The 72,089-nt window shown below is 45.0% G+C and overlaps 2 protein-coding genes across 3 annotated transcripts; one reads left to right on the plus strand and one right to left on the minus strand.

The window, feature by feature from the left end:
• Positions 1-17,800: 17,800 nt before the first annotated feature.
• On the minus strand, positions 17,801-27,547 carry LOC136477484 (GDSL esterase/lipase At1g28580-like). 2 transcript variants are annotated; one of them, XM_066475658.1, is made up of 5 exons: positions 27,220-27,547; positions 23,151-23,366; positions 19,110-19,261; positions 18,330-18,603; positions 17,801-18,212 (listed from the first exon to the last, which is right to left on the minus strand). In XM_066475658.1, the coding sequence occupies exons 1-5, from the start codon at positions 27,515-27,517 to the stop codon at positions 17,995-17,997; spliced, it is 1,158 nt and encodes a 385-aa protein (XP_066331755.1). In that variant the 5' UTR covers positions 27,518-27,547; the 3' UTR covers positions 17,801-17,994. The 2 variants fall into 2 exon arrangements, with proteins under 2 accessions (XP_066331755.1, XP_066331756.1); XM_066475659.1 differs by lacking the exon at positions 23,151-23,366.
• Positions 27,548-38,668: 11,121 nt separating this feature from the next.
• LOC136470120 (uncharacterized) lies at positions 38,669-39,235 on the plus strand. The gene has a single exon (XM_066468074.1). It carries the CDS (start codon positions 38,669-38,671, stop codon positions 39,233-39,235), a length of 567 nt encoding a protein of 188 aa, XP_066324171.1.
• The last annotated feature ends 32,854 nt before the right edge of the window (positions 39,236-72,089 follow it).

Here is a 72,089-nt window from a genome sequence, read left to right on the forward strand (position 1 = left end):
CAAGCAAACGAGAGAAGGGATTTTCATCTCTCAAGAAAAATATACCAAGGATCTTCTCAAGAGGTTCAATATGGATGAATGTAAGCCAATCAAGACACCAATGCCATCTAATGAACATCTCAACCTAGACGAGGGAGGTAAAATGGTTGATCAAACTCTCTACCGCTCTATGATTGGTAGCTTGTTATATTTAACTATATCTAGGCCTGACATCATGTTTAGTGTGTGTATGTGTGCTAGATTTCAAGCTAATCCTAAGGAAACTCATTTAATTGCCGTTAAAAGAATCATTAGGTACCTTAAGCACACACCAAGCATTGGCTTTTGCTATCCCAAAGGAGCTAGATTTGAATTAGTTGGCTATTCCGATTTGGATTATGCCGGTTGCAAAGTTGATAGAAAAAGCACATCCAGAGGGTGCCATTTGCTTGGTAGATCACTTGTGTCTTGGTCCTCCAAGAAGCAAAATAGTGTGGCTTTGTCCCCCGCCGAAGCGAAATACATTGTCATGGGTGCTTATTGGGCACAAATACTTTACATGAAGCAAACTTTACTAGACTATGGTGTAGTTCTAGAAAAGGTACCACTTTTGTGTGACAATGAGAGTACGGTAAAGCTTACTAATAATCCGGTTCAACACTCTCGCACCAAGCACATAGATATCCACCATCACTTTCTTAGAGATCATGTTGCTAAGAATGATATATCATTAGAAGGTGTAAGGACCGAGGATCAATTGGCTGATATCTTCACTAAACCACTAGATGAGGCTACATTTTGTCGGTTGAGGAATGAGCTCAATGTGCTTGATTTTAGTAACTTCACTAGAAAATAAGCTTGTGTTGTCCCTTGCATTGCATTGTAATATACAACATGTTTAATTTTTGGTAATGCATTTAGGGCTTGTCTAACATGGTTAAGATAACCGCCGAAAAGCATGTGAAGAAGCTTAACCTTGGATCAAACTTAACAAGCAACCAAAATTACTTTCAAGTATTGCATTGCATATGCATGTATATTGTTTTGTCGTTTCTCTTCAGTCACCCTCTTATTGCCTATTTTCTTAAAAAGAATTATAGCCTAAGGCAAAATACTTTGAAAATTTTGAGGGTTTGAGAGAGGTCACTCACATCAGTCCCAATTGGTGTTTATTTGGGTCTTATTAAAGTTGGGACTTGATTAGGAACAGGCAGCACGAAGGAACATTGAAGATCTGCTGAAAAAGAGTGACCGGACGCTACATCGGACTCTAGAGTCCAGCGTCCGGTCAGTTCACAGGAGGTGAACCATTGCTGCGAAGGAGTGATCGGACGCTGAAACAATTCTTTCCCTACGTCTAGTCAGATGATGTCCCTACGTCCAATCAAGCAAAGAAGAAGATCTAAGGATCGACCGGACTCTGGCTGCATCCGGTCAGTGGTGATCGGACGTGTCCGATCGCGACTTGGGAGGTTTTGGACCTCTCTGTTGTCGACCGAACTCTGGGTGGCAGCGTCCAGTCGTTGCCACCGGAGCGTCCGGTCAGTAGAAGCCATGTGGGTTCTAGTCTCTATTTCATTTTCTTTTCTCATCCGTCGGGGGACCACCATACAATCGCGCGTGATTTGAGCTAGTCCGTACCAATCTCGCTGCGCCTACCCACGCCGCGCCCGCGTAGCTCCCACGCCACCACAAGCTCTAGTGCCGTATTGCTCCATCCTGCACTTGTGCCTCCCCACGCTCACCCCGCGCACCGCCTCCGCTGCTGCACAGTCGCGCCACGCCGTCTCCCATGTTGTCGTTCCCTATGCTAGCGCCGTCGTTAGTGCTCACGTGGCTGTGCCCTCACCTCGCCGCCGTGCCCTAGCGCCGCCACGCCCGTGCCTCTGCTCCACGTGCCTGGGCCACATTGCACTGCCCTACATCTTCTCTGCCACTGATCCATGCCACATTGCAACCCTAACCCTAGGCAATTCCCGGTGGTTCCCCGTGATTCGTTCCTATGCTCGTCGATTTGCCGGTTCGTTAGGTAGCAAGCCCTCAATTCTAATTTCGTATCTATTGCTTGCTTCTTAGGGTTTTGTATCTCTAGATGTATATTGAAATTATTCATATATCCAATCTATTCCATCGTGTAGTGAGTCGGTGTTGTTGAGGTCACTTTGGCAGTTGTCAGTCAACTCGGGGCCAAGCTCGCGAGTACAGATCGAGGCCAAGCCTTGGAAGTGATAGTTGGCAGTTGTTTCTTGTTAGTGGTAGTTGCTCTTTTCAGGACCAGCAATGGCACGTGTCAAGAACGCCGGAGGTGGTCCCCGTGATGAGGATCCAAGGCCTCCGCCTCGCTTGCCTGCTGAGGTGAAAGGCAAGGGGACAAAGAAGACTACATCAAAGAAGCGAAAGTTTGCAGATGCTAATACAACGAGAGCAGCAGCAGTAGCAGCTGCCGCAGAGCGTGTAGAGAGAGGAGGTGCTCAGAGTGGTGTTGTCATTGCAGATCAGCTTTCACCAGCACAGAGGACAGCCATTGAGCAGGTTGAGCATCGTCATGGTAGTCTAGCTGGGACTGTCATGCTTTAGGGTTGTTGTGTTGTTTTGGAGGAGACTCAGCCTTAGGGGGAGCCACAGTAGTAGACACAACCACCAGTGCAGTTAGAGGGTGCTGAGCAGACTCAGGACGGAGAGCAGATAGAGGAGATAGAGCCAGCATCTCAGCCACAGTTACGTCGCTCTTGTCATACCCATGCTCAGATGACACTGAGGCCAGAGACACAGCAGAGGGGTTCTTGTCTGCCTCCTAGACCACAGGGTCTACCTCTAGTAACTCACCTGGACTTGAGGGCTGCCATGGCCAAGCAGGTGCAGCAGCTCAGGTTTGTTCAGTTCAAGGACTGGTTCCCACCGAGGAGGGATGAGCGTGCTTCAGAGGGTTTCTATACACCATTGCAGGAGGATTTCTATAATGCATATCTTAACATTGGCATTACATTCAGGTCTCAGAGGGTTTGTTCTATTGAGGCCATTGTAGCAGCAGCTGGAGAGCAGATCCACCCTCATCTCTCTTACTTGCCAGGGCTGACAGACTTACTTGGATGGATTCTACGCTACACTTTGTATTGACCTAGCTTATAGGTTCATACACTTTGCATTCAGAGGCAGAGACTATAGGCTGATGAGCTTTAGGGTTAGAGAGATACTTAGGCTTCAGGAGTCACTCATCCGGCGGTCTTATGCCTCCTACTGATTTGGTCCGACCCTGCTTCATAGAGCCTTTTGGCGAGGGGTCGAGCAGGACACCTAGGGATCTTACTCCTATAGCCAGACTGCTTGATGCTATCATGAGGAGGACCCTGTTACCAAGGATGGGATATCATGAGGGGTTGACTCGCATTCAGTTATGGCTACTGAACTCTCTGATTCAATAGACAATGTTTGATGTATGGGATGTCATTCTTTCTGAGATGGAAGATACACTTGAAGAGGGATTCAGAGGTCACAGGCAGTTGTCATATGCTCACTGGATTACATTTTTGATTCACAGGGCAGTTACAGTGAGACATCCTGAGATGTTGGTAGAGTATTCTGGTGCTACTACAGAGTTTTCAGCTTATAACATAACTAAGATGCTCCACCATAGTGTAGTGAGGACACCTAGTCAGCCGAGCCGCCGCCCAGAGGTGCCAGAGTCTATAGCCTAGCAGGATGAGATCATTAGGGTCATTGCAGTGACAGAGGAGTAGTAGTTAGATGCTCAGCAGGAGGGTATGGTCAAGAGCGACCCTAGTGATAGTTAAGATGATGACTACTAGACTATCCCTCAAATGCCTCCTCAACGACATGATGGTGAGGACAGTGGCTCTAGCTCAGCCCATAGGCACCGTAGATAGACTCCGCTCTTCTTGCTATACTTGAGCGAATGAGGCAGGATATAGCTCACCAGGCCTAGGAGACCGCAACTGCTCTAGCATAGGTTCAGGCTAGACAGGATGAGTTCTAGCGACAGCAGCAGGCTATCCAGCAGCAGCAGGCCATGCAGCAGCAGCAGCTCCTCATGCAGCAGCAGTTACATGGATTCATACAGCATGTTGTCTCTGCTATTGGGGCTCCACCGCCATAGCTTACACCTTAGCTCGACTAGCCTGCCACCACTTCACAAACTCTAGTTGTACAACCTAGTGGGCTTCAGAGTCAGGGACAACCAGCGACACAGTTTCCTTCACCAACAGAGCAGGTGTCCTAGTGGTTTGCCTCACCTTTGATAGCCTAGGGTCTTTCCTTCACACCTCTACATATGGGCTTCACATCGGCTCAGAATTCATCGATGCTTGTGACTGACACCCTAGTATCTAGGAGCCTTGGTGCTACCTTCAGCGAGTTGATAGGGCAGCCTACACCACCAGATCTATATGTCCCTGGTCCTTCCATAGTTGCTCCTATTACTAGGACTACAGAGACGCTCCCATCATCAGTTGCATCATCAAAGCCACCTGCTACAGTCATACCTGCAGATTCACAGGTCGCACCAGTCCTAGATCTGACCTGGACCGCTTCAGTGTCACTTCCAGCAATATAGGGTCAGACTGCTTAGAGCTCAGGATCAGATGATGATGCTACCCAGTTTTAGATCGCTCACCGTGCCTCAGCGCCCGACTCATTTGCTCCAGCCCCGCTAACCGACCCTTAGGTTTTGGTGCTTGACGCCAAAGGGGGAGAGGGATCGAGTATGATAGACATAGGGGGAGCGATATATCTAGGGGAGCTTATTTATTACAGTTGGTCATTTATGTGTGATACTTTATTATGCATTCATGTTTACTTTTATGCATTGAACTACATATGTGTGATCGTGATATTTATGTGATAGTGATTTTTATGTGATATGTGACATGTGTGCTCTCTACTTGAATTATTTATATGTCATGTCACTTCGTTATGCTCATTTGCTTTGCTTCCGTGTTTTACTCCGATGCAAATGAGTTTTATTTCTAGTACTCATGCTTATTCCATATCTATTGAGTACATCATGTTGGCTTGGGTCATATAAATTTGCCTAACTCTTTTGTTCTTATTGACAAAAGCTTATACGAACCAAGCATGTTGAAAACCTCATCTCTTTTACATACTCAAGGTTGTATTGTCATCAATCACCAAAAAGGGGGAGATTGAAAGCATCTAGGCCCCTAGTTGGGTTTCGGTGATTAATGACAATACGTGATTACTATGACTAACGTGTGTTTTGTAGAGGCAATTAAGTTAGGCCATGGTAATGGCAATTGATTGAGCAATCATGGTTGTCATGCCCCTACGATGGAAATCGTTTTGGTTTTCAAAGGATGGACGACAAGGTTAAGGATGGACTAGTTCTAAGTGTCGTTTGTTGTTGAAGAGACACTTAGAGTAGTTTAGGACTTTGTTTTTCCTTTGGCCATATTATTAAGGGGGGTATGGACTAGTAGCTTGACCTAGGTGAGTCTAGTAGGTTAGGTGTGGTGCACACTTGTCAAATCTAGCACTAGGTAGCTCTGAAGTAGCCCTAAGATCAATTGGAGTGAACTTCATTCACATATGATCTCGAGTTGGAAGTGAATGGAGGGTCAAATGTTGACCGGACGCTGGTTCCGGTGTGACCACATGCTGGTAGTAGAGTCCGATCAGTTTATTTGATCAAGTGAAGTCGTCTAGATGCGATCGGACGCTGAGTGAAAAGTGACCGGATGCTGGGTACTAGAGTCCGGTCAACTCTAGTAAGGTTCCAGAGAGGAAGAATCCTGATCGAACATGTCCGGTTAGTGCTGACCAAACGCTGGTCAGGTTCCGATTGCTGACCGGATGCTGAACAGTAAAGTGACCGGACGCTGGGTGCCAGAGTCCAGTCAACATCAGTAAGGTTCCAGAGAGCAGTTTTTGCGACCGGACATGTCCGGTCAGTGCTGATCGGATGCTGGTCAGAGTTCGGTCACAACTTAACGGCTCTGTGGCGGGGAGAACTGACTGGAGCGTCCGGTCACCTTGACCGGAGCGTCCAGTCACACCGCAGAGGCACATAACGGTTCATTTTGAATGAGGGTGTATAAATACTTTCTCTATTCATTTGAGGGAGCACTCTTGCCCATTTCAATAGCTAAGAAACACCCTTGAGAGTGCCAAGGAGAGCAAGAGCCTAGTGAGGTGATTGAGATTTGAGAATCCAAGATTAAGGCCTCATTAGCAAAAAGAGAGTAGCAAGTGTGCATCCACCCTTCTCATTAAGCTTGTCGTGGTCAAGTGAGAGTTCTTGCTTGTTACTCTTGGTGATCGCCATCACCTAGACGGGTTGGTGGTGATTGGGAGTTTGGTGATCATCTGGTGGAGCTTGTGGATAACCCAACTCAAGTTGTGAGCGGTTGTGGGTGATTCACCGCGATGGAGTGTCGAAGAATCAACCCATAGAGACCACTTGATCCTTGCATGGATCAAGGGGGAGCTACACCCTTGCATGGGTGCTCCAACGAGGACTAGTGGGGAGTGGCGACTCTCTGATACCTCGGCAAAACATCACTGTGTTCCTCCTCTCTCTTTACTTTAAGCATTTACTTTGAGCAATTCGATTCTTGTCTTTACATTCATAGAATTGTCATGCTAGAGTAGGATTGGAACTTAGGTTGTAAAACTTTTATGCGATAGAACATTAGAAACACTTTCTAGGCATTAGGGGTGAAGTGGGCGAAGTGTAGGGTTTAGTTATTGCAAAGAATTTTAGAATTTGTCCAATTCATCCCCCCTCTTGAGCATCTTGATCCTTTCACTGGCGCTAAGGAACATCAGCAATGAGGACGAGAAAAGGTGGGGGTGGGCTTGCCGCATAAGTTTTACAAGCCACGAAAATTGAAATTTCATCAAAACTTTCTAATTTCGTGCGGTGAATGCACGTACCCTCACCCCCGGCTGGAAGCAGCGGCAAAGCATTACATACCGTCGGTGGAGATTGGGTCCTACGAAGATGTTACCACTAGAAGACCAATGTATGATATATATATATATATATATATATATATATATATATATATATATATATATATATATATATATATATATATATAAAATCACCGGCCAGGGGGCTAATCCAGCCAATTAACCCTAGCACTCGACGACAGGAGGCTGCCGCCGCCTCTACTCACGTGAACAGACACCACCGCAAAAGGCTGTTGCGGTGGTGTTTGATCTGCTGCAGTCCGCGTGAGTCGACGATCGCTACCACGCTATGTCGCCACCGTTCTTCTCTTCGTACGTGTGGACGTCTATAGAGGTGTCGCTGCATTGCGCACTACGTCATATGGTACGACTACTTCCTCAACGTCGACTACATCGACTACGCGCGTTCCATCGAGTCTTTCGCTGTGCCGCGCGTTAGGAAGGTATAATCTATGATCATCTACATGCAAGCGATCTTGTTTTTTATGTGGTTATTAATTTGTGCTAGCTTGTAGCCGTCTACGTAACCCTCCAGTAGCATCTAGAGTCGTGCTTGCTTTGTTTTTTATCTAGATTATTTTAATGCGATTAGCTGTAGAATAGATCGTTTTAACGGGTAACATTGTGTGTGTATTGGATTGTTTTACTCCGTTTTTGCTCCCTCATTATGCGACTGGCTAATCGGTTGTCTTTACGATGGCGTGCGAGCGTCGCGCGACTGACCATGAGGTTGTGAATTCGTGTAGCGAAGCGGTTGATACACAGCTGTATGGCTATTCTGGCTAGAACGTCATGCTTGTTAATTTGTAGAAGCATGCGAAAAATCTGTTCTATCCATCATCGGCTGGCAGAGCCAATTGCGTGTTAAAAAAATACCCGTAACGTCGTTCGTAGAAATGTTTAACTCGTTTTTGCAGAGTATGATGTGATGGTATGGCCTCAAAATCATATGTGAAGATCTGTGTGTGATATTTGGTACGGCATGTGTGTCGCCATTTGTTACAGCTGGGTTGAGGCTGTTCGTTTATTATATTCGGCCTACGTGTTGTCCTGTGGAGTGCTCATGTGATGTAATTTATATTTAATTTGCTATTAGCATGTAATAGGCAAATTAAATTATGTAATATATCGACATGAGGCAAGATGACTTGGTGACCACGCCGTCCAGAAGAGGGCATTGAAATTGGGATGCCTAGGAGTAGGCACCCTCACCCATTGCCGGCGGTCGTCTGGACGCGCTATTTTTCGTTGGACGAAGAGAGACCATACTATCACAATAATTTGATTATCTGTGACATTTATATTTATACACTGCCTGTGATGAGTATAAAAAACCCTCATAAAAATTAAGTTTTTATGCCCTTCCAACAGCTGCACCTTTTGGGTCTTGTTAGTAGGTGATGGGTCTGCCAAAGCAGGGCGTCATCTTCTACCTTGATCTATTGGGTGGTGTCGGACACCACAACATAGTGTTGGTTTACTTGACGAAACTATCAAGTCGGACTTGGGTTTCGGGGCATAACGTTGGAAGCTGAGATATATGATATCAACCAACGAACGAGAGTCACATTGGATGCGATTGGCAAGCGTTGCCTACTCAGTTCACTATGATGCTAGCGGTGATGCCAAAGCTCACTAGTTCCATAGGGAATGTGGGGTAGCGTCCAACTATGCAATGTCGGGGATGTTCACAAAACATAGTGGGGTTTCTTTTATTAAAAATGTTTTAATGAAAGTAGTGCTAACCGTTGCATATCTCTGTTGTTGTAGAAAATGTTGAGCAACTCGAGTTTTAATTTGCAATCAATCCTAGAGAAAGAAAAGCTAAATGAAACTAATTTTGTTGATTGGAACCAAAACCTGAGAATTGTTCTCAGGCAGGAAAAGAAAGAGTACGTTCTTGATATGCCTTACCCGGATGAGTCTCAGAATGTCGCGCACAATTCTAATGCATATCGTGCTTATGTGAAGCACACTGCTGATGCTATGGATGTGTGCAGTGCCTGATGCTTGCTTGCATGAACTCTGAGCTACAGAAGCAATTTGAGAGCACCAACCCGCACGATATGATCGTGGGGCTGCGTGGCATGTTCGAAAACCAAGCAAGGGTTGACAGGTTTAACACCTCGAAGGCCCTATTTGGTAGTAAGCTTGCTGAAGGCGCTCCAGTCAGCCCTCATGTAATCAAGATAATTGGTTACGAGCTTGCAGAGACTGGGTTTTCCCCTCGATGATGATCTCACCACTGATGTGATACTGCAGTCTCTGCCAGCTAGCTTTGAGCCATTTATTATGAACTATCACATGAATGGCTTGAAGAAGACGCTGACCGAGTTGCATGGGATGCTGAAGACAGCAGAGGTGAGCCTTAGGAAGGCTCCTGGTCATGTGATGACACTCTAGAAGGGTAAGAAGCTAAAGCGTCTAGCCAAGTGAAAGCACTAGTTTGGTTTTAGATAATTGATGAAACCTAACACTAACCTTTGTCATGAGCGATGATATGAGCTAGGTTGATGCAATCCAAGTGATTGAGCAAAATGAGGTCCTTGGTGATGGAGGTGGACATGAGATGATGATGATCAAGCTCAACTTGGAAAAGAAGAAAGAGAAAAACAAAAACCAAGAAGATCAAGGCAAAGGTACAAGATAGGTTTTTGTTTTGCACTCAAGACACCATAAAGGGTGTGAGTGACTTATGATCGATAGCCGTACTATAAAGAGGGGAAATCTTTGTCTAAACGGTTTATCGAGTGCCACTAGGTGACATGATTTTTGCATATGCATTTAGGAACCTCGTGTGCTAACTTTGACCCTTGTAAAATGCTAACACACGTGCACACAAGTTCTACACTTTATGGTTAGCAAGTTAGAAGCAAGGGTGAAGTGGTTGTGGACTTAGAAAAAGAAAAGGAGGAAGAAGTCCACGACCGGAGGCTGGCTACAGGGTGACTGGACTCACCCCGGGCACGTCTGGTCATTTATAGCCGCGTAGTGCAGCTGGACGATGGGGCTGAGGAGCGATCGGACGCTACCTCCGGCGCGTTAGGTCACCTATTGGATACCGGCATTTGGAGGCGATCGGACGCGATGCTGCTGTGTCAGGTGGCGAGTGACATATGGTGACATCATCATCGAGAGCATGCATGTAGGAATAGTGACAGGATCGGATGCTAGGGCGCATTAGGTCAGCGCTGACCTGACGTGTCCGGTCACGTTTTTAGCGCTCTAGATCGTCTCTAGAAATGACCTGACATCAGGACGCCCTGAGTCTGGTTATCATAGAGGTGAGTCCGGTCATCACTTAGTGCACGAGCGATCAAAGTTTTGACCGATGAAGATCAACGAACGACATTCAAAAGCAGAACATGTGGAGGTGATCTAGCGACTGGACGTTGAGGTAGCTGCGTCCGGTCACACTCACCTATGCGTCCGGTCAGGCCATGCAAGCAAGGAGCGAGGGGCCAACGACTCTTTCATGGTTGGCTCCCTATTTAAAAGTCTTGGCCAGCTTTTGGCTCACTCTCTTGGCATTTTGACATACTTGACATCCTTATGAGCCTAAGCAAACACCTCCCACTCATCTCCATCATTGATTCATCATCATAGTGAGATTGAGAGTGATTCCAAGTGCATTTGCTTGAGTGATTGCATCTAGTGGCACTTGAGGATTGTTGTGGCTGCAGATTTCTTGTTTCTCTTGGTGGTTGCCGCCACCAAGATGGCTTGGAGCAGCGGAGGAGCTTCATTATGAGTTTGTGATTGTTCGTGGCTGGCTCCGGTGATTGTGAGGGGTCTTATGCCTTCCTCAGTGGAGCGCCAAAAGGTAACTCTAGTGGATTGCTCGTGCCATTGAGTTACCTCACTTGTGGATAGGTTCTTGCGGTGTCTAATTATGTGGATGAGGTTCATGCAACACCTCTTAGCCATCGAACCACCGAGTGTTGGTTGACACAACGGGGACTAGCGTGCCTCTAGAGAAAAATTGGTTGTCTCTTGCCCTTTGGTATTCTCCCAGTGATTGAATTGGTATTCATCTTGTGGTTGGTTCATTCCTCTACGCGGCGGTATAATCACCTTACTTACTCATTTACATTCCCACAAACTAGTTGTAGCAAGATCTTTAGTGTAGCTAGAATTAAGAGCTTGCTTTGTAGCTTAAGTTCATCTAGTGGAGCTCTTTAGTGTAGCAAGTTTGAGAGCTCTTAGTGAGTAGCAACTTAGCTCTTGTGTGTGCCTAGTGATTATAGCAACTAGAATTATTTGGATAGGTGGCTCGCAACCCTAGCAGAGCTAGAGCAAAATTGCATTACGCCATTTGTCATACTAATCAAATTGCTCTAGTGATCTTGTAGATTTTTAAATAGGCTATTCACCCCCCCCCCTCTAGCCATATTAGGACTTTCACCAAGGCTAAGAAACCTGTTGAAAGTGAGACTTCTAGGTAGGCAACTAAGGCCAAATAAAAGAATAAAAAGCCTGGACCCTCCTCTGATGATGTTTGTTTCCACTGCGGTGTGAAAGGACATTGATCGAGGAATTGCAAGAAGTACCTGGAAGAGAAGAAAAAGAATGGAGGTGCGACCTCCACTCAAGGTATTAATGTTATTGAAATTGATCTTGCAACACTTCCTAATGATGCATGGGCATTTGATACTGGTGCCATGAATCACACTTGCAAATCGTTGTAGGGACTGAAAATAATTAGGCACTTTGCAAGAAATGGAGTGGATTTGCATGTCAGGAATGGAGCAAAGGTTGCTGCGTTGGCCATTGGCACTTATTCACTGTCTCTACCTTCTCGATTAGTGCTAGAACTTAATAATTGTTATTTTGTTCCTACATTGAATAAGAACATTATTTCCGCCTCATGTTTAGAGGCTGATGGTTTTGAATTTGTAATAAAGAACAAGTGTTGTTCTCTTTTTATGAATGCCATGTACTATGGGAGATGTTCCGTTGTGAACAAGCTTTATATTCTTAATCTTGAGGAAACTAAAATCAATAATGTTAATGCTAAGAGAGTTCGCAAACATGATTCTAATCCTACTTACTTGTGTCATTGTCGCTAAGGCCATATAGGAAACAAGCGCATAGAGAGGCTCCATAAGGATGGTCTTCTTGATTCTTTTGATTGTGAATCAATTGAGACATGTGAGTCATGCCTACTTGGAAAGATGACTAAAGCTCCTTTTGTTAGACAAAGTGAGCTATTAGGCCTAGTACATACAGATGTATGTGGCCCAATGAACTCAACCGCAAGAGGTGGCTTTTAGTACTTTATTACCTTTACCGATGACTTGAGTAGTCTATTTGATGAGGAACAAGGCAGAATCCTTTCAAGAGTTCAAAGAGTTCCAAAATGAAGTGCGGAATCATACTGGCAAGACAATTAAATTCCTGCGATCGGATCATAGTGGAGAATATTTGAGCCATGGGTTTAGTGACCATCTAAAGAATTATGGAATTGTTCCACAACTGACTCCACCTGGAATGCCACAATGGAATGGTGTGTCTGAGCGGAGAAACCAAACCTTGTTGGACATGGTGAGGTCAATGACGAGTCAAACTGATCTTCCATTGTACTTTTGGGGCATTTGCTTGAGACCCATCTAAATCTGTGGAGAAGATACCATATGAGATATGGACTGGAAAACATCCTAGTTTGTCGTTCTTGAAGATTTGGGGCTGCGATGCTTATGTTAAGCATTTAATGCCAACAAAGCTCGAGCCCAGATCTGATAAGTGTATCTTTGTCGGATATCCTAGGAAAACCAAAGGATATTATTTCTACAATAGTCAAGAGAACAAAGTGTTTGTTGCTCAGAATACGGTCTTTCTTGAGAAAGAGTTTCTCTCTAAAGAAGTTAGTGGGAGCACAATGCGACTAAAAGAGATTCGAGAAACACAAGAAAATGTTCTAGTTTCCACTGATGAGGAGGTGCAGCAAGATGAGCCAGAGATCGTCGCTGACCAACATGCTGAACCCCAACCATGAAGATTAATACGGGCACGTCGCACACCTAAAAAGTACACGTTACTGACTATGGGGCAGCGTGACATCTTGTTTCTGGACAACGAAGAGCCTAAACACTGACACGGAGGCGGTAATGGGACTAGAGTCCGAGAGATGGCTTGAAGCCATGAGATCCGAAATGGAGTCCATGAGAGATAATCGGGTTTGGAACTTGGTTGATCCACCCGATGGCGTGAGGGCCATTGAGTGTAAATGAATTTTCAAGAAAAAGACAGACGCTGATGGAAATGTTCACATCTATAAAGCAAGACTGGTAGCAAAATGTTTTCATCAAATTTAAGGTGTTGATTATGATGAAACATTTTTGCCTGTCACTATGCTAAAGTCTATCCATATCCTTCTAGCAATTACTACGTATTATGACTACGAGATTTGGCAAATGGACGTCAAAATGGCTTTCCTTAATGAAAAGCTAAGTGAGGATGTGTACATGACATAGCCTGAAGGTTTTGTCGACCAACAAAATGCTAGAAAAGTTTGTAGACTCATGAAGTCTATATATGGGCTAAAGCAAGCATCTTGGAGCTAAAATCTTCGTTTTGATGAGGAAGTTAAATCGTTTGGCTTCTTGAAAAATGAAGAAGAACCATGTGTTTACAAGAAAGTTAGTGGGAGCGCACTCGTGTTTCTAGTCTTGTATGTGGATGACATACTACTGATCAGGAATAATATTCCACTTATAGACGATGTTAAGGCCTCGCTGAGAAAGAGTTTCTCTATGAAGGACCTTGGAGAAGCATCCTACATTGTGGGTATAAAGATCTATAGAGATAGGTCTAAGCGCTTAATTAGATTAAGTCAAAGCACGTACATTGACAAGGTGTTGAATAGATTCAACATGAATGAGTCCAAAAGGGGATTCATACCTATGTCACATGGTGTAACCTTGAGCGATACTCAGTGTGCCTCGACGCCTGATGAGCAAGAAAGGATGAGTAGAGTGCCTTATGCTTCGGCTATTAGCTCTTTTATGTACGCCATGATATGCACACGCCTAGATGTTTCATATGCTCTAAGTGTTATGAGCAGGTACCAATCAAACCCAGGTGATGCTCGCTGGGTAGCAGTTAAAAATACCCTTAAGTACTTACAAAGAACTAAGGATCAGTTCCTAGTCTATGGAGGTTCAGAAGAGCTCGTTGTAAATGGTTACACTGATGCTAGCTTCCAAACCGACAAGGACGATAGCCAATCACGATCAGGATATGTCATCTGCCTCAATGGTGTGGCAGTGAGTTGGAAAAGTTCCAAGCAAGAGATGGTCGCAGATTCAACAACGGAAGCCGAGTATATTGCGGCTTCGGAAGCCGCAAAGGAAGCTGTATGAATCAGAAATTTTGTTTCTGAGTTGGGTGTGGTCCTTAGCTGCTCTAGTCTGATAGACCTCTATTGTGACAATAATGGTGCTATTGCACAAGCAAAGGAGCCTAGGTCGCACCAAAAATCAAAGCATATACTGCGGCACTATCACCTAATCCAAGATATCGTTAATCGAGGAGATGTGAAGATATGCAAGGTGCACACTGACCTGAACATGGCAGATCCGTTGACCAAGCCGCTACCACAAGCAAAGCATGAGACACACATAAGAGCAATGGGCATAAGATACTGGCATGATTAACTCTAATGTGAGTGGGAGGCTTATGATGATGTATACCTTAACAGCTGTCATAGGATGATGACATCATGTCAACATTTGTAATTTGCATGTTTCAGTGAGATGTTCCATGATGTTTTTCATTATATGTGATTAACGAATGTGTGTTTCGTTAGTGAAACTCCATGATTTAAATTCAAGACGTACTAAATGAGATCCCCAACTTCTATCCGTCATGTGGGACTGTTACGTAGAGATAAGTTGGTACATGTGTTGGGTGGATGATCACGTTTCACGGGTCATATTGATATTGGATATTGCACCAACAATTTAGATATGTGTTGGGAATAGTGTCGGATTGACCCACTATGAGACACCATGAATACGTGCTATCGGTTTGTCTCACAAATGACACACATACTAACGTCCTCTAACCTGAGATCGACGTAGAGTCCCATATTGTGTAAGTCATACTTTGGGGCTTCCAAACACTACTCCGTAACTGGGTAGTCATAAAAGTAGCTTTTGGGTATGTTCTGAAGTAAGTTGCAGGGTGCGTCGAATCAAGATGGGATCTGCCCCTCCTATATCAAGGAGAGACTCCTCTGGGCCCTCTCGATGTGTAGGAACTGAAAGTGCATGGCCATGCCTTGACTAATGGTTAGTCAACAAAATAATTTCTGCACGGCGCGGGAAATGGCTGAGAATCAAGGGTAGCACTTCACTCGCCTTGTACTTGGCTATGTGTCGTGTGGCAGAAGGGCATGGTAATGGATAGTGTTAAAAGGTTGTGCAAGATATGATCTTCGTGAATCTTTGGGAGTCGGCCTGCCTTGCTAGAGGCCAATGCCGTCTATTGATCAGAAGTGTTTTCTGCTCATAGCCGTTGATTCACGAACCTATGGGGTTACACAATTAAGGAGGGAGAACTAAAAGGATAAATGGATCAATTGGATTGAGTTCATGATGCAGCAGTATTTTGGCCACACTAATTGTTTTGTGCAAGTGGGAGATTGTTGGGTAAATGCCCAAGTCAATGTGGGCTGTCTAGTCCATATGGCCCAAATGGTGGTCCATTAGCACAATATATATATATATATACTACCTCCGTTTTCGTTTACTTGTCACCGAATTTTTACTGTAGCAATTTTGACCATACGTTTTTTTCTGCAAAAGATTTTTAGATACATCAAGTTTTCACATATTTGATTCTTTATTGAACATACTTCATTAGTGTTATATACATTAAAGTATCTAAGATTTTTTTAGAAGAAAAAACAGATGGTCAAATTTGCTATAGTAAAAAGTTGCTGACAAGTAAACACAAACGGAGAGAAGTGTATATATATATATATATATATATATATATATATATATATATATATATATATATATATATATATATATATATTGCTAATCATCCGCCAGGGGGCTAATCCAGCCAATTAACCCTAGCATTCGACAGGAGGCTGTCACCGCCTCTACTCACGTGAACAGGACGCCGCCGCAAAAGGCTGTTGCGGTGGTGTTTGATCTGCTGCAGTCTGCGGGCGTCGACGAGCGCTAGCACGCTACATCGCCGCTGTTCTCCTCTCCACACGTGTGGACGTCCATAGAGGTGCCGCTGTGTTGCGCACTATGTCGTATGGTACGACTACTTCCTCGACGTCGACTACATCGACTATGCGCGTTCCGCCAAATCATCCGCTGCGCAGCGCGTTGAGAAGGTATAATATATGATTATCTACATGCAAGCGATACTGTTTTTACGCGGTTATTGATTTATGCTAGCCATCTGCGTAGCCCTCCATATTTCACGTCCTTTTCAGATGGGATACGAAGCATGCCGACCAAACTGTCATTGTGATCATCAACGCAACTGGCGAAGTCAGAATATCACCTTGACAGATCTTAAAGAAGTGGAAAATAAAAAATTTCGAGGCAAGTGAAGCTGAAGTCAATCTCCTGAAACTCGTGTTCGGATGCGCACCCCTGCTTAAGAGAGTGACTTTGAGAGTCTCCCCTGGTATTTCACCACGTGAACTAAAATGGGAGAAAACCTGCAATCTTTTCAAGGCGAGCCCTTCTCTGAGGCCCTATGTTTGTAACGCCTGCGGGGAGAAAATACAATGTGCTTCTATGATGATGATGATGATGATGATGATTGGTCTTAGTTAATGAACTGATGTTGGTGTATTCTAAATGCCTAGTGAATTCAGTTTCATGCATGCATGTACTAGTGCTTTGAATTCAGCTGAATATGCAGGATTCTTCCATCTGTAGCTGTACGTTTATTTGGCTGTATATATAAACATAATAAGCTACTGGTTTCAATGAAACGGGGGAAATGTAAAAACCACGACATATGCCCCTTGTAGTATGAGATTCCCCGATAAGTCTCGAGGGTTTGGGATAAACAACCGGTCTGACTACTATAAATTGCACCAGTGTAGATATAAATAGCGCACACCTAAAACATTGACGGACGACCGACACTGCTGTACTTTGACCCCCTTTTAAAGCTTCACTGCTTTCAACCCTCTTGCTGAAGTCCAGGGGGCTTGACCAGCTTGATAAACAGATGATGCTACTGCTACATTTTTTTTGAGGGGATGATGCTACTGCTACATGCGAACAGGTTTCCGGTATACGACTTCATTCGCATCTGATGGAGGGCCGGCCCTTGGGGAGGGGCGAGGGGTGCGAGCGCCGAGGGCCCAGCCCAGACAGAGGCCCAAGCAGTATGAAGACGAAATTTCCGCGCGTCCATGATTTCATGATCCATCGAGTCATCCTCACGTAACTACTCCTGGCCTGGCCTTGCGTGCTTTGGTAGTAACTCAGTTGTCTCATGCAGTGACGCATGCGCCACCCGCTCCTGATACTCCGATCGCCGATTCACCATGGCCCCTCGTGATGCATGCATCAGCCGAGCTGTGCTAGCATGCCGCGTGCAACAAACGAGTAGGAGCCTGGCATCCAGACCAGCAGTAGGCCATGGCCACCGGGCATCGGCCATCAGATTCAGGGATCAACACTAGCATATGGCGGCCTGAAGTCTAAAGATTCAATTCTCAACTCTCAATCGTCATGCAGCATGCCAGCAAGGTATTCATGTCGATCGATCCACGCAATGGATATGACGGATATGATCAGTTTATAATAGTGTTGTTCATTGATCATTATTTAATATGTTAAAATTGAAAATATATTCCCATAAAAAATAAGAATATATCATTACATTTGTTTTTTAAGTGAAATTAGATATTTGTATATATCTATATTAAACAAACATACACATAGTCTTTGACGGACCATCGTAACGAGGGGAGCCCTTGAAACCTTAGGACCGGCGCTGATGGTCACCGTGTTCTTATTAACATAAGACGACGACGTACGGTCGAGAGCATGCATGCATATATATGATTTGATTTGTTCAACTTAAAATAGGCGGGGTGCAGTAGGGGCCGTTGAGCCAGGCGTCGGCGATCATCTTGTTCGCCGCCTCCGTCGGGTGGACGCCGTCCCAGCTCAGGCGAGCCGACGGGTCGCGGCAAGCTGTTGTTGCGCCCGGCATGCCGCATCTGGCGGCGACGTCGAAGTTGTACTTGCCTCCTCCTGCCCCGCAGCACGTTTCCAAAGGATTTCTGAATCCTAATACATAATTCCACGGCACAAATATATCAGTCGTAGTATAATTTCCTCCTATCTGCAACGACCCTTTCTTGCGATCTTGGAACCTATTTTATTAAAATAAAATAAAATACATACCAAACTCTTGAGGCTGTTGCACCATTTTGTACACCTGGGAGGAGTAATCTGCGTACATCATCCTTGTTGACCTATGCTTGGCTTGGAGTATTTGTACTTGTTTCTGGAGCATCGAGTTGTGGTACTCTGTCAGACGGTTGAAACTTTTCAAGCAGCCGTGCTGATCGAAGTCTGTCGCTTGAGGTTGAGAAAATAACGTCAAGAAGAGTGGGAGACAGCCCGTTGGAAGAATGCCCGGGACAACAATGTGAACAGCACCAAGTGCAATCAGCCTCTGCACCAAATGACAAAATATTCGTAATAGCTTATGAGTAATTTCCTGTAGGCCCTGTTTGATGCTGGAATTGAATTCATTTAATAATTATAATTTAGACACAGATTAATTAAGCTAATATGGTCGTATACGGAATATATTTGTATATTATTATGGGCCATACGAGAGATACTTATGTATAGTAGGAGAGCGAGTTGATGACCATGTTATAAGTTGCGAAGTAGAAATATAGTATGGTGATCTATAGAATCAAATTCTATCTTCCACCCTATGAATTTGAGATAGGCTATATGTGAACTTTGGAAAGTTATGAAATTCCTACCAAATAGTCTAGTCTATTAAGTAGATTCTGATTCCCCAAAATAAAAGGATCCAAATAGCCCCACGATGACGATGTATTATATATATATTACCGGTTTTGCTACCGCATGGTGTGGTGGTGATGATCATAATGAATGCTTAAACGTTGGTCTTGTACTCTTAAAAAAAGATATATTATATGTTACCTCAATACCGTTAACGATGGCATCGACAATCAATGGGGTGTTCTCCATTGCCTGCTCAACGGTCAGCCCAAGCTCAAGAAGCTGGATATTATAGTCGTTTCCTCCAAATCCACCGAACTGAAACAGCGATTCTGCTAGAAACCCTGTGCACTCTATATGATATATACACAAGCGGCAGCTGAATTATATTGCATTAAATCTATACAGAAAAAATACTGCAGATAGCTACGACAAAAATGTATTCCATCCATTCCAAATTACAAGACGTTTTGCTTTTTCTAGATACGTAGTTTTTACTATGCAATATTTGGATATACACCGGCAAAAGTGCCCATGCGTTGCAACGGGAGAAAAAACTACCAAATGTTTATGAGGAACGAAGACATGAACAGTACATATTTATTTATTTATATTTTGCTCTGTCTATAAAATTTAATAAATTATTTTATGATGATGACGAGACCTCCATAATGTAAGTTAATATTGGCAATAATATTACAATGTCCTGTTAAGCCTATATTGAATTATAATATTGATACGTTGTTTGTTGGTTGCAAAGCATAAAAATATTTAGACGTCAATATATCATAAATTTAATTTTCACATCATGCATGTGTTGCTACAGTTAAATGTCGAGTTGCATGACTTTCTTTGACAATCATAAACATATTTAATTATAATTTCTACGTTGCAATGGTATATACAGATTATTTCATAGTGAACGGGATAACTTATAGCTTGAGGATTTATTCAACGACAGTGTACTCTATTTTTTTTCAAATCAGACTTCACGGACAGTTAGACTTGGAATTTGACCGCTTTGTAATTATGTCATCTGTTCTTATTTATTTTGGAATCGAATACCATAACATGATGTATGTTGCTCTAACTCGTATAGACACGAATCAGAGTCATCTTAGGATGTCTATACACTTTAACTAATACAGGCATGGAAGAGTGTAGGATCAGTTAATACGCCGTACTTTAATATTAGGTAGATAGACATTAAGAACTGGAATATAGTAGTTGTAAAATTATTGATTTGTTAAGTGCATTGAAATGTGCCCTAGTAATATAGCAGTACATAATACAAACGATTTTATTTGAATGATACTTAGGCAACCACAGTTTATTGAGACTACTTGGTCCATATGAGACCTGTGTCAGTAGGCTATCACTACCGGAGACCGGCACTTTGCCGAGTGCCAAGTGGTTTGCCGAGTGTTGTTTTTCGGACACTCGGCAAAGACGTCTTTGCCGAGTGTTTTTTTTGACACTCGGCAAAGAAGCTTCTTTGCCGAGTGTTTTTTTTTACACTCGACAAAAAAAATTTCAAAGCACATTTTGAAGCAGTAAATTAATTCAAATGAAAAAGTTTTCAACTACAAAGTTGTATAACTCATCAAGATGTACAATGTTTGTTTTGGTCTTTTCTTCATATGACAAAGTGAAAGTAAATTTGTTCACAAATCTAACATATCTCTCTTGTAGCTTATGAAACTACAAGAGAGATATATAAGATTTGTGAACAATGTTAGAACGACCATGTTGGATGAACAGATGACTAAACAACCAAAATAAACTTTGTATATCTCGAAAAGTTATGAAACTTTATAATTGACAACTTTTTGATTTGAAATCATCTTGTTATGCAAAACTGTGTTTGAATTTCAAAAATTTAAAATTTGAACTTTTCAAACGACCTCGGATGGGAAAACAATCAAAATAAACTCTGTAGATCTCGAAAAGTTATGAAACATTGTAGTTGACAACTTTTTTATTTGAAATCATCTTGTCATGCAAAACTGTGTTTGAATTTCAAAAATTTAAAATTCGAACTTTTCAAACGACCTCGGATGGAAAAACAACCAAAATAAACTCTGTAGATCTCGAAAAGTTATGAAACATTGTAGTTGGCAACTTTTTGATTTGAAATCATCTTGTCATGCAAAACTGCGTTTGAATTTCAAAATTTTGAAATCCAAATTTTGTAAACGACCTCGGATGGAAAAACTTCCTAAACTAAAAGTGTAGATCTCGAAAAGTTATAAAACTTTGTAGTTTACAACTTTTTTATTTGAATTCGTTTAGGGCCTCAAACAAACAATTTACACTCGGTTTAGTATAATATGTTGGGAACTAAAACGGAATCCAGACACAAGTAACAGTGTGGTGTAGTAGTAGAGGAGGTTCGCGCTCAGAGGAGGTTGCGGGTTCGAATCCCGTCGGCCGCGTTGCTGTGAAATTTACGCGAAAAATACCGGAGATGGACGGATGCTGGCCGGTGGGGGCCTCCACCGATTAAATTTTTTTTTTCCATTTTCCCCATTTTTTTCGGGTTTTTTTCGGTTCCAACTTTGTCGAGTGTCGGTTTGCCGAGTGCCCGACAAAAAAAAAAGACAAAGACATATTTGCCGACCCATTTTTTGCCGAGTGTCCTTTGCCGAGTGCCCCTGGCACCCTGGCACTCGGCAAAGCCACTGAGTCCGGCAGTGTATAGCTATTATTAGTGCTATAATGTTGAAGTCTAAGGGTCTGTACAACGCATACATGTGGCAGGGCGCTTATCGGTAGTTGATTTTTTGAATGCCAGGCGCTCTAGCCCAGCATACTGCTCGCCAAAGCGTCCGACGTTCGAAGCGGCGCCCTACAATTGAATCAGAAGTTGTGACTTATTCTAATGCAAAAAATAGATTTTGAAAGAGTCCATGCGTTGTGGGCTTAAAAGATGTTTAAGAGGATTTCTAATCGTATGAATTATTTAAGCACCATCAGATTAGTCTTTTTTTAAGCGTCTACCAAGCAGCTTTGCATTACAGGGGGGCCCACTTGTTAACACAGAAAAAAAAATCACCTGGAACCCCAACCGTCCCCGGTCCACCATTATCACTCATGCCACATCTTCACTCGTACTCGTGCGTCGACACCCATCGGAAAGTCACCACCTGCCTCTTCCTTCCTCCCCCCATGCCATATCTGTTCTCAAATCCAGTTAGATCCGAAGCAAAGGCCAGCAGCCAGCTGCGGCATCGCGACGGGGTGGTGGGCTACAGCTTCGCCACTTCGCCAGGCGCACGCAGACGTCCGGGTCGGTGGCCTCGCGGGATGTTCGGACGCCTCGCGGGGGGCGCGGACGGCAAGCACGGCCGGCGGCGTCGCGGGGTGCGCGGACGTCCGATACTCTCAGTGGCGGATGCACGATGCGAGATAAGGGGGCTAAAACAATGAAGATGTTAATTTGCATGAAGATTTAATGGTGAAATCAAGCTTTTGCTATAGTGATTAGGCTTAAAATCAAGACATTACGGGGGCTGGAGCCCCCCAGCCCTCCTTTGGATCCGCCACTGGATACTCTGATGGGAGACTTGCCAGGCACGGCGACATCCCAAAGAGTCCGGACGGCCGATCAACGGTGCAGTGGCCCTCTTCCCATCTTCCCCGGCGGCCCTCATGTCGACCACATGGCCGTCAAGGTAGTAGCCGATGGCTGCATTGGGGTCCAATTACGGTGGACGTCTGGACGAGCAGTTCTTGTCGATGGGGCACGATTTATTGATTGCTTTTATTCGATTTGTGTTTGATTTGGGATACAATTTGTATACGATTCGGGATGTGTGTGCGCTATGATTTGTTGAGTCCCTGTGAATCTGTGATATCGTTTTGGCCAAACCGGCGATGCAAGAGAGATCGGACAGGTTTAGACTTGTATGCTAACCTGTGTTCATTGACGTACGTCTGTGGGCTGGGCCATCGGTGGGCGTGCACGTCCTGCCTTTGCCTTGCTGCTGGTGGTTACGGATCTAATTTGGACTGCGAGCTGGAAACGGAGATTAGTGTTGTGTAAAGTTGGAACAAATTTTTTTGTTGGCAGAAATTTTGCCTCTATAGTATTAGGGATAGATTATATCTAAATACATGATAAAAACAACGTATCTACAAAAGCCAAAACATGTTATAATTTGAAACGGATGGTGTACTAATTTAATGGGAAGGCGAGGAATCCATTAATAATCAATAAGAAGAGAGTGATGAAGCGCTCACTCTCTTTTGTCCCGCATATGGAAGCAATCAACTCCTTGAACCACTGGACTTGCATGTCTAGCGAGCCATGGTTCCACACTGGATCTTCAACGCCCATTGATTGGTAGAAGGAGAAGTTCAGCGCAGTACCACCGGTGATGGCCATATTTGCACCCTTTTGGAAATCTTTGCCTTTGGATTTCGATGGTGCAAGTAGTGGGAGTCCAAGCGATTGAGCTGTGCCAATATGTGGTAAAAGTAAAACACAAAAACAAACTTCTACCCAAAGAAATAAAAATGGGTACCCCATTAATCGGTTGGGACATTCAGTTCTGGACCTTTTTCTATCAATGAGCGAGAGATTTTTTTTAGTCCATTCTTCCCATTTCGTAGCTGCTATCACTAGTACATGAAACCTTTTTAGAGGTGGGTATTTTCTATTAATATAGATGGGCAAGCCAACAGCCTCTATCAAATTATCTCTGAGGCGGGCATTTTAATTTGTCTGTCTCTATTAATACTAATTTGTAGAGAGGATGCGTTAAGATGTCCGTCTCTACTAATGATTTTCAAAGAACTCAGAAAAAAATGTGTCTTCCAGGATTTAAATCGACAACCTTGAACTCACACAGCAATATATATTTTAACCACCTCTGTTATTATGAAAGATAATTTTAGATAACCATATATATTTTTTATAAATTATCCACCCTCGGCATTATGATTATGAAAGATAATGCAAAGTAACCTAATGTTATACTCCACCGATTGCCTAGCTCTTTATTTTGTCCAAAAATCGCTTGGATCCCTTAAATTACAGGGTGAAGGGAGTATAACTTAAGCTAAGTTTTCAACTAAATACATACCATGCTAGGGAAAAGGGATAAATCTAAGAAATACTAACTAGATGAGATCAATGGATCCTCCACTCTAATGCTAATGAGACCCCCTAGAAGAAAGATGAACTGTAGAAATTATCACAAAAATTAGAAACATGCATCTATCCACTAATCTAGTACACTCTAAACACCATTGGTAATAATAGTCATTGGATCTATTCCATTTTTTTAAATAATTACCGCCTCTGTGATTGTGTAAGAAAATATAAAGTTCTATACCATTGAAAAAACAGGATCTAAAGTAAATATAAATTGCATCTAATTACTCACTGGCTGTTCAAATAGATAATCTTTGTAATACAGAGACGGGTTTTACTCCCGGTGGAGAACCCCCTTTAGTCCCGGCTCCCCACCCGGGATTAAGCATCCGGGACTAAAGGAGGGTCCTTTAGTCCCGGGTCAGGAGCCGGGACCTTTAGTCCCGGTGGGTAACACCAACCGGGACTAAAGGTCCGTCCAGCTTTAAAAAAAATAATGCCTCCCACCGTTGCGTCCCGTGAGATTCAAACCCAAAACCTCATGCATTGCCTCGCGCGTAGCTTACCACCCCACCTACACAACACATCTGACAATGGATGGGATGCTTCCCTTTTGAACTAACCCATCGGGGGACCTTTAGTCCCGGTTGGTGTTACCAACCGGGACTAAAGGGTCCTTTAGTCCGGGTTGGTGTTACCAACCGGGACTAAAGGGTCTACCTTTAGTCCCGGTTGGTGTTACCAACCGGGACTAAAGGTTGAGGACTTTTAGTCCCGGTTGGTGGCTCCAACCGGAAGTAAAGGTCCACCTTTAGTCCCGGTTGGTGTCTCCAACCGGGACTAAAGGTCCCCTGCCACTGTGCCGAGCACAGTAGCCGTTGGGTAGGGACCTTTAGTCCCGGTTGGAGACACCAACCGGAACTAAAGGTCTCTCTAGTCCCGGGCACAAAAAATACCGGGACTAGAGCCCATTTTAGCCTCAGATGAAAGGTCTGTTCTCTACTAGTGTAACCACTTAAATTAGAACTAAATTACCACTTATATATCCTTATTAAGACAACTGAAATGCCCCCTCAAATATAAATGTAAATTATCAATATCTACTATTAGAAATGTTTAAATAACCATGATGAATATATATGTTTCTACATTATGCACTCCTATTAATATTAATATTATCATTATTATATTAAAATTTGATTAAAGTAAACACATATATTGTACCATCATGCTGATGATCAACTACACATGTGCATGAGTGATAAATATATATGTTATGTTTTAGCAATTATAAAAAAAAATCCTTATCGACTTATATACTAATGATACTAACAAATTATTTTAACTTATATTAATAACAATGATATGTTTATGTAACTTGTTACTTTAGATATATTTATACCTATTTTAACTAAAATGTTGGAGTAAATAATCATTATAAAGCTTAAATATTAATATACTATTGAGTAGTACTACTACCCCATCCTTGGTCTCACTTCAAGCTTTACCGGTGATCTTAAGTGAGGCGTTGCATGTTTTAAATAATTGTTTGTGCCATTGTAGTACTTAAGAGTGCAGTCTATGACCTAAACTCCTTATATCTAGAGTTAATAAAACAAACGACAAGCATAAGAGATTTAATTTAACTTGAGGATAACGAAAGTATGCAACAATCAATAAGATTTAAATTTTAAAATTAAAATTTAGACTTATGAGAAAATCTAAGCACATCGAGAAGTGGGGGAGGTTAGTGCAGACGTAGGTGGCTGTATTTCCTGGTCTTTGAGATTTCTTTGGAGTAAATAATCATTATACGGCTTAAATTTTAATATCCTTTTGTGGTTAGCACTATCTTAAGCACGTGTTGCATGTTTAAATGACTGTTTATGCTATTGTAATACTTAAGATTGCAGTCTATGACTTAAAATCCTTGTATTTTTAAAAAAAGTAAAAAAGGAGAGTTAATAAACATACAATAAGCGCAAGAGATTTAACTTCTCCCGAGGATAAAGAAAGTATGTACAATAAGCACAAGGGATTTATCTTCTCTTGAGGATAAAGAAAGTATGTAGTGATCAATAAGATTGAAATTTCAAAATCAAAATTAAGATTATGAGAAATTTAAACATGTTGAGCAGTGGGGGAGTTTAGTACATACTACAGTTGGTTATAGTTTCCTATTATTTGAGATTTATTTGGAGTAAACAATCATTATAAGACCCTCTTTGGGGTTAGCATTGCTACCCCATCATTGGTCTCACTTCAAGCTCCACTGATCATAAGCGACATGTTCTATGTTTTAAATAATATTTTTTATGCCATCATAGTACTTAGGAGTGCAATCTATGATCTAAAATCCTTATATTTTCAAATAAGTATAAAAGAAGAGTTAATAAAACATATAATGAGCACAAGAGATTTAAATTAAGATAAAGAAAGTATGTGGTAATCAATAAGATTAAAATTTTAAAATCATAATTTGGATTTGTGAGATCATAAGATATGGACTACAACAAGAGCCGTCATAGTTTAAGCTAAAGTTTCAACTAAATACATATTAAAGATGCATATAGCTACTGTAAAGTTTCAAACTATGGATATGAATGAAAAAACATGTAGATTAGTAATTAATAAATTTATCGCAAGTTAATAGGAACTGCATGGCTTTTGCATCAGAAAATTAATGAACAAAAAGAAAAAAAATGTAATTTAATATAGTTAATTTAATTAGTCGGAAGCATTATATGACTACCCCTGCAAGAGTCTTTCATTATTCTTCGTGATATTGACCATGTTTCTGATCCCTATTTGTATTTGAGTGTGTTGGTCTAGAGTATACTAAAATATTTCTAATTTGTGAATTTCTAATGATCGTCGTGTCATGCATGTTCTATGTTTTTTCCAAGAGCATGCCAATCCTTTTTTTTACCTAGGGTCTGTTCGAATTCTCCGATAAGTTTAGTTGGCTAAAGTTATGGACTAAAAATTTAGACCACTTTAGCTCACTTGTGTGATAAGTTTTTGTGAGGTTTGCTAAACTTTAGACGGCACTTGAGATGCTCTTAGACCTCTGTTTGAAGCCTCATGAGCTAAAGTGGTCTAAAGTTTAGTAGTTAAACTTTAGATCATGTGATCTAAACAAAGGCCTTTACTAGCATATAGTTATTGTTGTAGTATGAAATTAATTATAAACAAGGAAATGTGTGTATCTACCGATCAAGTCAACGACCACGCGACCGTTGCTCCACCGGCAAGACGGCTTGCCGAAGTAGGTCATGCCGTACGGCGGATGCGTGCAGGTGAGCACATCCAGCTCCGTCGAGTTGTTGCTGCTGACGATGCAGATGTTGCCGGTTTCGGCAACTGAATCTCCGAAGCTGAACATGGCATTATATCTTCTGGTTCCTGAAATGCTACCGGTGCTAGTAGCACTACTGCTGCTACTGGTGATGACCAGTGCGATGAAGAAAAACGAAAGGGATGAGCAAGAGATGCTGCGAAGGAGACTCATGTGCTAACGAATTCGTATGCACGCTCATTGACGGGCGGTGATGATACATATATTATATTGTATATATAGATGCACGCAGCCGAGGACACGGCAAGGTCGCTTTGGGGTTGGTTAGTTGTTGGCATTTACTAAGTTTTATGAATCAACAAGTTTCTGTAACTCATACTATTTTTAGATAATGAGTACTAACTAATATAAGATAAGGTTAGCTCTAACGTAAATTAAATTAACTCATACTATTTTTCAACCGCACGACGCCTCGCTAATATCAGCAGGCCTCCTCTGGATCCCTCTCCGCTCTCATATCTTATCCGGCTGTCATGGTCGTGGACGCTGGCTCGAGGACGCCCTCGACGTTCAAGGAGGCCGCGCCGGATCGTGGGCTTGCGGCTCGGGCGGACGAGGCTGCGCCGGATCACCGTGCGGGCCATCGGATATGTGGCTGCTTCGCGGTCGCGGGCGCAGGGGTCGCAGGCGTCGTGTCGCGTCCAGCAGTGGCACGGCGACGGCGGCTTGGCGAGGTCGTCCGGCGGCGGTTCCTTGGAGCGAGACGAGCAACCCTAATCATTGGTGTTGGGCGTGAGAGAGGAGGGGTCAGAGGGGAGAGGAGGGGTCGGCGAGGTGGATCGCGACGCAGGGAAGGCTGGGCGTGACTTGCCGTCCGAGATCGATGGCGAGGTGTCCTACGAAATGACTTCCCCTAAAGCGTGTTGTCGGTCCCACGTGGTGGCGCCTTTCATCTGTGGAGCGATGTTTTGGCGTCGCACCTGTAGATGAAATAGTTATGAAAGTTATATATATATATATATATATATATATATATATATATATATATATATATATATATATATATATATATATATATATATATATATATATATAGCACGCAGCTGAGTACATGACAAGGTCGCTTTGGGGTTGGTTAGTCATTGACGTTTATGTAGCACCCGGTTTTAAGAACAAAATTAGATACATACTATATGTGAGTTTAGGAAGTTAAATCTCACATATAGCTACAAATAAGGGTAATATCAATAGACAATGCTCAATATATAACGTACTTAGTATAGAGAATATAACCTTAGATAGCAAATATCAAAAAGACAACTCCGATCTTCAGGTGAAGATTCCAATTCTACAGGGACAACCGACTAGTTGATCATAAGCCTAATTCCTCCAAACTAGCAATCTGGTACCCATCTGGAATTTTTATCTAAATAATTGAAAAAATAACGCAAGCGTAAGTACATGTCGTACTCAACAAATATAACATGGGGTTCATAAGGCTCAAAAGGCTGACCCTAGTTTAACTGCGGTTAGCTTTTAATTGTCACAATTTTAGCAAAGGAGTAACAATAAATTTATCACAAGCTCATATAAACACATGATCAGGTAAACATGAATAATGAATAGCATAAACAGTAATAATTAATGAGCATCTTTTATCATTAGTATCATCCGTGTTCATCATCTATTTCGTAAATATTCCAAGGCCGCTCGTGACTATGAACACGACTAATATACCAGTTTTACACTCTACAGAGGTTGTACACTTTTACTGTGAGTCGTGATTTACCTTTTCGTCCGAGGAGGTCAACCTCTTGACCCACTACCAAGGAAAGTCAGTAGGGTTCACTATGAAGCCTTTCAAAGGTTCGTCTAACAAGTTAGGGCCATTAGATTCACTCAACAAACAATTATAGGAACCCTCTGTTGAATGGCATAATTCCATCACGGCTATACACATAAGAGTAGAGGTTGTCATATACCCGATTCGTCAAGCCATTTTTAATTTCTTTTACAAAAACAATTTCAACCATTTTAAATTTTTAATCAAAACCACTCAATCAAACACATCAAATGCAAGGGCATGTATGCACAAACATATTGCTAAACCTTATGATGAATTTTAATTTAATGAAAATTTTTATTTTCCTATATTTTATTAGCACAAAAATTCAGAAATAAATTATTTTAAACCTATTTTTAAAAGAGGCAAATTTTAGGGTGTTACAATTCTACCCCCTTAAGATGAATCTCGTCTCCAAGATTCAGAAGACGTCGGCTAGGAGATAGGGATACTCTGTCTTTGAATTCTTCTTTACTTCCTTGTGTAGTTCCATCGTCTTGATAATGATCCCACTTCACTTTGCATACTTGTTAATCTTACTCTAAGTAACTTGCCAAACTAATTCCAAGATTCTGACAGGTACCTTGAACAATTCTTAGGTAACTCCAATCACTATGTTACCTTTTCTTTTTAATCTGTAATATCAATTCTTTTTCTTAGAATATTCACCTTCCAACAAAACCTTACAAATCCCTTGACCAGAAGGAGAATTCTACCACCAATCCTCAAAACATTAATGGTTCTGGTCAGGTTGCTCAAACTTGGAATACAATTCTTAGTCCTTGGTGTCACTCAAACTTTCTTAGCATAATTCTCCGTTGCTAAGGGCATTGGCTGTGACTTCTACTTCTCTAGCTGCTCTACCAATATCTTGATGATCTTGGTTAAACCTCCCTTAAACCTTTAATCAAACTTCATTGAGACTCTAAATTTCTCTCACATCTTTGGATACCACTACGCTTCCACTGCGAAATCTAGAACGTAGGATACTTCATCTTGCAAATTCTTCAACTTGGCTACCCCCTTAAGAAAAGATCAACAGGGTAGCTTGCACCTTCTTCTAGACGGATTAACTAGCATAAGGACATCCTGACATCGCAAAGAAACTCTCGTGTAGGGACAAGAACAAGAAATCTGAAGTTCCTCGAGCACAGAAAAACAGCAGCGCAGTAAAATAGCTGTAACTCTCATTCTATTAATCCAGTGATATTGTAGCTTATACCGTTGGAAAGCTTATCAAATTATCCACAACTTCCTTATATAATACTTTTCCAAATTCTCTAGTTTAGGAGGTCAAAAACAGTGCGCAACAGAAACTGCTCGAGCTTTTACACAGCACGATTGCATCGTCTTGTGATTTTCGTATCTCCATAACCAAAATAGCTATCAAGCTGATTCTTGCGCTCAGAGAAAGATATTGAAATCTACTATTGTCCAGAATTGTCTCATGATTTTTCGTAGTCGAAAAACAGAGATATAAGCCAAAGAGTGCAGACTGCTTTGAAAAGACAGGATAGAGAAAACAGAAGAAAACCATAACCCAACTATTTATTGCACTGATCCTTATACCTTAGGCCTATAAACTAAATGAAATTGTGGGAACACCCAACAAGATCATTGCAATCATTATAAAGATTCAAAACAATCATAAGCATAATGACAATTCAACAAGCAATAAAGATGCATAATTCAATCATTGACTCAACTTACGATACTATCATTTTTATTACATAAAGAGCACAAACTCATATTCCTTATCTAAGGATCTTGGGTAGTCTAGCATAACTTCTTCATTCATCACTCTCACCTAATGCTTCTTTTGGATTGGGTATCACTGACACTTTCTGGTAGCAACTTTGCAGTGATCTGACTTTGGCCACTTTCATGATACAATTGTTGATTCTTCCGTGGGCAAAATTTAGCATAATGTCCTTCTTGTTGTCAACGATAACACATGATCTTAGCTGGATCTTTTGTGGTGTAAAACTCCATAGAATTGTTGCTAGGTGTGTTACCAACTTGCTGACTCCGAAGGTTCATGTTTGTTAGACTTGACCGCTTTTTAGCTCGCTTGATCTTTCGGGGTTGAAACTCCTTACAGGTGATCGTCCACCCATCTATGCATACCTCCTATGGAAAGAGTGGAGTAATCTTAGCTTGAGAAACTTCTGACTCTTTAGAGTCTGAGCTTATCTAACTAGGGATTAGAACTGGATGTGGCAACATAGTAGAACTCGAATGTTGATTGCTTTCCAATTCTAGCTCTGATGAGACCGCCTTCCTCTTCTTATCCACATTAGCTTCACGACTTGGGTTCACCTTGACTTTCCTCTTATTAGACTTGTTCTAAAGACAGGGAAAACCATAATGCTTGCAGCATTGACATTGATATTGACATCCGAGTGTCTTACTATGAACACCTTCATTGGACTTCATCTTCTTCCAAGCTTTTGCCACTTGTCTCTTCACTGGGCCCTTCGGTATGTTGGTTTGACCTTGTGGCAAGCACGGTTGAGAACTCCCATGTTGAGTCATTCCTTCTAGTACTTGTTGCATAGCTAAAGGCTTCTCCTTGTCGAATGCAGTCAAGGACAACGTAGCTTGGTCCTCCTGATCTTTGATGCTGGTGGTCTCCTCATTACGACCCATCTATATAGATGAAGAGAGAGGATTGAGAATAGAGACAAAGTTTTCATAACAGAACAGAGGCCAAAGTGAGCATAACTTTTAGCAAATATCAAGGTTAGAGAGAAAGCAAGAATTAAGCAAAGATGAAAGCATGCTAAAACGTTCAGTTTTAACTAGGCTTACGTCATACAGTCAGTATTGCTCTGATACCACTTTGTAGCACCTGATTTTAAGAACAAAACCAGATACACACCATATGTGAGCTCAGGAAGTCAAATCTCACATATAGCTATAAATAAGGTAATATCAATAGACAATGCTCAATATATAACGTACTTAGTATAGAGAATATAACCTTAGATAGCAAATAGCGAAAAGATAACTCCGATCTTCAGGTGAAGACTCCAATTCCACAGGGACAACCGACTGGTTGATCACAAGTCTAATTCCTTCAGACTAGCAATCTGATACCCATCTGGGATTTTTATCCAAATAATTGAAAAAATAACGCAAGCATAAGTACATGTCGTACTCAACAAATATAACATGGGATTCATGAGGCTCAAAAGGCTGACACTGGTTTTACTGCGGTTAACTTTTAATTATCACAATTTTAGTAAAGTAGTAGCAACAAGTTTATCACAAGCCCATATAAACACATGATCAGGTAAACATGAATAATGAATATCATAAACATTAATTATTAATGAGCATCTTTATCATTAGTATCATTAGTGTTCATCATCTATTCCGTAGATGTTCCAAGGTCGCTCGTGACCGTGAGCACGGCTGGTATACCAGTTTTACAATATGCAGAGGTTGTATACTTTCACTATAAGTCGTAATTTACCCTTTCACCTGCGGCGGTCAACCTCTTGACCCACTACCAAGGATGGTCGACAGGGTTCACTATGAAGTCTTTCAAAGGTTCGTCTAACAAGTTAGGGCCATTAGATTTACTCGGCAAACAGATATAGGAACCCCCTGTCGAATGGCATAATTCCATCACGGCTATACACATAAGAGTAGAGGCTGTCCTATACCCGATTTGTTAAGCCATTTTTAATTTCTTTTGTAAAAGCAATTTCAACCATTTTAAATTTGTAATCAAAACCACTCAATAAAATACATCAAATGCAAGGGCATATATACACAAACATGTTGCTAAACCTTATGATGATTTTTAATTTAATGAAAAATTTATTTTCCTATATTTTATGAGCACAAAAATTTAGAAATAAACCATTTAAACCTATTTTTAAAAGAGACAAATTTTAGGGTGTTACAATTTACTAAGTTGTTGGCCTATACTATTTTTAGATAATGAGTACTAACTAATATAAGTAAGATAAGGTTAGCCCTAACGTAAATTAAATTAGATCATTCATTCGGTTGGGACTATGGAGTCTGGGCCCCCAATTTTGTTAATTCTTTTCAGGAATTCTGAGCTTCTTTTAGTTTATTATTCTTTGGTTTATCTTTTTTGAATGCTCTGGCATTGAAATTCCATAGTTGTGAAGTTATCGGACATAGAGCATCTCCAAGAGTTTCCAAACCCCACTCACAATCTAGATTTTTTTAGCAATATTGAAAAAACTACTCTCCAACTACACCCTATCTCAACTCCCAATCCTTCCGCACTTGGGAAACTTGACCCAATGGTGCAGATAAATACGTGCACGTATGCATGGGCCGGTGGAAGGACGTGGAGAAGAAAAAAGATTAGGACAGATTTCCTGATGCAAATATAAAAGAGAAGAAAAAATATAGAAGTGGTTAGGGTAATTTAGCAATAGTTTGAGATTCCTTATATAAAATTGTCTTGTATACTTTAGGACCGAGATATTTGGAACTGTTGGAGCAACACAACAAATATGCTCCCAACTTTTTTTAGCGGGAAACCCCGTTGGTTTACCTATTACTTTTTTGGAACTATTGAAGATGCTCTAAGGCCTCTATAATTACTTTTCACTATTGATATGCTAGTTAATTAGTGTCACGAGTAGCCATAGGATTGGCAGATATTTCATTTACCTATATTGTTTTTCAGTTTTGTATTACCAAAAGATTTCAACAATTATTCTTTGTAGGATTAGCCCATCTAGACATCAGTCTCCAATATGTGATTTTAACCATTATTATAATAAAAAATTTCAAAATAACCATATTATGGAAATATTTCTCACAATTTGAAATATCGATGCTATACATATACTCCCTGTATCCATCAATGTAGGACATATTTTATTTTCGAAAACCAAAGTTTAATACTTGATGGATTGAGGTCGATGTAGTAGTCCATCGAACGACCACCCCTTTGGAGTAAAACAAAAACAGTTGGCATGAGATTTACGAGGTAGATGTAGTAGTCCATCGTAATGGCGGAGTTAGTGGGTGGTTGTTCGGCTTCACTATCCGGTCAAGCTTCTGATTAATGCACCGATATATCGGGTACGGCGGTCGGAAATGTCACTATAATAAAACAAAAACAGTTGGCATGGGATTTTCTCATGTCTATAAAAATACTCCTTCCTTCTCAGAAAGGATGTAATTCTATAAAAATACTAAGTCATACAATCTAAAGTTTGACTAAATTTATATAAAAGATTAATATTATTTATCATACTAAATATTTATTAGTAGATTCATTATGAAATATATTTTTATAGCATATTTATTTTGAGTTACATATGTTGATACTAGTTTTTGTAAAAGATAGATTGATGTTAATTGGACCTAGAATTGCATCTTTCGAAATGGAAGTAGTGGCTTATAAAAAACAGTGAAAATGTTGTGCTAAAATCACAAATGATAGTGGGTTGATAGTCTTGGGGTCCATTCATATAGAAGAGAGGTCCGAACTTACTGAAGAAGTAGCAGGCACGTGCATCTTAACATGTGAGATTTGCACCACCAGGTGGATCTTGGCCCATGGTGGAAGGTCCATCCTGTAGGCCACTTTTCCCACGCGCTGGAGAATCTTGAACGGACCATAAAAACAGAAAGAGAGCTTCTAATTCGTGCAAAATGCTACGGTGGACTGCACATATGGCTGTAGTTTTAGGAATACCGAATCTCCTTCCTAGAACTCTCTTTCAGTTATGTGTTTGTCTACCTGAGCTTTAATTCATTGTTGGGCTCGGGGCAGTTGATGCCTGATGAGCTGAGAAAGCAATTCACGTTCCTTCAGCCACTTTCCAAATCTACGACAGTGGCGATACTAAGTTGTGGGGTTCATAGACCCGGAGTTCCCAATCGACCTGCTTTCCAGCAAAAAACTTGTCCAGCAGACAGTGTAGCGACAACATGCGCCTTATGGGCCGGCCCAGTTACCCAGCAACCGACCCGGAGAACAATCCGGTCTCCGACCGGAAGGCCTGGCCAAGGAAGGGACATGATCTGACTCCGACCTCCTTCTCTGACCGAGAATACGCCGAACCTCTGCTTGCAGCTCTTCTCCGACCGACACGGTCGGAACCGACCGAGAATAACGGACCGGGAATGACCGACCTAGGATGCACGCTCGGTAAGGGCCCGGGGATCAGGCGGAGCAGATAAGGTAAGGCGCTCAAGTCAACCGCAATACCGAGGACTGTACCCTGCCATATCCTGCACACCTACAGGACAGTACTGCCAGGCCAAGCCAGAAGGGTACTATGCAACCTTTTAGGCATGCCAGAACACAAACAGTGTTGTGGGCGCTGACATTTGCTTTACAGTATTGTGGGCGCCGTCATTTGCCATACCAGACGAACATGGTAAAGCCTGCCACATGCGTCTGACATAAAACAGTATTGTGGACACCGACGACCGTCTCGTACCCGACAGCGTAGGCAACAAGACTAGAAAGCAAACATATGCATTCTCTCTCTCTCTAAACTTGTAAGGCCATCCCCTTCACTTATAAAAGGGGATGCGCGCTCTCCCAATAGAGGACGGTCATTTAGACTCTCTTTGGCTGGCTCTAGACAATCTGAGCATTCGAACAGCTCCACAGCTCTAGAACTCTAAAGCTACACAGAGTTCACGCTTCAATACTTAGCGCATGATAGAGCCCCCGTCACTCTCAGCCCTTTGATTCAGAGTCCGACCGGGCCTTTAACACCCCCTTCTTATTCCTACTCGTTTGTAACCCCACAACAAACTTTGTGCACATGGGCTCAGGAATAAAGTCTCCGACTGACTGAAACTAGATGTAGGGCACGTTGTCTGAACCAGTATAAATCCTGTGTCATTGAGTGCTAGGCCATATCTAATCATAACGCACGATAAACCTATAAATATTTACTTGTTGGTCACTTTTCGCACCGATAGTTGACGCCGTCCGTGGGGAGGACGTCGTGCGTTCACGCTTTTGGTCATCGGATGGCCCACCTTTCCACCATCTTCGGCATGACCGGCTCAAGCGATACGATTCGCTTTGGCTCATTGGAGTTTCCCACGCTCCCACCTGTTTGGATGTGGGTTCCTCTCATCTTCGAGCCATTCTAGACCTTCCTTTTCAGAAGTCTGGACTTCATCGCCGACTAGCTCGGCGTACTTCGCCTCCGCGAGGAGGCACTGTCACGGTGCCCATTGGAGGAGGAGCGCCCTTTGTCGGCCCCGGGCCACTCGACAACCTCAACGTCGAGACACCTACGCTTCGCTTTGAGCCCATGCTGGGCTCAAACTCTATGGTGAGTAACGTACATGTTGTTCTTTACTCGATGTTTAATAACTTCCACCGATTCTCCAGAGGGACCCAGTTGTCTCCGCGCGCGACCATCGTGCGACCAGTTCCCCTACGGCTTAGTGTCCCCCATGGACGCGTACACGCAGGGGCTCCAAAGGATGCTGATGCCGCCCCCTCTCACATCCGAATTCATGGGGATGGTGGGCTATGCTCCCGCATCTTTTCACAACCTCGTGGATGACGAGGTTGAAAGCGACGGCTCTAGCATTGGCGACGTCGTGGCACCTAGCCACCGTCTGTCCTGGGAGTGCGCTATGGCGGACGCTCCAGGATAGCCGCCGTTGGTAGCGGAGTCTCTACACACTCACACCCCTCCGGACCCTCGTGCGGAGGCCCTCGCTCGTGCGTAGGAGCACGGCGAGGAGTTGCGACAAAGGCGGCAAAGCCAACCGCCACTTATGTTGGCACGCTCCGCGCAGCATGCTACGCCACGTGCGTGTAACCCGACGATCGGTGCCCAGGTCTTGCCCGTCAGGCCCAGTGCAACATCCTGGACGGAGGGAACGACCCCCCTCAGTTCGCTCGAGCTAGCTAGAACATCGCTGCTACGGCGATACTTCTGCGCGGCCTTCCCGAGCCTGTCGACCCCTAGGAACAAGCAATCCATCGGAACCTCTGGGCGCTTGTGGAAACGCCCACCGTTCAATAGGCGAAGAGCTCCACGTCACAACACTGGCTCACGGCCTCTTTCCCCATTGGAGGAAAGGGGCCACACCAGTCGAATCGCTCCATCCGCTCACCACTACAGTTGCTGGGCGTGGAGCAGGAGACCATGGCTACACCATGGCCCGACCCGGCGCCCGCTCCACACCGACCACCTATGCGCGAACGGCTCGGTCCAAACCATGATGCTTGCAGCATCATCAACAATCAGCGCCAAGCCCGGAGCGATAATGACATCCATCAAGTGGCGGCGAGAGCAGGCGACATGGGCCTCGGCCTGACCATAGAGGAGTACGGGGACATGCATCCCAGGCACGGTGGCTGATCAAACGACCGAAGCCCTAGCTCGGATGGCCTAGGGCCACGAGCCTTTGGTCGTCGCATCTAGAGAGCGCTGTTCCCACAACACTTCCGACCACCCACCAACATCGCCAGATACACCAGGGAAACAAACCCCAGAATATGGCTCAAAGACTTCCAGCTCACCTACCGAGCCAAAGGAGTGGATGATCACTTCATCATTCAATGCCTCTCCATCTGCGTGGGGGAGCATGTTCGAGCATGTCTCGAATGCCTCCCGCCTAACAGCATCCACGACTAGGTGGATCTCATGAGGGTCTTCATCGAGAATTTTCAGGGGACATATGTCTGTCCTGGGAATTCCTAGGACCTCAAGAGCTGCCAGCAGGAGCCCAATGACTCCCTATGGGGTTACATCCGTAGGTTCTCAAAACGGTGCAACTCCCTTCCTGATGTCATCGATGTGGACATCATCAGCGTGTTCCTCTCCAAGACAACATGTGAGTCCTTGATCCACAAACTCGGCTATCTAAAGCCCCGTACCACCCATGACCGGATCGACATCGCCATGAACCACACCTCTGGTGAGGAAGTGGTCGGAGCGGTCTTTAGCGGGGGCTAGGACAGGGGCATGGCCAAGTGCAAGGACCAAGGCAAAGGCCCCTCCACACAAAGGGGCAAGAAGAACAAGAATGATCGGCACCGACCGGCCAACCCAGCTTTAGTCGCCGTGGCCGATCGTGCGGGCAAGCAGCCGCAGCAGGGCCAACCTGACCACTTCGACAAGCTCATGGAGAGTCCATGCACCAATCACACCTACCCCATCAAGCACCTCAACAAGAACTGTGAGCTCCTCAAGCACTTTCTATGATAGGTCGGCAAGCCGAAGGAAGGAAAGGGCAAGGAGGCAGCGCCCAAGAAAGGAGGCATGGTGGGCAAGGATGATGATGGCTTCCCCAACCCTGAGGAATGCCTCATGATCTTTGGGGGATCCGACGCCATCCACTCTAAGCGCTAGCAAAAGGTACGCTATGGAGAGGCAAGTGCCGCCGAGATGGATATCCCCTCTTTCCTTAGCTAGTCAGACTCCCCAATCACTTTTGATCAGAGAGACCATCCTTCCCACATCACTCGACTGGGGCGCTACCCGCTCATCATCGGCCCTATAGTCCACAAGAAGCACCTCACTAAGGTGCTGATGGATAGAGGCAGCGGCCTCAACATTCTCTACGTCGACACCCTCAACGCCATGCGCATCCCCCAGTCGGAGCTCCATCCAGTGAGCTCTCCCTTCCATGGTGTGATCCCAGGGACGCAGGCGTACCCGCTCGAGCAGATCGACCTTCCCGTCACATTAGGAGACCGAGCCAACTTTCGCTCGGAGGTCCTCACCTTCGAGGTGGTGGACTTTCTACGGTCCTACCATGCCATCTTGGGGTGTCCATGCTATTCCAAGTTCATGGCGATCCCCAACTACATCTACCTCAAGCTAAAGATGCCAGGACCGAATGGTGTTATCACCCTAGGTAGCACCTTTTCGCACGCCTACACCTATGGCCATGAGCATTATGAGCTTGCCACGGCCGTCATCAACTCCACCGAGCTCCTGGAGCTTGGAAATTCGTTGACTCCAGTAGTCCCAGACTACAATGAGCGAACCTCCTCGAGTGCCTTCCACCCAACCGAGGAAACCAAGGCGGCAGGGATTGACCCCACTGACCCAACCAAAATTGTGTGGATCAGGACCAAGCTCCTCATCAAATAGGAATGCGAGCTTGCTGACTTTCTACGTGCCAACCATAATGTCTTTGCATGGGAACCTTCTGACATGCCAGGCATACCAAGGGAGGTCATTGAACATGCATTACGCCTTGTCCTGGGCTCAAACCCCACCAAGCAACGCCTGCGTCGCTTTGATGACAAGAGGCGCAGGGCCATAGGCGAGGAGATCGCCAAACTCCTGGCAACCGAATTCATCAAAGAGGTATACCACTCTGACTGGCTAGCCAATCCTGTTCTTGTGAAAAAGAAGACTGGGAAATGGAGAATGTGTGTTGATTATATTGGCCTCAACAAGAAGTGTCCAAAGGACCATTTTCCTTTACCACGCATAGACCAGATAGTCGACTCCACCTTAGGATGCGAAATCCTCTCCTTTCTGGATGCCTACTCAGGCTACCACTAGATCGTGATGAAAGAGTCTGACCAGGTCACGACTTCATTCATCACCCCATATGGTTCGTACTGCTATGTAACCATGCCTTTCGGTCTAAAGAACATTGGCGCCACCTATCAATGGTGCATGCAGCGATGCTTCGCCGACCAAACTGACCGCGCCCGATGCTTGGGTTGGCATTCCGTCTTGCCCAACCCCTCGCTGTGCCCGACACTTGGGTTGGTGCTCCATCTCGCCCGACCCCTCGGCCACGCTTGATGCCTAGGTTGGCGCTCCATCTCGCCTGACCCCTCGGCCGTGCACGATGCTTGGGTTGGCACCCGACACTTTGGGATGGCGCTCTATCTCGCCCGACCACTCGGTCGCACCCAATGCTTGGGTTGGCGCTCTGTCTCGCATGACCCCTTAGCCATGCCCTATGCTTGGGTTGGCACTCCATCTCGCCTAACCCCTCGACCGTGCCTGATGCTAGGGTTAGCGCTCCATCTCGCCCGACGGCGCCCCACGATCTTACACCCATCGGGTGTGCTCGTAAAACGAGTGTGAATGACCCCTTTATGACTTCATAGAAGTCCCAAAAGGGTTCGGGGGCTCCTGTCAGGTTCATAAACCTATGGTCGCTAATGGGCCTGCTTCCCAACAAAAAACTTGGCCCAGCAGACAGCGTAGCGACAACGTGCGCCTCCCGGGCGGCCTAGTTACCTAACGACCGACCTGGAGAATGATCTGGTCTCTGACCGGAAGGCCTAGCCAAGGAAGGGACATGATCTGACTCTAACCTTCTTCTTCGACCGAGAATACGCTGAACCTCTGCTTGCAGCTCTTCTCTGACCGACACGGTCGAAACCGACCAAGAACGACCGACCATGGACGCCCGCTCAGTAAGGACCCGAGGATTAGGCGGAGCAAATAAGGTAAGGCACTCAAGTCAACTGCAATATCGAGGACCGTACCCTGCGATACCCTACACACCTGCTGGACAGTACCGCCAGGCCATGCTAGAAGTGTACTATGCAACCTTCCGGGCGTGTCAGAACCCAAACAGTGTTGTGGGCGCTGACATTTGCCTTATAGTGTTGTGGGCGTCATCATTTGCTATACCAGGCAAACACGGTAAAGCCTCCCACATGTGTCTGATATAAATAGTATTATGGGCACCGATGACCGTCTCGTACCCAACCGCGTGGGCAATAAGACTAGGAAGCACACATATACATTCTCTATCTCTAAACTTGTAAGTCCACCCCCTTCACCTATAAAAGGGGATGCGCTATCTCCCAATAGAGGACGGTCATTCAGACTCTCTCTAGCTAGCTCTAGACAATTTGAGAATTCGAACAGCTCCACAGCTCTAGAACTCTAAAGCTACATAGATTTCATGCTCCAATACTTAGCGCACGTTAGAGCCCCCATCACTCTTAGCCCTTCGATTCAGAGTCCGACCAAGCCTTTAACACCCCCTTCTTATTCCTACTCATTTGTTATCCCACAGCAAACTTTGAGCACCTAGGCTCCGGAATAAAATCTCCGACCAACTAAAACTGGACGTAGGGCATATTACCTGAACCAATATAAATCCTATGTCATTGAGTGCTAGGCCATATTCGATCACAACGCAAGACAAAACTACAAATATTTACTTGTTGGTCACTTTTCACACCGACATAAGTTGTCTTGGAGAGTAGCCATAGAATACCTCAAATGGAGATTTTCCCAATGCAGAATGTGTTGATGTGTTGTACCCAAATTCTGCCATGGAAATACATTTACTCCATTGTCGTGGTTAGGATCATAAGAATGAACTTTGCAGCGAAGAAATCCTTCCACACACAAATTGAGACGCTCCATTTGGCCATTCGTTTGAGGGTGATATGAAGAGCTCATTATCAATTTAGTGTTTGACAAGAGGAAGAGTTTTTGCCATACTAGTGGTGAAAACTCTGTCTCGGTTAGAGATAATAGCCTATGGCTATCCATGAAGCCTATATACCTGATTCATGTAAAATATGTGCAATATGCAGTATTATAAATGAATGTGTGATAGGTATAAAGTGCTGATACTTGGTGAGCTAATCCATCACTACCAGCAATGAACTATGGCGATCTGATTGAGGAAGTCCTCCAATGAAGTCAAAACTCATAATGTCACATGCTTGAGAAGTGATTGGGAGATGTTCAAACAATCCTGGTGACTTGATGCACTATGTTTTCACCAGCTAGCATGTCTGACATTGCTGTACAGAGTGTTGTACCGAATGTTTCAAATTTGGCCAAACAAAAAGTTGTTTAATCCTAGAATATGTTGCACTAATCCTTGAGTGTCCTCCAAGACCACTATTGTGTAAAGCTATCAAAATGTCTCTTTGTGTAGTGGTGTTATTGCCCACCCATACTCGGCCCTTATACCTTAGAACACCATAATGTAACAAATAACCTTTTTCTGATTTTGTAGTGATTCTGCATGTTCAGTTAACAATTGCTTAGTGAAGGAGTCTTCATCATAACCTTTCTTTCAGCTTCTGAATCCAAGTTGGAACACATGATGAAATGCCATTAACATCCTCATGCCATTCACAACATGATAAGGCATTAGTAGCTATATTAGTAGCCCCTTTCTTATAATGTATGAAGATCCATGAGTTTAACAATGTAATTTAGAAGACACTCGTTTCTCAGTCAAGTGTTGTAAGCTCCCATGAGCAGTCCTGATGACAAAGTGCTGATGTTGTAAATAAGGTCTCCACTTATCAATGCCCAAGAGAATTGCAGGGCACTCCTCATCAATAGAGAGAGCCTGGTTACGAAGTCCTAAGGGTTTGCTCAGGTAGGCCATTAGGTGTCATAGAACCGTACACTCTATAAGAGCACAAGTGTAATGGCAACTGTCGAGATAGTCACTCTCTCACACTTGAGTATATATAAACCCAGTAGTCCATCGAGTATCATAGAGGATCTTGAATTAAGCTGCATACAAACCAAGATCATACATGATTTAGCATACACACATCACATGTTACATAATGTTCACAAGTAGTTCAACATACATCGGAGTTCAAATATAATAGTTATTACAACACGAGTGTCAGTGCGAAAAGTGACCAACACGTAAATATTTGTAGTTTTGCCGTATGTTGCGATCGGATGTGGCCTAGCACTCAATGACATAGGGTTTATACTGGTTCAGGCAACGTTCCCTACATTCACTTTGAGTCGGTCGGTGACTTTATTCCTAAGCCCAGGTGCTCGAAGTTTACTGTGGGGTTACAAACGAGAGGAAGTAAGATGGGGGGTATCAGAGGTCCGGTCGGACTCTGGACCGAAGGGCCAATAGTGACGGGAGCTCCAATGTGCGCTAAGTGTTCGAACATACGCTCTGTATGGCTTTAGAATTCTAGAGCCAAATAGAGAGAATCGGAATCAGTTATTTGAATCGTCATGGGATCGATCCTTCTGTTTTTCTGTGTGAATTGTCCTCCTTTTGGATTGAGCACATCCCCTTTTATAGATGAAGGGGACAACTTTACAACAGAGAGTGTGGGAGAAAGAGAGTATGTGTGCTATCTAGTCTTGTTGCCCACGCCATCGGGTACAAGGTGGTTTGTCGACGCCCACAATACTGTTGATGGTTGGATGCATATGGTTGGTTCCACCCTGTTCTTTTGGTATGGCAAATGTTGGTGCCTACCATACTGTAGGTCAAATGTCGGCGTCCACAACACTATTTGTGTTCTGACATGTCTAGAAGGTTATAAAGTACCCTTCTGACATGACTCGACAGTACTGCCCTATAGGTGTGCAGGGTATAGTCCTCGGTATTGCGGTTTGACTCCAACACCCAGCCTTACTTGCTCCACCTAATTCTTTGGGTCCTTACCAAGTGGGCATCCCTGTTTGGTCATTTTCCCAATCAGCTCCGACCGTGCCGGTCGGAGAAGTGCTGTAAGCAGAGGTTCGGTGTACTTCTGATTGGAGACGTGGGCTAGAGTCAGAGGTGAGTGTCGTCCCTCCTTGGCTAGGCCTTCTAGTCGGAGAGGCGGGCTAGAGTCAGAGGCGAGCATCATCCCTCCATGGCTAGGCCTTTTGGTCAGAGAGGCAGGCCAGAGTCGGAAGCGAGCGTCGTCCCTCCTTGGCCAGGCCTTCTGATCGGAGAGGCAGGCCAGTGTTAGAAGCGAGCATTGTCTTCTCCTTGGCCGGGCCTTCCGGTCGGAGAGGTGGGCTAGAGTCAGAAGCAAGCACCATTCCTCTTTGGCTAGGCCTTCCGATCGGAGACTAGATTACCCTTCTGGCCTATCATTAGGTTTTTGTGCCAGTCCAGGAGTTGCGCGTCGTTCGCAATGTCGTCTGCTGGGCCGAGCTTTCACTGGGAAGCAGGTCCATGAGGGACCTTGGGTTTATGAACCCGACAGGAGCCCCCGAGCCCTTAGGCGATTCAGGTATAATCATCTAGGGGATTTTTTTGACAACAAGTGTGCACGAGCACACCTGCGGGTGTAGCCCACGAGCCCTCAGGCAATTCGGGTAGAATCGTCTGGGGGGTTTTTCATTTTGCCAGCGGGGGAATTTTTTGTTTTGATGGCAGGTGCGCGCGAGCGCACCCACGGGTGTAACCCCTGAGCCTACGTTCAACTGATCAGTCGGTTGGAGGCTGAATATCTTGGTACTCTTTCCTAGGGACGTACACTCCTATGTTTCTGCCGTTTAGGGTTTTTCCTGTGTGTGTCTCACCTGTGACCTGCACGGTCGGTTGATTTCCTGAGTCGGTGTCGGGCGACCTGAGCTCCCAAGCCCCATTGGGCTTGGTAGGGGTTGGTCTAGTTCTATGCATTACCCCATCCATGGTTTCCACAATCGGAGGGGCTGAGCTAACGTCACTTGCCTCGATGGCTCGAGTGACGCACTCAGTGAGCTCGCTAACGGGTACGTTCAAGTGAAATCTGGGTCCGTTGTTCGTGATGGGGTCAGCATAGCCCTCATGTCGCATTCCATTGCTCCTTAACCTGTGTCTTGATAGATGCCTAGGTCATTCTAGAGACTGACATAGGTGGCCCGCTGGCCTCCCCTCGATGGAGATTTTGTGGGCATGGCTTGAGGTTAGGATCGAACGAGAAGGTTGAGATGACCCTATCTGCTTTGGAGCAGATTGGGCGAGGGCCACTAGGGCTCATCTACATTTTCTCCCCTGGATCTATTTAACATGAGGCAAGCTCAAGCCCTTCATGGGACGGCCTTCAAACCCCGGTCGATCGTTGCTCATGTTGAATGAGGCAACTACCGCTTTGTGACGCAACACGGAGCGTTGTGATGCATCTATTGCATATGCGATGCTTCAGATGTATGGGATGAATGAATGACTGTTATGAATGAATGTGTGAATGCGTGTATGAGAATGGATGAATGAATGATCATGCATAAAAAAAATAAAGTAAGAGGGATTGGTAGAGTTACCTTGACTCGAGTGACAAGCTTGAGGAGTTCTTATCGGATATGTCCAAATCAGATCTATGTTTGTCGTTCATGATGGAGTCAGCATGGCCCACATGGGGCATCCCTCTGCTCCTTACCTATCTCTCGGCATTCACCTGAGCTGTCCGATCAACTCAAGAAGCCCATTGGTCTCTCCTTGGTGGAGATCCCATTGTTGGGCCCTTCCAAGTCTTGCCTGGGAAGGCAGAGGGCCGCCTGCGTGTGGTTGTGCCTTGTTTCCCACGCTTGGCTTGCGGTAGTGGTGGGCCATGCCTAGGCCACGTCCCGTCTAACCAAGCATCGTTTCATCGAGCAGGGCGCATCCCATCAGTTAGGATGTGTCCCGTCGCATTCCCATCTGCATTGAATAGGGGAAGGAAGAGGGTTTTTTGCCCCAATCCATCACCTTTCTCCAACCGCTGCATCTCCTCCTTAAATAGGGGAAGGGAGAGGGTTTTCGTCCTGTTCCTTCACCTATTCTCAGACTACTGCCTCTTCTCCTTCTTCCTTCTGGCCAAGCACGTTTGTGTGCCACGATGGTTCCTAAGTGAGAGAGGGTAAAGCGAGGGAGAGGAGAACTCACAGATCTATTTGTAAACCCAAAGTGCAATGTCGGGCTGGAGGTCATCCAATGTAGATGAGACGGTGCTGACTGCCTTCGCCGAGAAGGGGTTGCTTTCGCCAAAGGAGGTGGCACATTGGAGGGCCCCTATAGGGGAGGCTTTTCTGTGACCTCGGGCCAGTGAGGTTGTCTCCTTCCTCGCCTTCTAGGAGCATGGGCTAGGATATCCCACGCACTAGTTCCTACACGGGCTCCTCAATGAGTGGGGCCTGGAGCTGCAGCACCTCAATCCGATTGGGGTGCTGCACGTCGTTGGCTTCATCATCGTCTGTGAGGCCTTCCTTGGGATGGAGTCACACGTGGACTTCTTCCAGTGAATCTTCTCTGGGCGAGCCTTGTCGGAGGGGACACTGCCCAGGACCGCGCCAGTTGGGGGCTTTGCTCTGCAAAAGAAGCTAAGTTCGTTGAGCGCCTACCCCGTTTACACCCCCCTACGAGTCCAATTAGGGGTGGCATGGGGAATGGTTCTACATCAGGAACCTAGCGGAGGCGCCATTCCCACCGTTCACCGGTAGAAGGATAGTGTGGCAGAACCTCCTAAATTATAGGGCCCACATGCACCTGTCACTGTCCGACGACCTTTGACATCTGTACATATGTTTCTGGTAACTTAAGAAGACTGTTGGGTGAAACATCCTCAATTTTCCACGAAGGGAAAATCCACAGAATGAATTATAATATGATAAACCAAGAACTGATCCATCATATTATCATATTTCAGTCGATGTCACAGTCATACATCGTAAGATTACAAGAATACAAGATATTACATCACCGGGGAACACATCTATTACAGAGTTAATCTAGCGGAAGACTATCGAGTGAAGGCTCTTTCTTCACGGGCATCATCAGAGTTGGCGTAGTGCAGCGTAGATTCCATCTCTGAACCAAACTTGAGCGTAGGCACGAGACCTCCTAATCCTTCTAAAGTCAGCATCTCTGAGAAGCAAGAAATCTGCACACCGCCATATGTGTGCAGGCCATGGTCAGCACCGATGAGCTTTAGTGGAAAAAGATAAACAAGGGATCTGGCAATCCTAATATTTGGCTGTGGTTTGCATTCTTAGCGCATGAGAAGTAAATAACAATTGTATTATAATAATAATATTCAATTTTTAACACATTCACCACCACAGCATCCATATCCATCCACCAACCATCCACCCCAAACCATCTCCACACCACTACACCATATCTCATCTCACACACTCAGGTCGACAGGCCAACTCCCTCTCAGCCTTGTCTCAACGGCCCACAGCCCCCAAGGCTCATGACCGGAAAAGTCCCCAACCCTAGAGGGAGAAAAGAAGGACTCATCTCCTATCTAGTTTAAGCGAAACCCAGGAAAGGTCCATAGCCGACAAGTCGGCATATGTATCGATCAATCAACCATACACTCTGCAGAGGTTTCACATACCCACAAGATAGCCATCCTCGACGGTGCCCCGTCTAGGCAGATTCCGGCCGCTTGCTAGCCTAGAACGATGTCACCCTACCTCTCAGCCCTAGAACATCCCAAGTCTAGTCTAGGATGGTTGATACTGTGAGTCATAGACAGAGCCGAGGCCCTCCGGGTGTCAAGAGCCGGATCCATAAGGCTTCCTAAAGTCTCGGAAGGGTGTGGGGAACTCCACGCCCCGTACCTCCTTGCACACATTCGCCTAGCAGTAGTGGCATCGCTCTACCAAGTAGTCCGACCGTCCCACACCATATAGGGCGAGTGGGATGTAAAGGATTCCCGGTGAATCTGAGTACTAGTAAGTCCTTAGGGATGACCAAGCCAGAATGTCTTCATCAGGGTTTCCATTTTACGTGCCACCACAACACCTCTACCCCGGGCTCCACCTCTCCGAGGTTCACACCCAAGGCCACCTCCAAATACCATTTTACCCACCACAGGTATTCCATATCCAAGTGCCCAGGTAGCACCACAAGGCAAGACTCGCCCCAAGGCTTGTCGTTATTCCAGCTCGGTCGACACAACCCTCACTCTCCATGCACCCAAGACGCACGCAGCACGCTCACACACCACCAAATCTGGCACCCATAGCCAAACCATTCCCAGGGGGGTTCACCACCAGCATCACATCCCCGACATAATGCGAAGTGGAGTTAATAATATAGTGGTGTAATATGCAAGCAAGCAGGCAAGTAAGCATATATAAGCGAGCGAGTGTGCAAAGCAGGGTGACGTGGTAGAGTGGGTTGCATCAGGGTAATAATGGCTCAGGTAGTAGCATGCATCAAAGTACTAGCAAAGGAATAATTTATAAAGCGCTAGCAGTTCTAGATATTATGCAATGTCTAATAGGATTCTCTAAAAGAGGGTGCTGCCATGACACCTGTGATGTAGAGGTAGTAGTGGTACAATTCTCCATTCGTTGGTGTTCCATTAGCGGGGTCACCTCCTCCTGCGTTGACTCCATTCCGCAGTCCTTATCATCGTCCATGTTCTCTTGGTCCAATCGTCAGCTACTTCGTGAAGAGACACGCAAGGCAAGAGAGCACTCAACACTCAAAAAGATGACAAGACGCAGGAAAATCCAATAACACCAACGAGGCAATAAGAGATACACGGCTTAGCCCTCTCGGCGGTTGTCCGATTTCCTCGGGCCAAATAATCACAAGTGGTGGTTTGCTAAGCACAAGCTTAAGTCATGGCCAAGCTAGTATGGCTTTAGGATAGATAGTTTAAGCCAAGGCTTATCCATAGCAACACCACGGCTCACGTCCTTCGGTCCGGGCGTCATGAAAAGGACAGGAATCGGGGGATGGGCCCAATGAAGGAAAAACGACGGGGTTTGGCTCTTATAGTCTTATCCCATAAGTCACTATTGGATACAGGAAGCAGACAAGAACGAATAACACTATTGTAACTTGGCTCCAACGTTCTTCGGCTCGCCCGCTATGGTAGAAAGCGGTAGCGCAAAGAGATTGGACATCAATGGTTTCCCTCGATCCACACGACACAATAACGTCGGGAGCCGAGAAGACAGTCGTTCAACACAGCAAATGCAGCGGGGTTAGCTAGGCACGTCCATGTTATGTTCCCAGACACATCTTCGGGGAAGATGTTTTTAGACGGTCGATCGGGTCAACACACACGGGTCCGAGGTACGACATAGACCATAGCTTCGCTAACAAAAGGGAATAGTCCAGTCTTTGATCCAATCATCACGGCAAGACGGGATCGAACAGAGCGGGCTATCAGGGCAATAAGAGCAGAAACAACCAAGAGCAAGGTCCACTTCTTCTAATGCACACGCTACGACAAAGTCGGGGCATTGGAAGGAGCGACAAGAACACCAAGTGCACAAGCCACTCGTAGGGTACCCGACCTGGGTGCACTGGCACTGAGTTATCTCTCAGATTCGAAGCGGTGCGGTTGTCATCGCGAGAATCAGAGAAACGTGATGGTCAAACGGGGTACAAGCATACAAGGGCTTGAGCATGAAGAAGCAACTAAAAGCGAAAGAGAGGTGTAGCTCCATGGTCATGGCGAGGTGACCTCGTGGTCACGAGCTATGCCAATGAGTTGGCATCCATCATTCCACGATTGTTTACTCCCAGGTTTCCTCCCACAGAACTTGGTCACGAAGGGCTCAAAATGTGTGGGTAATATCCACATCGATATCGCCATCGATATTGAATCCATCACGACCATGTTCTAGGGTTGAAGACAGGTGCTAACACTCATGGTACTATGAAGTCAACTAAAATGTGAGGGGTCGAGTTATGCTCGGCATCACGGTCATGGCGAGACGAATCCCGTGATCATAACGTCCGAACGAGGTACGATCCCTCAGCCGGCTCGAAGGCTCGGCACACAGGCAACAACACCAACAACCAGCGATAAGAACCAAACACGACCAAAAGACGTAGCAACTCGACATGACTGCGGAGTAGCACATTCCATAGCTGGGTGATGGATAGATCCTGTAAGACAGTCATGGACAGATAGGTCATAAGAATAGGACCCGACAAGGTAGATATGCGTATACGGAAAGATGCGAGATGGGGCTTTCCATGGTATCGGTAAGACATACGGCTCGTAGTAGGCGGGGTCATGGTGGTCTCGGCAAGCGAGGCCATGTGGTCTCAGCACGGTGGTCTCGGCAACGGTGGTCTTGGCAATGGTGGTCTCGGCAACAGTGGTCTCGGCACGGTGGTCTCGGCAATGGTGGTCTTGGCAATGGTGGTCTCGACAACAGTGGTCTTGGCAACGGTGGTCTCGGCAACAGTGGTCTTGGCACGGTGGTCTCGGCAATGGTGGTCTCGGCAACAGTGGTCTCGGCAATGGTGGTCTTGGCAATGGTGGTCTCAGCAACAGTGGTCTCGGCACGGTGGTCTCGGCAACGGTGGTCTTGGTAATGGTGGTCTCAGCAACAGTGGTCTTAGCACGGTGGTAGGTCATGCGGTGTATACCAGGGCTTTGTTCGTGAGTTGTGTAATGTGACTACTTAAAAAGGTCTTTAGTGTGGGTCCCGGTAGATTTCGATGGCATGTTCTTGTAACTCGAGGTAGCCAGAACAGTGGTGAAACACGGGCATAGGGTTCCATGGAACCGTCAGGGCAACCAAAAAGGGAATCATGCAGTCCATGATGCGGTGATCAACACTACGTGGTCCAATTACGGCTTCGGGGTTCATGATGAGGTCATGGTAACTCTTCGCCGCGGCATGGCTTGGCCACGACGGGTTTTACAGGCGACAAGTCCTTTCCGGCGTCTCCTACGCCATGGATCTGTTTGGCTAAGTCCGGTCCCATGCTAGTGAGTGTGGGCATGTCAAGCAGTGTTGCAGGCTATGTGAGTTCAAGTAAAGTGTGCAAGAGTGCAGGTGATCGCGGTCATGGGCGACCCACGGTGGTGCTTCGAGGCTCGCATGGCATCGTTGGTGTGTGTGTCCGCACATGTGGCCATGTGGCAAGGCTGAGCGGCTATGGTGGCTTGCTATCGTCACCGCGAGGCCTAGAAGGTGCGGGGATGGCTCGGGTGAGTAGCTCGCGATTGTGCCCAGCGGTGCTTGACCGAAGAGCCTGAGGGCACGGACACTGTGTGCGCTCAGCTCGCCGTGACACTGCTTGGTGCATGAGCGCCAGCGTGGCCAAGGTCGGGCTTTGGGTCTGTGTGTGCGTGCATCCGAGCGATGGCCATGGTCATGAGTGTGGCAGTGAGGTCTGGGGTCACGGAGGGGTAGGGGTCGGCGTGCTAGGCTGAGAGCTCGATGTGGTTCCTCGGCTGCATAGGGCCGTGCGGTGGCCTGTGCAGGTGTCCGTGATCATGCCGACACAAACGTCTATGGCGGCGTGCCTATGTAAGGTGAAGGATGGCAAGCGGCTTCGAAAGCTGGCACCTTGGGCTTCTATGTCCCCTAAAGGCAAGGGTAGAAGGGCGGCCGCTATGTGTTTGGTGCGATACCGGATGAGTCTGTCGGTAACCGCGGCGTGGCCATTCGGCTAGACGACGGATGACCAGGGCTTGGGTGGTCGGCAAGGCGATGGCTGGCGCAAGCAACATGGGCACGCGGGGCGCCATGCTGCGTCGTGCGTGTGTGTGCGTGCAGGTGCCGGGCCGAGGCACATGCGATAGTTCATGATCAGCAGTGGCGGCGTCCATCCCTGCCTCCTATCAAGGAAACGGCTTGACGGCTAGGCCGGCAAGGTTGGCGAATAGCTGAAAAGCTCGAGCCTTGGCTGCGTCTGTGTGGTGTCTATGGTGCGTGCTCCCATGACCGTGGACGCGGCTCAAAGGCCGGACAGGCAGGCAACCAGGTAGCGCACAAAAAGTGAGGCTTTGAGGCTGAGGTCCTCACCGGAGGGCTCGATGGCAGCAGAAGGCATTCCTGTGGTGGCTTCGGCTGTTGGCGAGGTGGCTCCCCGTGGCGGCGTCATGGTTTGCTCCGGCGAGGACGACGGCATGGAGGACAATGTCGTAGGGTGGGAGGTGCTTGCGGTGACAGCGTGCTTGACGACGTCTGTGTGGCTCTGGCGTGGCATGGTGCTGTGGACTCCAGCTCCTCGGGCAGTGCGGGCAGAGGCAGAGGGTGTCGATGCCGCATACGTGGGCGTCGTCGTGGTGCCATGGCGCTGGTACAGAGGCTCAGGACGGCGCAACATCACGACGTGCTCACATCGTGGGCGGGGAAGGAGCTTGGCTTGGGGTGATGGATCGTGTCCACAGCCGTCTCGATGTTGCGGCGGCAAGGCGCCGGTGGCAGCGTGGGCTCGAGGTGGAGGGCACCGGTGTGGCCTCGGTGGTGCAGCTGCGCGGACATCGTGGACGCGCCCGTAGAGATGCGGCCACGGACGCCATTGAGGACAACGCGAACACAGGGGCGAGAAGATAGAGGACGGCGCCCATCGGGCGGTCGGGGAGCATGGCATCATGGGTGGCGCTGCGGCCTCGGTAGTGGCTCTGGCTTGGCGTGCTCTCCAGCAAGATGCGGGGCATGGAGTAGGGGCTTGCAGTGGCGGCTAAGAAATGGAGAAGGGGCGGCGCACTAGGGAGGAAGAAGGGGATGGCGACGGTTCGGGCTATTTATGCTCGCGGGCTAGGGCTTCTAGGAGCTCTGTCCAGCCTCGACGTCTGTGCCAGGGAGAGGAGCACGTGGCGCGAATCGCGGATGCCAGAGCCAAGGGGGCGCGGTCGGACACGGGTGCAGGGCGCTGGCGTGTGAGCGGCGGCGCGCCTGGGAGCGTCTGGAGGCCAGGGCGCGTGCGCCCTAGGGTTAGGGTCAGAGTGGGGCTTCGGCTGCTTCGCCAGGCGCTGGTGGGCTGCGCGGCTGGGCCAGCAGGCTTGCGTGCTCGTGGGCCGGTGGGGTGCGAGACGGGCTGGCAGGGCAACGAAAGGGAGCTTGGTTGGGCTGCTGCGTCGGTTGGGCCAAGCAGGCTGCGTGCGTGAGCGGGCCAGAAGCAGGGTGGGCTGGTTCGGTTACTTGGGCCAGATGCCCCTTTTCTTTTCTATTTCTTGCTCCATTATATTTACTTCCGAGAGCTCTAGGTTGGTGTACATGCGTCGCCTATCACATGATCCCCCAAGTGGGGTCCACTAGGGTCTACTATGGGTCTCAGAATCCAATAACAAGGGTTGGCATCGATGGGCATTAATTTACAAGGAAGGTCGATTGGCTTTATGAGTTAGGTTAAGGGATTCAAATAAGGTTCAAAAGCAAAAGATGAATTGAGAGAGAGGAAAAAGGGATTCCTAAGACATTCTAGAAGGGATCAAAGGATTTGCTACGGACTTGTGCTCTCCGACATAAAACACTAAACCCACAAAGGAACTCTGGCAAACTCCTACAAGTACTTCTATATGCATGCAACAATTTATTTATAAATTGTTCTTTGTTTGACCTAGCTTCTACATGCTTCACATATTGCAGGAAAATTTTTAAAAAGTTCGTATTTTTGGCTTCTCCAAAAACCCGGTTTGTTACATTGGGTGTCCTCGGTGAACCCCGAATTTTTAAAGAGTCATTGCAGTATTACAACATTTATTCAAATATCTACACCAGAGTAAAAACAGCAGAAGTCTTACAATAACATAATTTACAAAACAGTAGTTTCAAACCTTATAACTAAGTTCGATGATTATTACAAAATGAAATAGTGGAGTGGCATTATAATACAATACAAAACACACAATGAAACCGCCCTGCCCAAGGGCCACACATTTACTTCTCATTGTCATCACAAGGAACCACCGTCATGCAGCACGATCCAAAATAGATCTGCTCATGAGGCTCACCTGCAACAAGGGTCAACGAACCCTGAGTACAAAAGTACTCAATAAGACTTAACCAAAATAAGAACTGATAAACTCAGAAATGCAGGCTCAGGGATTCAAGATATGGCTTTAGCAATAATCAAAGTTATTTTGTGTAAAAGCTCTTTAATAAAAATTCTTTAATTTGACATTTGTAACTTCATAAAATCATATACAAAGCTGACATGATCTGTATGGAGATCATGAAACTTCATATCCAACACTTTCTCAACCAGCCTCAAGTTCCAGTTATTAATACTACGATGATGAACAATGAGTTGAGTCTCCATAACCGAGGAGCAACGACGATTCGAACCGATTAAGACCCAGCTGGGAATTCCAGACCACACGACATATGCAGGTCCCCGACCTACATATACCAACCTGCACTCAGATCCTCTAAAACAAGAACGGGTCCACGCCACCCGAGAATACAGTACTCCACCATTCCAGCCCATGGCCACGTGGGTACACACTACTCTCGCCATCTCTCCACTCCCAGTGCGCGAGTAGCCATTCTCTTAATAGAATAGCCGAGTAAAGGCTTACCGGAGTATGTGGTTAGTACTACAAAGTCTCACCTCATGCAATTGAACAACGGTACGGACCTTAATCAACACAGATGGAAAGAACCCGCTCACAAGACCTCCATGTCTTGTGGCTCACACACACTGAGTCCGCCCGGTCTAGATTTATTACTCCACATTCCCATATCACATGATAACATAAGTAACCAAAGTTCCATTTAAAACTTGCAGGTGGCAGGTAATCACCCGACTTTCATCATTCTAAGCATAGCTAAGCAAAACTAGGCATATACGAATTTAAAACTGGTAATATGGTAAATATGGAATAACAAGGTTGGTAATGTACCAATTTGGTTTGTACTTGACTCCTAATCACTTAATGCATTAAAAAGAAGCAAAAGAAAAATCAATTTGTAAAATACAAGGTAGGGTTGTATGCATCCGGGGCTTGCCTTCGTTGACGGAAAAGTCCGGTTCCTGCGACGTTTCACAAGTATTCGATCCGACCTCAATAGACGGATTAACCTCCTCCGCAACTTGATTAACCACTACGTGTTCACCTTCGTTCACTACACGTAGTAACAGTGCCATGTTTAACATGATGCGGAGTACGAAACATGATGTTCGATGATGGATGCAAAAATTAACAATTTGAATACAACTTTCCTTCGTGGTACAGTTACAAGTCAAACTAACCAAATCTTTTTTGTACTACTTACATCAATTGCCAAGGATCATTATCAACTAATGACCCAAGGACATCACTCAATAAAAAATGCAAACAAAACCTAAATCACTAAAGGTTACTATTTGCTTTTATGAATTAATTAATTAATTAAGAATTATGAAATAAATCAACTTGTTTCATTTTCAAATCACTGAGTCACTGACACCTTGACCCCACCTGTCATCCCCTTCCTCCCGCGCTGACCATGGCAACAACGGCGTTGACCGGCGATTTCTCACCGACGGCGAGACCAACGGTGACGACCAAGGTACCAAAACACTACCCTCGACTAGGCGCATCGATCTAGGGCACAAGCTGGACTAGCTACGGACTGGACCGAGCACTACGCTGGCCATGGCGGACACGGTGGCACGGCAGCGCTACACCAGCGACGTGAAACTAGTAGAGCTTAAACAAAGGATCTAGGAAGCACCAATAGCTCACCCCGAATGCGTTGAAGCAAGGAACGAGGTCGGAGAAGCAACGGAGAGGCGTAACGACGACCACGGTGATCACGGCGGAGCAAAGATCGTCGGTGAAGGAGAATCGGCGACTGCAGTGATCAAAACGAGCAAACAACAACGGATTAAGTACTACAACATCGAGATGAAGCCGTAGGTACACTGATCATGGGCAACGGCTCACCGGAGGGCTCTGGCCACGATGACACGCCCGCGGCGGTGAAGTTGCCGACCGCGAGGAAGAAAGACGTGGACAGCGGATTCTCAGCAATTTCAGGCGACCAATGTTAGCTGGCTGGATTCACAAGGAAAAGACAAAACTAGGTTGGCCTTTACCGAGATGGCAACGGCGCTGGGGGAGACGATGCGAGCTCACCGGAGCGATGACAACGGCAGCGGCGGTGAAAACAGAGGAAGAAGAAAAACGACGACGACGGTGTCTCGGTACTTATAGCGCGGCTCAGAAGCTCAAGGAAGCCACAACGGAGCCGTTTCCGCGCCAGCGCGATGCCAAAGACGGCCACGACGCGCCTAGAACGCCGAAGAAGGCCCGCCGGCAATGTAGCATAGACGGTGAACACTGTTCACAGTATTTACAAGATTGCCATCCAGTTTGAAATCCAAATTACTCCCAAATTTGTATAACAACTCAAAAATCTCCAAAAATAAAAGTTGTTCAAAATCAAAAGTTCTACAACTTTGCTTTTATAACCAACCCCAAATTCGGTCTAGATTTTGAAATGAACTTTTGAATTCAAATAGTGGAAATTTAACGAATTACGCCTACTCCAAATTTTTTATAACAACTTTGAAAACTCCAAAAACAAACTTTGTATAACTTGTCAAGCTCTACACTTTTGCTTTTGGGCTCAACCCCAAAATATGCTTAGATTTTGAAATGAGTTTTTAGGGTAGGATTTAAATGCTGAAAATCAGGGTTTTCTCGAAAATTTAAAAAAAAATCCAAGCAAACTTTGAACTTGAGTCAAATAATACAATTCAACACATACCACATAAATATAAACTTGTTTTAGTGTATGCATCTCAAAGTTTTCACCAAATGCCAAATGCTTTGCAATGCGTATGATGACATATCAGGTTTTAGTATTTAAACACCCGAGGTGTTACAATTCTTCCCCCTAAAAGAAATCTCGCCCCGAGATTCAAAGCCAGAGTAAGTAATGGAAAAGGAAATGTGTCGCAAGAACACATACAAAATCTATTCATAAAACAGCTGAGGTCCCTTTACAAAACACAATTTGTAACAACCTAGCTCAACTAACATTACTCTATAATGACGCAAGAAACTCTGGAAATTTTTCTAATAAGTAATCTTCTGATTCCCAAGTAGCTTCTTCTTCTGAATGTTGATTCCATTGTATCTTGTAGAACTTGATTGTCCGTCTTTGAGTAACACGATCTTTCTGATCCAAAACTTGGATAGGATATTCAGAATAAGTCAAATCTGGTTCAAGTTCCACTCCTTCAACCTCAACATTCTGCTCAGGCACTCGGAGACACTTCTTCAATTGAGAAACATGGAACACATCATGTACAGCTACGAGATGTTTAGGTAATTTCAAGCGATATGCCACTTTTCCATACCTCTCCAAAATTTTATATGGTCCAATATATTGAGGTGCCAACTTGCCTTTAACACCAAAACGGGTAACTCCCTTCATTGGTGATACTTTTAGATATACAAAATCTCCTTTGTTAAATACCAATGGTCTCCGTCTTCTATCCACATAACTCTTTTGGCAGGACTAAGCTATCTTCAAATTACTTTGTATTTGCTTAACCTTGTCTTCTGTTTCTTTCACTAGGTCAACCCCAAAGAATCTTCTTTCTCTGGGCTCAGACCAACTCAGCGATGTTCTGTACCTACGACCATAGAGTGCTTCAAATGGAGCCATTCTAATGCTTTCCTGATAACTATTGTTGTATGAGAGCTCGGCCAAAGGCAAACATTCATCCCACTTTTTAGAATAGTTAAGAACACAACATTTTAACATATCTTCAAGTACTTGATTGACTCTTTCAGTCTGACCATCAGTCTGGGGATGATAAGCTATACTATACAGAAGTTTGGTACCTAACGAAGCATGTAAGTGTTTCCAAAAGCTGGAGACAAACTGTGTACCCCTATCTGACATTATGGTCTTTGGTACTCCATGTAAGCTCATGATTCTTGCTAAATACATCTTGGCATATTGGATCGTAGGATATATAGTCTTGACAAGAAGAAAATGTGCTGACTTAGTGAGTCGATCTACAATAACCCATACTGAGTCAAATCCCTTTGATGTCTTGGGTAGACCAACAATAAAGTCCATACTTATGTCCTCCCACTTCCAAGATGGAATAGGTAATGGTTGTAATTCACCAGCAGACCTCAAATGTATAGCTTTCACCTTTTGACAAGTATCACACTTTGCTATATATCTAGCAATCTCTATTTTCATTTTAGTCCACCAAAATCTTTGCTTTAAGTCATGGTACATCTTGTTGCTTCCCGGATGAATAGATAACCTAGTAGCATGTGCTTCTTCAAGAATTGATTGCCGCAACTCAGGAACTTTTGGTACCACCAGGTGCTCCTTGAACCATAGCACACCTTCATCATCTATGCTAAAGCATTCCGCTTTTCCATTCTTGACTCTTTCCTTGACATGGGCTATACCCTTGTTTTCCTTCTGAGCAGCAACAACTTGATCTCGAATAGTGGCTTCAACAATTATGTTGGTCAAGCTACCTTGTTAAATTACTTCTACATTCAATTTCTCCATTTCTTGACATAAAGTCAAACCCATTGTTCTCACTACCAGACAATTGCAATAACTTTTGTGACTGAGGGCATCTGCAACCACATTTGCTTTACCGGGGTGATAATGTACTTCCAAGTCATAATCTTTAATCAGTTCTAACCATCTTCTTTGTCACATGTTCAACTCTGACTGAGTAAAGATATACTTTAAGCTCTTGTGATCTATATACATATGGCACGTATTACCAAGCAGGTAATGCCGCCAAATCTTCAGAGCATGGACCACGGCTGTTAACTCCAGATCATGAGTCAGATAGTGTTCTTCATGTTGCTTAAGTTGCCTGGACGCATAGGCAATTTCTCGACCTTCTTGCATCAACACACATCCAATACCAATACCTAAAGCATCACAATAAACATCAAACAACTTCTCGATATTAGGTTGGGCTAATACTGGTGTAGTAGTCAACAATCTCTTCAAGGTCTAGAAAACCTCTTCACAATCAGATGACCAGATAAACTTGACTTGGTTCTTCAACAATTCAGTTATGGACTTTGATATTTTAGAGAAATCTGGAATAAACCGACGGTAATACCCTGCCAATCCCAGAAAACTCTGAACTTGATGAACTGTGGTTGGCGGTTTCCAATCAAGCACATCCTTCACTTTGCTTGGATCAACTGCAACGCCTTCAGCTAACAAGACATGTCCAAGAAATTCACTTCCCTAAGCCAAAAATCACACTTGCTGAACTTGGCATATAGTTGATGTTCTCTCAAGTGGGTCAGAACAATTCTGAGATATTCCGCATGTTCTTTCTTATTCTTGGAATATACTAGAATGTCATCAATAAACACCACTACAAACTTGTCTAGCTCAGGCATGAATACTGAATTCATCAGATACATGAAATGAGCTAGAGCATTTGTTAAACCAAAAGACATTACCAAGTATTCATATAATCCATATCTTGTGGTAAATGTTGTTTTGGGAATATCTTCAGACTTTATCTTGATTTGGTGATATCCTGACCTCAAATCTATCTTGGAGAAAACTTTTGCTCTGGCCAATTGATCAAAAAGCAAATCTATCCGAGGTAATGGATACTTATTCTTGATGGTCACTTCATTCAACGGACGATAGTCGACACATAACCTCAGAGTCTCATCTTTCTTTTTCACAAAAATTGCCGAACATCCCAAAGGTGATGAAGTAGGTTGGATAAACCCCTTCTCAATCAATTCTTGTAACTGAGTCTTCAACTCAGCCAATTCCTTAGGTGGCATCCTATAAGCTCTCTGAGAAATCAGAGCTGTTCCAGGTTGCAATTCTATGTTAAACTGTACATCCCTATCAGGTGGTAGACTGGGTAACTCTTCTGGAAACACATCCAGAAATTCACACACTACCGGGATATCTCTAATTTCTTTGACAGCAGTTGCACAAATCTTGCCCACTGATCTTCTTAAGGTTGGAAGTTGGATGAGAAGTTGAGAAGTACTATCAGGCAAACTTACCCTTAAAGTTCTATTCAAAGCATCTATAACAGCCTTATGCTGATACATCCAATTCATTCCCAAGATTACATCTATATCCTGATCGTTAAGGATAATCATGGTAGTGGGAAAAATATGCCCACCCAGGTTTACGGGTACCTGGTATACCATTTCTTTAGTACACAGACGTCCCCTAGGCGACTGTATAAAGAAACTTTCCTTTGTTGCCCCAATTGAAATTTCATGCTTTACCACAAATGTTGTATTGATGAATGAATGCGATGCGCCAGAAATTATAACTGCAGGGTGATTGGCAACAGGAAACATACCCATCATCACTGGTTCCCCTTCCGGAATTTCTCTAGCTTGAATATAGAACACCCGTCCTATCTTCCTCTCATCTTTGCCCTTCTGAGCATTCTGATTGGGGTTCTTGTTTGGTGCCTGACCCTGTTGTTGATTGGCAGGGGTCATCTGATAATTTTGATTAGCCTGCCTAGGATATGGACATTCCCTAGAGAAATGACCAGTCCTTCCACAATTATAACATGGATAGTTGTGACCCTGGGACGTTGGAGCATTGCCACCAGGAGCATTGGTCGACTATGAATTTGGGTAGGTTATAGTAGGATGGACATTTGACTGTTGTCCGGCTTGGGACTACGGCGGATGATAAGGAGGACGATTATGATGTACTGGATGATAAATCACCCTCTGCCTCTTCTGATTTCCCCCAAAAGATCCAGACGGCATACTCTTTTTCTTTTTGAGCTCCTTATGTTGCTGATACTTTGACTCTGAAGCAATTGCAATATTTACTGCCTCATGATAGGTAACATTAGTACAAGTGGTCATCATAGTCTGCAATTTGGTATTCAGGCCTCTCATAAACCACCTCTTCTTCTTGGCATCAGTATGGACATGTTCAGATGCATATTGTGACAGGTGATTGAATCTTCCCACATACTGCATCACTGTTTGATCTCCTTGCTTCAAAGCAAGGAATTCATCCAGCATCATAGCCATAACTCCTTTATGGATATAATGGGCTCTGAATGTAGTATGGAACTCAGCCCAAGTTATTAGAATGCCAACTAGTTGCATAGCCACTAAGTTTGTCCACCAAGCACTTGCTTCTCCTCTAAGTTGCTGAGCAGCAAACGCAGGTTTCTGATACTCCATGCATGAAATAAGATCAAATTTCTACTCCATGGTTCAAAGCCAGTCATCAGCCTCTAATGGTTCATCTGCCTTGGTGAACACCGGTGGTCTTGTGTCTATAAAATCAACATATGTAGCCTCCTGTCTGTTATGGTGGCGACCACGGTTTCCGTGCATCTGATTCTGATTACTCTGAGCTATCTCATGAAGCAAACGAGAATTTTCGGCCATCACATTGACAAGTGCGGTTATAGCATCTGCCAGATTTGTTGGAACTAGTGGCGGATCTGGAATACCATCCTCATCTTGTGAAGTTCCAGGAATATATGAACCCCGCATATGACGCATCTGCTCATAACAAACTAAACTTTATTCACAAGACTTTATTGAATTGCACAAAAGCTTACTCCAGACACATTACATCGGGTTTACTAACATAAACAGTAGAACCTGTAAGTACCTAAACAAAACTACATAACTTAACTATAACTAACTATTATACAACTCTACTCCTTTCCGTGATTACTTCAAACTTCAGGCTCGGTATCCATTCTGGAATTATTACCGCCTTCATCATCATTTTCATTGATCATTACTAATTCTTCAGGATCTTCTTCTTCTGATTCATCATCATCAACAAGGATGACATTGGGATCCATTGCATCAGCTTGGGGCTCATGATTTGGATTTAGTAGATTGCTAAGCCTATGAACTTCCTCATGCAGATAAGTATTATATTCTTCTAAATCTTCTACATAGAATTCTAGCTCATGAGTTCTAGCTCTAGCTACATTTTCCCTATGCCAAGCTTCATTCCTTCCCTCCACCATATGAACTAACATGCTTTTGCAGTTCCTGTGCGCAGTGGTGAGACGCCTCAATTGATCCTGTAATTCTCCTACCTGTATAGCATCCAAAGCCCTATCTCTAGTAGCTTGTGCTAACTCTGCAGAAATCCTCTGTATCTCTGCCTGGAGATCAGGCCTAGAGCTGCTACTGCTAGCACCGTCATTCCTAGGGGCAAGTTGGTGATGAGGAACTCCTTTGGGTCCAGTGGACTTACGGGGCATCATCTTGGTACAAGCCATACTGTAGGAAGCCAATTTAATCCAAATAAGATCATTTGATCAAAGTCTAAAGAGCAGCTTATGATGGATTACATTACTCAAACTAGACTCACTACTCAACTCCAGACTCAAAGGTGAAGGAAGTAACTAGTGAATTAATCATGATGCCTGAATCGTTCTTACGAACAAGATCAGCAAAGTTTATAATACACATAAACAACATTTGTTTTTATATAGGGCATAGTAAGATTACTACTCCACCACGCAAAACCTTTTTAATCAAATAAGGAATGGAGAGAAAGAAATAAGATAAGTTAGAAGCAATTTGGACCAAATTATCAAGTTAAATTTAGTCATCCAAATCATTTTGAAGTTTTTTTTGTAAAACAATACAACAAAAAAACCTTGCAATGATCGCTCTGATACCATTTTGTGGTAGAACCTCCAAAATTATAGGGCCCACATGCACCTATCACTGTCCGACGACCTTTGACATCTATGCATATGTTTCCGGTAACTTAAGAAGACTGTCGGGTGTCCTCGGTGAACCCCGAATCATCCACGATTTCTGAGCAGGATCATGTTACAGAGTCATTGCAGTATTACAACATTTATTCAAATATCTACACCAGAGTAAAACACAGCGGAAGTCTTACAATAACATAATTTACAAAACAGTAGTTTCAAACCTTATAACTAAGTTCGATGATTATTACAAAATGAAATAGTGGAGTGGCATTATAATATAATACAAAACACACAATGAAACCGCCCTGCCTAAGGGCCACACATTTACTTCTCATCGTCATCACAAGGAACCACCGTCATGCAGCACGATCCAAAATAGATCTGCTCATGAGGCTCACCTGCAACAAGGGTCAACAAACCCTGAGTACAAAAGTACTCAACAAGACTTAACCAAAATAAGAACTGATAAACTCAGAAATGCAGGCTCAGGGATTCAAGATATGGCTTTAGCAATAATCAAAGTTATTTTGTGTAAAAGCTCTTTAATAAAAATTCTTTAATTTGACATTTGTAACTTCATAAAATCATATACAAAGCTGACATGATCCGTATGGAGATCATGAAACTTCATATCCAACACTTTCTCAACCAGCCTCAAGTTCCAGTTATTAATACTACGATGATGAACAATGAGTTGAGTCTCCATAACCGAGGAGCAACGACGATTCAAACCGATTAAGACCCAGCTAGGAATTCCAGACCACACGACATATGCAGGTCCCCGACCTACATATACCAACCTGCACTCAGATCCTCTAAAACAAGAACGGGTCCGTGCCACCCGAGAATACAGTACTCCACCATTCTAGCCCATGGCCACGTGGGTACACGCTACTCTCGCCATCTCTCCACTCCCAGTGCGCAAGTAGCCATTCTCTTAATAGAATATCCGAGTAAAGGCTTACTGGAGTATGTCGTTAGTACTATAAAGTCTCACCTCATGCAATTCAACAACGGTACGGACCTTAATCGACACAGACGGAAAGGACCCACTCACAAGACCTCCATGTCTTGTGGCTCACACACACCGAGTCCGCCCGGTCTAGATTTATTACTCCACATTCCCATATCACATGATAACATAAGTAACCAAAGTTCCATTTAAAACTTGCAGGTGGCAGGTAATCACCCAACTTTCATCGTTCTAAGCATAGCTAAGCAAAACTAGGCATATACGAATTTAAAACTGGTAATATGGTAAATATGGAATAACAAGGTTGGTAATGTACCAATTTGGTTTGTACTTGACTCCTAATCACTTAATGCAGTAAAAAGAAGCAAAAGCGAAATCAATTTGTAAAATACAAGGTAGGGTTGTATGCATCCGGGGCTTGCCTTCGTTGACGGAAAAGTCCGGTTCCTACGACGTTTCACAAGTATTCGATCCGACCTCAATAGACGGATTAACCTCCTCCACAACTTGATTAACCACTACGTGTTCACCTTCGTTCACTACACGTAGTAACAGTGCCATGTTTAACATGATGCGGAGTACGAAACATGATGCTCGATGATGGATGCAAAAATTAACAATTTGAATACAACTTTCCTTCGCGGTACAGTTACAAGTCAAACTAACCAAATCTTTTTCGTACTACTTACATCAATTGCCAAGGATCATTATCAACTAATGACCCAAGGACATCACTCAATCAAAAATGCAAACAAAACCTAAATCACTAAAGGTTACTATTTGCTTTTATGAATTAATTAATTAATTAAGAATTATGAAATAAATCAACTTGTTCCAATTGACCTCAAAATTTTTTTAAATGTTCATTACATGATAAGTAAGTGACAAAACAAATTTCATAATTTTTGGACAATTAAATAAGCCTAGAAAAATCATGGAAATCCATTTATTAATAAATTGAGAAATTTTTATCACATTCAAAAATTACTGAAAAACAAAATTTCATATTTTTCCTAAATAATATACATCCCAAAGAGGTCACACAAAAATTTTCATAATTTTTGGAGCTCTAAATAATTCTACACAAAAATAACAAAAGCATACACTATTCAATCATTTCTAAAAAAAGGAAAAATTCATTTTCAAATCACTGAGTCACTGACACCTTGACCCCACCTGTCATCCCCTTCCTCCCACGCTGACCATGGCAATGACGGCGCTGACCGGCGATTTCTCGCCGACGGCGAGACCAACGGTGACGACCAAGGTACCAAAACACTACCCTCGACTAGGCGCATCGATCTAGGGCACAAGCTGGACTAGCTACGGACTGGACCGAGCACTACGCTGGCCATGGTGGACGCGGTGGCACGGCAGCGCTACGCCGGTGACGTGAAACCAGTAGAGCTTAAACAAAGGATCCAGGAAGCACCAATAGCTCACCCCGAATGCGTTGAAGCAAGGAACGAGGTTGGAGAAGCAACAGAGAGGCGTGACGACAACCACGGTGATCACGGCGGAGCAAAGATCGTCGGTGAACGAGAACCGGCGACTGCAGTGATCAAAACGAGTAAACAACAATGGATTAAGTACTATAGCATCAAGACGAAGCCATAGGTACACTGATCACGGGCAAAGGCTCACCGGAGGGCTCTGGCCACGATGACACGCCCGCGGCGGTGAAGTTGCCGGCCGCGAGGAAGAAAGACGTGGACAGCGGATTCTCGGCAATTTCAGGCGACCAATGTTAGCTGGCTAGATTCGCAAGGAAAAGACAGAACTGGGACGGCCTTTACTGAGATGGCAACGGCGCTGGGGAGACGATGCGAGCTCGCCGGAGCGATGATAACGGTGGCGGCGGTGAAAACAGAGGAAGAAGAAAAACAACGACGACGGCGTCTCGGTACTTATAGCGCGGCTCAGAAGGTCAAGGAAGCCACAACGGAGCCATTTCTGCACCAGCGCAACGCCAAAGACGGCCACGACGCGCCTGGAACGCCAAAGACGGCCCGCCGACAATGTAGCATAGACGGTGAACACTGTTCACAGTATTTACAAGATTGCCATCCAGTTTGAAATCCAAATTACTCCCAAATTTGTATAACAACTCAAAAATCTCCAAAAATAAAAGTTGTTCAAAATCAAAAGTTCTACAACTTTGCTTTTATAACCAACCCCAAATTCGGTCTAGATTTTGAAATGAACTTTTGAATTCGAATAGGGGAAATTTAACGAATTACACCCTTTTGAATTACTCCAAATTTTTCATAACAACTTTGAAAACTCCAAAAACAAACTTTGTATAACTTGTCAAGCTCTACACTTTTGCTTTTGGGCTCAACCCCAAAATATGCTTAGATTTTGAAATGAGTTTTCAGGGTAGGATTTAAATGCTGAAAATCAGGGTTTTCTCGAAATTTTAAAAAAAATCCAAGCAAACTTTGAACTTGAGTCAAACAATATAATTCAACACATACCACATAAATATAAACTTGTTTTAGTGTATGCATCTCAAAGTTTTCACCAAATGCCAAATGCTTTGCAATGCGTATGATGACATGTCAGGTTTTAATATTTAAACACCCGAGGTGTTACAGACAGAGAGGTAGGAGAGCTAGTTGTGGGGCCCTTCCAGCCTAAAGAACAAGCTAGAGATCATCGGGGCAGAGCTCTAGAAGCTGGTGTAGCATGGCCTCCATGGGCTATGGGTGTTCCACACCTTCTTTCGCTATCGGGTCACCCCACTAGTGGAAAGGACACGGCCAATGTGGCTATACTCTGGCCTGATGGACCATGACCGTGCGTCGCCGGAGGAGTTGGTTAAGGACAAAGTCTGGAGCCGACTCAACCAGGTGCTGTAACTGAGGGCCGAAGAGTCCCTCGATGAAAACCTCGTACCACTTCACGTTGTGAAGTTGTCAACTCTGGTATGTTCTCCTCTCCTTATTCCATGTCCCTTTTGATCTTGCTCTCCTATAATTTGACTTCAAGGCGTCCGCTTCATAGGGACTCACCGGTTATAAATCCCGGCCGCATCTTCCAAAGGGGCCAGAGGGCATGGCTTGGTAAGCTGCCCTAAAGGAGGCGGCAGATGGTAGGAAGAAGAGAGCTAAGAAGGCTCATCATCAGCACCAAAAGGAGAAGGAGATCGCCCGACGGGAGTAGGCTGAGGAAAATAGGAGTGACATGGAGGCGGAGCTTGAGTTGGAGGAGCCCACGGAGATGGGCAGTGATGTTAGCTCTTCTAAGGATGGAGGAGGCTAGGATGCCATCGCAACCTTGGCGGAGCATCACGAACACAAGGCCGCATCTGCTAGTGGTGGGTAGGATGCAGAGAGGCGTGGAGACGTTCCTGTGCCAAGGAAGCGCACCATGAGCTCGGACATCATCGGTGAGCGGGAGGCGAAGTGGACGCGGTCGCTGCGCCCTTTGAAGGCATCATCGGCCTTGTCCCCACCTGCTTTCGGCATGGTGTGGCAGGCTAGGTGGTCGAAGGAGCAGGCTCACACCCCCGCATCATTGGGCCTGGCGTCAGCACATGACCCATAATGGGTGGACGCCCCGCTAGCTGCTCCGGTGGGTGCACCCTGAGCCAGAGTTCATGGTGGCTCGTGGGCTGATCAAGAACCGGTCGAGTTGACTCCCCCCTCGGTCGAAGTGAGGGGGCATGGGTCACGAACCATGAGTGGTCCTCATCCAGCGGGCTCATTGCCAGTGGGTCAGGGCTTTAGGACCCTATCCCTTGTGCCTAGGTATGTACCCATGTTTCTTTTATCTCACAGTTTAGTGTTTTGAGTGTGACTAACCTATATTTTTTTGGCAGTGGCCAGATACTAACAGGGTTGAGCATCGCCTCGCCTCCCATGCAGAAGGAGTGGCGACCTAGCTTGTTGTGAGTTGTGATGAGTTGTGGGGAGAGCAGGCTGGCAGCAATGCATCCTTCTCCTCCGGGGGTGGTGCCTTCCCATCTGGTCACAAGTATAGTGGCGGCGGCAGCAGAGGTGATGGTGGCAATCCCGGTGGTGACAGTGGAGGCTGGGTCAGAGGTGAGCCTTGCAATCCCTCCCACATGGGCTATGGTGGAAGAGAGGAGGTAGACTGGGCTCCCTGCCTCGCCTAGTGAATGGACGCATAGCTCGCCCTCCTGGTCAGAACAAGAGACGTCAGGAGGTGACATAGCCAGGCCAAAAGCAAAGCATCCGCCGATGGGCCATGGGGTTGAGGTGGAGATCTCCTACCCTGGCGAGGTAGGTGCCAGGGAGGAGCCACCAGCCATCCTGCCATCACGGGAGCTAGCGATGGTCTGGTCATCGGCTGGGCCTTCCAACGGGTTGGGGGTGACCCATGACCTGGTGTGGCCCTGCCCCAGCGACCCAAGGAAGGTTCGGTTCATCCTTCAGGATGAGGAGGAGGTGCAGCACTGGGACATACTTGGGGGGAGAGGACTCGTGATGGAGTCAGATCTCACCCAAGCTAGGGCGAGGCTCAAGGAGGCTTTGGAGCGGGTCAAGTCTGTCCATCAGGCGGTTACGGTTGACCTACCCCACGTCACAGAGGTAAGTTTTTCTATGTTCATCCTTGACTCCTTGGTCTTTCACTGGTTGTCTAAACATGCTTGCTTCTTGCTTTGCAGGGTTTGGAGGAGATGTCGAGCCACAAGTCCCATTTCCTCAAGGAGGAGCATGCTCGAATGGAGCGGGATGCCATGGCATCATGGTGGGTTGTTGAGCTTGAGCGCTAGCTAGAGTCTGCCCACCACAATTCCCAAGACCGAGCGGCTGAGGCGACGGAGGCGCAGGTGGCAGAACTGCTCATGGTGGAGCGAACGACTACCGCTGAGCGGGGACTCATGGTAGTGAAGGTCCACCAGGCGGAGACCAAGGCGGTGCTCCAGAAGTCCCTAGCGGAGACCGAGGTAGTGCTCTAGAAGTCCCTAGAGGCCCTAGAGTCGTAGTGCAAGGCCCAGTTGAAGGTTGACTAGGAAGTGCTTACGCTCCGAGGGCAGGTGTAGGGGACGGAGGAGTCGAACGCTCAGCTGCACGAGAAGGTCACTCGGCAGGAGGAAGGGCTCTCCATCCATGAGAACACCCGCCTTGGTATGTACCTATTCTGCTTTTGGTTGATGTCTTGGTTTTTCCTTTCCCCTGCTTCTGAGCTTGTTGTCCTTCTTCCAGAACTAGAAGGAAGGGTTGAGTTGCTGGTGTGGGAGCTGGAGACGGCCAAGGCGGCGGTTAGTCAGAGCGTGGAGGCGCTGGCCAAGTCCCTCAAAGAGTGATGTGCTCTTGAGGGGGAGCTTGACCAGGTCCGCAACATCACCCAGGTCGTCGTCTCAGAGGTGTTTGGGTCGGCACCGAGCACCAGCGTGCCCACCATCTGACTAGCGAAGGTCCCTATCGACATAGAATTTTCACCCCATGTCGAGGACACATGCAACAAGCCAGAAGGGTCCGCTCGATGGAGCAGATCTGCCTAGCTTCAGCGTAGGGGTGGTCGATCCTGCGCAATCCTCCCGAGACGTGCCAGTAAATTTGACCCTACAATTGACAAGGAGAGAAAGTTCATCAGTAATTAAGGGTGGAACTTGCCAGTGTGGCCAGACAGTCTCGAATGTGCGGCTATGAGAGCCAATATGAAAGGAGATCGACTAAATAGTCAATTCTAGTATATTCATGAGAATAAATCAATTAGAGCTCATGGGGTTGTGTAAGAAGAATTGGTTATCACTCAGGATAAATATCATTAATTGAACAGATATTAATCAATGACAATAAGATATCAGCAATGATCGGTTTATGCTGAGCCAATGATTATAATTAACCAAACCCCTTTTATATAAAGAAACAATTCAACACCACTTAACTGTTTAATAAAGATAAATCTAATGAACATGTTAGATCTCATCTATCATCATGACCAGTGGGGCAAGAGACAGAATCATGTAGGCCATAGAAATAACAACAGACTCGACGACCCTAACTCATTACTAATATCAGTGGGGCATGAGGTAGAATCATGTAGGCCGTAATACAATAATAAGATCATGGGGCTAACATATCTTTCAATCTATCTTTACTTCAACGGTCTTGTGATGCGAACTGTTCGTGAAAGCGTTCGATATCGGCTAAAACAGCCGATTCAGGCATAACACACAATTAAAGTCATGTCTTACTAGGAATAGATCTACTAAATATCGATCCCCACTCCATGGTGCTAATAGTGGGGTGTGAGGCAGAATCACACAGGCCGTGGAACGGTTCTCTCTAGCTAATAGATCTACTCAAAACGCAATATGCCTTAACCGCACGTTATGCACGATCAAGATTGATGTAAAACAACTGATAAGACATAACTCATCGTTTAAGGTGTAGATTGGATTAGTTTTAGGTTAGTAAATGACGGGTCAAATAAGATATAAGGCCGATCTAAATCAATCTCAATCGGGCAGAATGATATTGCTGTAATTAGATAAATAATGAAAGCAATAAGCAATATCAGTAACTTAATGAATCTACCAAAGATTGCCATTCTAAGGTAGAGCCGATAACTTGACCTTGATCTAATTCAAGTAGTGGGGTGTGAGGCAGAATCACATAGGCCATACTTGAATTAAACAAGAGTCGATAACTAGCTTATACCAGAGCCGCAGTGGGGGTTGACCGGATCGATGTAGCCATACAAATAGTGGTATAAACTGTAACACCCTAGGTGTTTGGCTTCCACAATTGCACTTGCATTTCATGAACATGAGCATCATTCATCCATTCATAAGCTTGTCTTGACTGAAACATGTTTTTGAAACATTGCAACGTATTGTTATATTTCATGTGTGCTGTTTCTTTTATGAAATGAAAAGTGTGCAACACTTAAGTGCAACATGTGCAACTCACTTTAGTGAAACAAAGTTAGTTAATACTATGCAACAAGATCATGAAACATGTGAAACATGACTATGAAACATTTGTAACATTTTAGGTGTTTTTCATTGTTTCAGTACATACGATGCTTGATTCTTGTGTGACCAAGGTGTGGTGTGGCTAATAATTCTCTTAAACAACTTAGTGACACCTAGAATGCCATTTGGAACATTGTTCATATTGATCATGTTGCCTAAATAGGATTTCAAAAAGTGGTTTGACTTGTTTGGACCCCTAAACCCTTTTGTTTGACTGTTTAAAAAGTATAGCTTAGGATGTTTGCATGTCTAAGCAACCTAAAGCAAAGTTGTAGCAAATTTTATAAGGAACAAACTTTATTTAGGAGTCAAGTCATGAAAATGTGCACAACATGCTCAAAAGTGGCCCACAAGTCAGTTTTGAGATCTATTTTGCAACTAAAAATTTTCTAAGTCACTTTGCAAGTTTCAGTTCCATGTACTGATGTTTAGCGCAGTGTATCTCCCAAACAAAGCCAAACCAGATCGAGCTCCAATTGTAAAAGTTGTAGTTCACATGTAGATGTTCAACTTTGTTAATTACACCTTGAGCTATATCATCACAGTTTAGGAGTAAATCAGTGTCAAACTTCGCCTGTCAGTCGGAATCGATGAACTCTGAAACGCGAGGTTCTGACCGGTCATGGCCGACCGAGGTCAGAGGATGGCCACCGCGTGGCCGCCAGGCGCCTGGCTTGGCCTGACCGCGCTGCGCGCTGGCCAGCTTGAAGTGGAGAACGCCCTACTGCCCTCCACACGCGCTCTGCCTCCTCCTTCACTTCTTCCGCTTGCCTGAAGCGCCGAAGCAGAGCCACCGCCCGCCATTGTCCTGCCGAGCTCACGCGCACTCGCCATCGCCTTCTACCTTGCTCCAGCTAACCGGAAGCTTCGCATTGCTTAGCTCCATCATCTCCACCAACTTGTAGCGTCAAATCGACCTTAGGTGAGGTCCCTTGGCTAGTTTCTGACGCCGTAGCCATGGCCATACCTCACCGGAGTTGCGGTTCATCGTGGCCAGCGCATCACCGCACCGCTCCTTCTTCCCTAGCCTTCGTTTCGTCTTCTCTAGCACGCGTAGTTGCTCTAGTGATGATGTTACCGATGAAGCCAGTCCGGCCGAGCCGGAACACGGCCGCGCACCGCCGCGCCATGGTCGCCGCCGGTGACCTCCCGTGGCCACGCTCCAGCACTTCACCACAGCCTATAGCGGTAGCATAGGTCGGTCCGCCATGATCCCAGGAAGCCTACATGCACCTTAACTGGGCATTTGGCAACATACTTCGCCGGAGCTCCGCCGTGTGCCATGGCCGAGCCACGCGTGCGCCATGGCCAACGTACCTAGGGTTCGGTAGAGGTTGAAGTGAGGGCATGGATGGGTGCGCATCATTGTGGGGAGCACGCCGGTGCCATCGGTTTCGCCGGAGGAGCCGCCGTCGGCGAGCTTCGCCGTGTTCCGCGCCGTCGAAGCCGTCTCCCCTATTCTGTGTCACTGACAAGCGGGTCCGGCTGACAACCAGGTCCCACACGGCAGTGACTGTGTGTTCATAAGGATAGTTCAAATTTCTAGTTTTGAATGCTGTTTTGTAAATTTTGTAACTCCAAATGTGTAGATCCAAATGGTGTGATTCAAATTTTGTTAGACTCACAGTGAGGTCTAGTATTTAAGAAAAATATGATGTGAGCATATGATGTGGAAATTTTTGATGAATTAAATAGGGATTTGAAATGTGTTTTCAAATGCATGCAAACTTGTTTGAATTATATCTTGAGTTTTTGTGATCCAAAAATTATGAAATTTTGTGGGTAAGCTAGTCTTGCTTAGTAGAAGCTCTGGTTAAAATTTGAGAGTCATTACATGTATAGTTTTTGAGTTATAGATTTTCCTTTTATCATTGATGGACACTTGTATGAATTTTTGTAAATTATCTAGGAATCCTATGACCATGAAACTTGGTGGGTAGTATCTTAGTAGCTTAAGGATGCTAGGAAAAATATGAAATCTATTTCTTGACAC

The sequence above is a fragment of the Miscanthus floridulus genome, chromosome 8 (assembly GCF_019320115.1).
Source record: "Miscanthus floridulus cultivar M001 chromosome 8, ASM1932011v1, whole genome shotgun sequence".
In the NCBI taxonomy this organism is placed as follows: domain Eukaryota; kingdom Viridiplantae; phylum Streptophyta; class Magnoliopsida; order Poales; family Poaceae; genus Miscanthus; species Miscanthus floridulus.

Coding starts and splice junctions, on each gene's coding strand:
- LOC136470120 (XM_066468074.1), top strand. CDS start 38,669: ATGGATAGAGGCAGCGGCCTCAACATTCTCTACGTCGACACCCTCAAC.
- LOC136477484 (XM_066475658.1), bottom strand. CDS start 27,517: ATGAGTCTCCTTCGCAGCATCTCTTGCTCATCCCTTTCGTTTTTCTTC. Junction 19,262..23,150: donor CATATGCGGGACAAAAGAGA/GTGAGCGCTTCA, acceptor TATATCATATAG/AGTGCACAGGGTTTCTAGCA. Junction 18,213..18,329: donor GCAACAGCCTCAAGAGTTTG/GTATGTATTTTA, acceptor ATTATGTATTAG/GATTCAGAAATCCTTTGGAA.